This window comes from Melanotaenia boesemani, chromosome 12 (genome assembly GCF_017639745.1).
Source record: "Melanotaenia boesemani isolate fMelBoe1 chromosome 12, fMelBoe1.pri, whole genome shotgun sequence".
In the NCBI taxonomy this organism is placed as follows: domain Eukaryota; kingdom Metazoa; phylum Chordata; class Actinopteri; order Atheriniformes; family Melanotaeniidae; genus Melanotaenia; species Melanotaenia boesemani.
Genome location: NC_055693.1, coordinates 17,441,059 through 17,507,730, shown reverse-complemented (window position 1 = coordinate 17,507,730; position 66,672 = coordinate 17,441,059). Strand labels below are relative to the sequence as shown.

General features: G+C 37.9%; 1 protein-coding gene across 3 annotated transcripts; it reads right to left on the bottom strand.

Moving 5' to 3' along the window:
- Positions 1 to 51,858: 51,858 nt before the first annotated feature.
- lnpa (limb and neural patterns a) lies at positions 51,859 to 65,735 on the bottom strand. 3 transcript variants are annotated; one of them, XM_042002285.1, is made up of 14 exons: positions 65,633 to 65,735; positions 64,756 to 64,856; positions 64,382 to 64,423; positions 62,809 to 62,996; positions 62,663 to 62,721; positions 62,533 to 62,573; positions 61,794 to 61,877; positions 61,636 to 61,684; positions 61,317 to 61,538; positions 60,146 to 60,251; positions 59,731 to 59,801; positions 59,267 to 59,419; positions 56,858 to 56,877; positions 55,722 to 56,821 (listed from the first exon to the last, which is right to left on the bottom strand). In XM_042002285.1, the coding sequence occupies exons 2-14, from the start codon at positions 64,780 to 64,782 to the stop codon at positions 56,669 to 56,671; spliced, it is 1,215 nt and encodes a 404-aa protein (XP_041858219.1). In that variant the 5' UTR covers positions 64,783 to 64,856; positions 65,633 to 65,735; the 3' UTR covers positions 55,722 to 56,668. The 3 variants fall into 3 exon arrangements, with proteins under 3 accessions (XP_041858220.1, XP_041858219.1, XP_041858218.1); XM_042002286.1 differs by lacking the exons at positions 55,722 to 56,821; positions 56,858 to 56,877 and adding an exon at positions 51,859 to 52,860; XM_042002284.1 differs by having other exon boundaries at positions 55,722 to 56,877.
- Positions 65,736 to 66,672: the final 937 nt, after the last annotated feature.

Here is a 66,672-nt window from a genome sequence, read left to right as displayed (position 1 = left end):
TTGAATTGAATTGAATTGAATTGAATTGAAACTTGCTTTTACTTAAAGTAAATTGCTTAAATAGTATTTGGAAATAAAAACAGTATTTGACTTAATACTCCATAGTTAATGGAGTACCTTGTTTATCTAAATGTCATATAGTAATACGTCTATTTTTCCATTTTATTTACAAAAATACTATCATCATAACATTTTCCAATTTACCATTAAATAATGAGTGACTAGTTCACAATGCAATGGATCTGACATTTTGGATAATGTTAATGCAGTCACACTGGGGGACAAACCTCAAAGGATGTAGACATATATAACTGATACTTCAACATGACGGCAACATCAGTAAATCACTTTAGGTTCTCATTTTCACGACAGTCCAAATCCTATTAAGATTTTAACAGCTCTTATAAACAATCTATTTAAAGAGGGTGTATGTTATTCATTTGCTTTGCTAATATAACAAACTATTTGAGTTAGAATGACCTCATGATTGAAAAACATCTGTAGTGTACACACTTGCAATGTGCAACACTGATTCCAATAAGCTCTGTTCTTATCTAAATAATTTTGCTTTAATTATAACCACCATAACAATGAGTCACAGTAAGATAAATAAATAAATTCACTGTCCTCCCTGGAATTGTGCTGATGCGGAGGCCTGCCTGGGCATTATAAACCTAATTAGCAGAAGATTACTATGCAGTGTGCAAGGCTGTGGTCCAGAAAGACATCATTAGGTCTTCTGATGGGGATATGCCTTCAGCACATTGATTGTTTTTTGCTCCAAGAACAATGCAGATTGCATACTTTATAATTGGCTTTCAAGTCACTTGTGACTTCACTTCCACTCTCTGTGGTTGATGATCTCCATTCAAACAAAAGAAGCTGATAACAAAAAAACATTCCCGCTTCATTGAGAACTGTCAAAAAAGCGTGTTGCATTAACTAATAACGGTGTCACCACTGTAAATACCTATTACTTGCATAAATCCACATATTGTATACCAGAACTACTTTGATCACCTATCAAATATTTTTTTTTTATTTATTTATTTATGTTTTTTAAATTCTAATCCTTTAATCCAATTAATTTGATATGGTCAACGATCAGACTAAATTCTGTCCATAATCATTAGTCTTAGGTCTACTACCATCTACTATCTATAATTCTACATCATTGTAATAAGATAATGTGACACTAAAAGTTGCTTTGAAAATGTAATTTGTTTCATGTTGTGTGGAAAGACTCCAACACTCCATGAACATAGAGTGTAAGTGCTTTATAAACAAACAAGTCTGTTTTGTTCCCAACCCAAGTTAACATTACAGACATCTGGGGGGTATTCCAAGAAGCATGTTTACTGGTTTAGCTGGCTATGTTAACCTAGACTAAATGGTAATCTTGGGTTCTGTTCCAAAACGGGTAATTTAGGTAAATGAATACGGAAACATATGCTGTGAACATACTCCTGATGGGAGTAGGTTTTGTTCAGGGTATCCCCAACATACTGTATATCCAGCATAATGATTTGATAGAAAGGGAATCAAGCATGCAATGGGGAACATGTCAGACAAAAATTTAAATAAAAAAAATATTGAAAATGGAGTTGTTTGTTCATATCTTTGTTATAAAGTGGTTGACAGATTTGATCACACATATGGTGGGACATGGATTTCTTATCTTCAGTTTTAAATATTCCATTTCCAGGTCCCTCTTTGCGATCTGGTACTGTTTAGGTGGACTTTATAGAGTTACTTTGCAGTCATCTGGGCCCAGTTCTAATGATGTAAAACGTCGGTATACCCCTCATCATCAGGTGGTCCCAGTTGATGATCAATGCGAGGGGATCTAGCAGTCGCCCCGAACCTGTCTTCCATCCCTCTGACGTCTTCTTATTGGCTGTGAAATAGATATACCCCTTGGTGCTGAGCCTACAGCAATATTTATGGAAATTATTGGCTAACAGAGGAATTTTTCTAAGATGCAGGTGAGAAATTCTTACCAGTTTAAAGAATGGTTTTTATAGTTTGTTTTTACTTGGACCCTTGCTAGATTAAATTTACCGTTTTGGAATCTGTGAGATGTGCGCTTTCAGTAGAGAAGTTGTTTGCCCGTGTTTATGCTGTCGGGTGGACACTGGGAGCCACAATTTGTGTTTACATATTTTTTCGGACTTTGTGTACCTGGTCTTTTAATTGTTTGTTTTTTTTAACTGTGTTTGCAAGTCATAGAAATGGTTATACTGAGCTGTTAGCTGAGATGCTGGACTCTCTGTGGATACCACACATGTTTACAGTTACATTATTAGACCTGACGTTACACATGTAAAATCGGATGTTAACCCCTTAACTCCTGGTACCAGAGGGTATAGGCGCAAGAGAGTAAGCTACACAGTCAAGCAAAGAAAGCAAAGTTAAAGAATTTTTGGCAAAAAATTAACCACTACAGGTGCATGGAAGCTGTGAGATTGAAATCCTGCTTTCTGTCTGTTCACCTGATGGCTGATATTCATCAGATATTGTTCCTTCTGTGTTTTGAAAGCAGCAGCTTCACACAGCTTTAAATTCACCCTACTGACCTTTTTTCCTTTTATCAATTAATCCTGAAAAAATGTCATCCTTCTTAAATATTTGATTTTATATATATTAAGAACTATTTTAACTGTTGCTGTTTAAAGACAAAACTGCTGCTAAATCTGTTTAGTTATTTAGTGCAGGGGTCTGCAACCTTTACAATCCAAAGAGCCACTTTATCTCAGGCAGCTAAATAAAACTCATTTAGAGCCGCAAATGTTATGGGACCTTTTAAAAAAAGATAACAAATTTTTATAAATAGCTACTATATTAAATTTGTTGTCATTTTTAAACATCCAAATTTTTATTTCTATTTTTAGGTTAAAATAAAGAAAAGCATAAACCTTTTGCAAAAAGAAGATAGACAGAATATCATATATGGGATGTAGATAGGGCCCATAGTTTTGCAACCTATTGATAACAAAAATTGACTGAGAAAATATATAAATACATACATACATACACACATATATATATATATACACACATATACATATATATACATATATATATATGTATATATATGTATATATTGTGGAAATTTAATTATTCCATGAAAAAAATAGCTAAAAACCACCATTTGTTATTATATCAATATTTAAAAAACATTATTTAGCTCTTTAGCATTTTTAGCAATATATCAAGATCTATTGTGGAAGGTTCTGAGAGCCACTCATGGCTCTGGAGATGCAGGTTGCAGACCCCTGATTTAGTGTTTGTAAAACAAAATTCACTGCATATATAGCAACGGGCCTTCTTTTTAAGGAAAATGACATTTTGCTAGTAACAATTGTTACTATATGTAACTATATTGCATATATACCATGCAACGTTTTCAGTGTCAACATGTCACACAATGTTGACACTGAAAACGTTGCATGTGGGGGGGGTGAAACAATTAACCATTAATTAACCCTAGAGATTATCTAAGCAACAGTACCTAGAAATAGAGCTAACTCTATTGTAAGAATGCATGAAAGTGTCAGCAAATACCATCATTACCTTGTCCATTTCTTGCCAGCAGACGTTTTGCACCTCTGTTGGCATTGTGTAACATTTGCCACATGTACACCTATTAACAGGGGCATGTACAAATATATAAGGCGAGTGAACAGCAAACAATGATATATCGTTTTCTGGGTCTGATTCAGGCTCGTACAGACGATTCAGGTCTGATTCGAGGGCCTACGGAGAGGATCGATATAAAATAAATAAAGGGGTTTGTGAAAAATGCTTGATTAATTCTTGCCCTTGTGGACTAACAAATTATAAGTAAATTATCCTGAAATGAGCATAATAAAGTAACTTTAAGAACAGCTCCAGCTGTTCTCTAATAAGGAGTCTACAACATATGTCAGTACTTTTAACTTTTTAAATGTTTTCCTCCACACTCTACATTAATAGGCATTAAATAACTGGTGGGATCAGCCAATGTCAACTTTGTTTCATTTTCAGTCTGGACATGAAGCAGAGTTGAACGTCTTCTGCTTTGACTGTAGCTGTGAGCGCTGTTGGATGGGGGAGGGGCATGCTGTTTGAAAAGAAGTAAACATGCTTTCACGTCAGTTTCCAAAAGTCTACAATAACACAAGACAAAGTCACTATAGTTTTTTTTTTTTTTTTTGCTTCTTTGAAATAGAGTAACTAGATGGGTCTGAAAACTTGGTAAATATAGTGCCAAAGTAGTTAAAGGCAACATTGATTTAGTCAAGCTCTGACATGTGCATCATTTATTCAGTGTACCAGAAATGGTGGACAGAAAAATGTTCTGCGTTTTTTGGAATGCAAACTGCGATTAATTGCGTTATTTTTCCAACACACTAATTGTTTTGTAATTAATTAATTAATAGTAATTAAAGGAGTAGTGCTCCCTACTACAGCTTTTTTTTAGCTGTAAACAACACAGTATTACTTAACTGTGATGAAAACCACCTATTTTTAAAACCTCCCCTCCCTCCAGATGCAAATAGGTGGGTCCTCGCCTTGCACGTTGAGAAAATCGTGCCCACCAATGCATATGAACGGATGTGAACTTATACAGTATAGATTAGCTAGTTTCAGGGGTGTAAATGTAACACCAGACTTTATTCTTTACCTGCTGATCCTAATCTGGCGACAAACAGCACCTCAAATCTTAGCAGCGGTAAGTTACAGCGGCACTTCTGACAGGTGCCACAATCTGCCGCGGGTTGCCACAGCTTTCCAGAGCCTGTCGGAGCTGTTGACAAGCCAACACAACAGAGCTAACGGCTCAGACTGATACGGTTCAGGACTACCTTGTTCTTGTGTAGCTGAGGGGATTCTGAAGGGGAAAAGTTTTCTACCTTAAATACTGCTCTGTAGCGTAGGTGCTTTGTGAATCTTGCATTCCATCTTGCTTGTAGCTGCTGAGCTGCTGTCTGTCAATCATTTCTGCTTGTTTATCCCTCTCTCAGCCCCTTCATCAGCCCAAAGCTCCTACCCCATCTCTTGTAGTTTCAAGCAATTTAAAAAAATTGACAGTGGGTGGAGTTACACAAAAAGTAAGGGGGATAATTACACTTTAACGCAGGGGTCTCCAACTCCAGTCCTCGCGAGCTATTGTCTTGCAGGTTTTAGATGTCTCCTACTACAACACACCTCTGCACAGCCTGTTCATGACCCAGTGATTTGAGTCAGGTGTGTTGCATCAGGGTAGAATCCAAAACCTGCAGGATAGTAGCTCACAAGGACCATAGTTGGAGTCCCATCCCTATGTCCCTTTGAACATGTGGCTCTCCAGATGAATTCCCCTTCTTGTGTGTTGTTCCTTGACATATACAGGCCACCTAAATACCTTTTTTGACAACTTTGCTGAAATGCTGTCAATAATCTGTGTTAACTTTGACTGTATCATTGGTGATTTCAACATTCATGCTGATAACCCACAGGACAGTAGGACCATAGGACTGTGTTGTGTTCTTGATAACTGGTCTAACTCAACATGTGAAAGAAAAACTGCACAACACAGGACACTGTCTGGATCTAGTCATCTCTAGGTCTGAATATTTCCAAGGTTGTGGGGATGGATGTTGCTCTGTCTGATCATTCCCATATTTTCTTTGAGACTGCTGATATTGTCAATGAAAAAGCCCAAACAGAAATTATCAAGAAATAGGACATTGGTGAAAATACCTCTTAAATGTTCATAAAAGTTTTCTCTCCCCCACCCCCTCTCCTGGCCTTTAGTTGATGAGCTTGTGGATCATGTCAATGGCAAAATTACAAGCATTATTGATATCATTGCTCCTACCAAGGTTAAAGTGATCGCTGCCAAAAAGAGAGCTCCATGGAAAAATGCCACACTGGTAAGAGCTGAAAAATGAGAATGTCAAAAAGCTGAATGCAGGTCAGTAACACCAGATCTTCTATCCAACCAGGCATGTAATGAGTTTGCTTCTTTCTTTACTGACAAAATTCAGAAAATCAGCAGTCCGTCAGTGCTTCCATGCCCGGGGCAGGACATGTCATCACCGTATCCACACAGAGACATAAACACCATAACACGCTGTTCGCCAATCAGACCTAAAAATCTGGATGAGATCATTGGCCATCTGAAAACCACCAATTGCTGTCTTGACACCCTGCCAACTGGGTTTTTCAAGAATGTTTTAGGATGCATAGCTTTAGATTCTATTCTATTCTATTCTATTCTATTCTATTCTATTCTATTCTGTTTTTTAGTCATTTATCAGACTCTTTTATCCAAAGTGACTTACATTTGAGAGTAAGAACAACACAAGCAAGAATTCAAACAAGATGGGACATCATAATTAAATGGTGGTCAGACTGCTGTGAGTCCAATTGGACCCAGGCGCTGTCATGTAATGCTAGAGGTAGTGTATATATATATACTGTAAGTCATTTTGTTTAAATATAAGATCATGATTTCATCACACAATATCATCTTGGGCATAAGTGCACGCAGCTTATTCAGTACTTGGTTGAGTCAAAGAGCTTCTAACTTATTCTTCGCTTCGTGTTGGACGGTTCACGCCTCCCCGTCGTCCATTAATTTATGATAATGGACACCTCGTCGGGCATTATCCCTTACATATATATGCTCAGTGTGTTTGCACTCTGCACATTTGTTCACAGACGAGACGAGTTAGGGGTGGAGGGAAGAGATAGAGGAATAAATGGTATATAAAATATTTGGCAAAGGACATTTCATAAGGCCTCCTTCAGACTGAAAAATTTGGGTGTTTCACCAAGACAGACACTGACAAGTCAACTGAACCTACAAGGCCATGTTTCTATAAGAGTTTTTAATTCCCCATTTAGAACAAAAATTAAATCCTCTTTAAAATGACTTTGTAAACACCTAATTCTGAATGAAAATGGTCATTCTGAATTAAACTTAAATCCAAAGTAAATGTTTTTTTTTCTGATTTTAAATCCAAACTGAATAGTTCCTCCATCATGTAAACGTTCATTCCGCTTAAATTAAACGAAACCAAAAGAAGCAGGAACTCGAGTTTGGCTTCTTCCAGTAGACATAAATAAGCCATGCCTGCCCCCTGTCCAGTCAGAACCCTTCCAACCCCCAAATTCATAATCACAAGGTGATTAAATGTGTTTCCATGTAAATCTCAATTCAGAATTATTATTTCCATGTAAACGCGACGGAGAATACTTTAATTCAAAATTATTTATTTCATTCATTCATTTTGTGTACCGCTTTGTCCAGTTAAGGGTCGCTGGGGAAGCTGGAGCCTATCCCAGCAATTAACAGGCAAGAAGCAGAATACACCCTGGACAGGTCGCCAACACCGAGAGACAAACAACCACTCACGCTCACACTCACTCCTAGGTAGAATTTAGAGTGACCAATTAACCTAACATGCATGTCTTTGGATGTTGGGAGGAAGCCACAGGGAGAACATGCAAACTCCACACAGAAAGGCCACTGTTCGACAACATATGCTTACCCTTAATGAAAATTACAACTAAGATGAGGAGTCCTAGTGTTAGAAATAATAAAAAAAAGTAATTTTTTTAAACCAAATAATACATGTGCAGTAAATGATGAATCTTCTCATACAACCGCAAAACGGATTGCACATGTAATTATAAACCTTGAACTAGAACCAGTTTATTCTCCAACTCTAATGCAACTGGCATACTTGCAACAGTCTTTGTGGTAAAAATCTTCAGATTCCTAAAAAACAGTCCATGTAGACACTGGCGAGTGACAAAAAATACCCAACTGGACATCACTGCCAGTTTGTGCTGAGCATGGAGACTCCATTAGCTACCCCTAATCAGTGTTAGTAGTCCTGGTTGGCATAGTCACATTAGACATTGTCTGTTGGTGTGATGAAATGTCTAACTGCTGATATGTGTTAATGTTCCTAAAATTTGCAGTCAAAACAGACTGTACCTATTATGTACCCAAGTTCCAATTAAGGCCCTAATTAAAAGAAAGTAGAAGTGTCATAATCTGAGTTTTTGGTTTAGGTTTTTATAGTCTTGTCATCTTTAGTTCTTTTTTCTTTGTCTTCATAGTTTTTTTTTTTTTTTTCTTATGTATTCTGTTTTGATTTCTGCTTCCTGTTCATTAGGAAACAGAAGTCCTTGAATAAGTGGCTAAATCTTAATATCTGAATAAGTGCTTTTTTGATATTCTGCATTTTTCACTTATCCAGACAAAGTCTAAAATGACTAATTCAAGTTTTTTTTTTTTTTTTCTGTAGGGATAATTATTGATCAGTTCAGTTTTAACAATGAGTCATCCAAAAATTATTGAAAACTTCAATAGGACGTTGGCTAAACTGTTTTCTGTGCCGAGTGTTTTTTGTTTGGGGTTTTTTCTTTTTTTCCTTTTTTAAATTTTTTTCTTTTATTTACTACCTTTCGGTCATCATTGGAATATTGGTACCTGATGAAGTTTTGAAATGCGGCATGACTTGTGATGTGATGTTTAAAAAAGGCTATTTTGTCATTATCACATGTCATATTCCCACTGTAATGTTGTAATGGGCAGGTTACCTGTTACAGCTGCAGAGTTCATGAATACAGGATTCAGCAGAGCTGATTATAAGGTTGAGATTCACACCTGGTTTATTAAGTCTGTACCTAAGTTACACGTAAGAGACTAAAAAAAGTCAAAACAGACTTATTTGTTGATGGATGGATAGCGAGTCAGTGTCCCCCGCCCCAATTAGAATGATGCAATTAGAAATAAAGCATCATATAATCCTAAAGTAACGAAACAGAGCACTGGATGTCAGCTAATATTGATTTATTGCATCACCATCTGGATCTGGGAATTTTTTAAAGGATTATTTGGGGATTTACAGGTAATTTTGCCATTATAGCTTTTAGTTTATCAGATAATGTATAGAATTGCAGGCAAAATAATAATAGTAATAATTACAAGATGACATCATGGTGATGTTATAATCTGACATTGTTTGACCCATATCAAGTAGATATTCTTAATCTGGTGATCCAGAATGTTCAAAACATGGGGTGTACTGGGTGGGTTTTTCTCAGGTGAGTGGCCCTATGGCTTGGCGGAGGTCTACCCTCTAGTTACAATCTACTTTCTAAGTATACTCAGTTCAGAAATTAATTCATTTTCTGAGATGTAGGAATCCGCACACAGCTAGATACTGTATTCAAAAATAACTGTAGCATCATCACATAAAAATAATTTCAGCTCAGACATGCCTTTCTACCCCATCAATCCTTTTACCTATCTTTTTTCTTACCTACCTGAACCAAGTACAGCAATATGGCCATTCTCTCCAGCCAAAACCAGTCCTTCATGGTAAAGTGAGGCAATCACTCTCTTTTTTATCTTCTCTTTGCTGCTGATCAGCAAGGCAGTTTTTTTAACCCAAATCCTAATGGGAGTCAAGAAAATATATACCTAACACGATTACACGTTTTCACAAGCTGCAAAACTTCCTCACAGCTGTGGTATCAAAATGAGTTAGAGATTAACTGAGAGTAACCTAAACTTACAGTTTGGGACTTTAAGGCCATACGAGTAAAAAACAAAAAAACTATGATAACTATAAAAGATGTGCCAAGAGCTATAAATATTCTAATGCTCTCTTCTGTCTCCTGCTTGGTTTGCGTTTTGTTTGCTTGCTTTGCATTCCTCTATGTGTGCTCATAAGAGAGTTTGTTTAATCAGCTTAGCTCCTGCCTTCCTATCTGGACTCACCCATCGCATGCCTGTCTGCCGCACCTCGTTCTCTCTGGCTGGTGTTTGTAACGGAGCACTACAGCCCCATTTGAGGTATGATAATCAGCTGATTAGCCAGCGAAGTCCTTTTCCCAGAGGCTCCTTTGTGTGCAAAATCCTCACACTCAATTGACATGTGGACATCATCAAGCTGATGAAATGCAATTGTAATGAACAAGTGAGGCAGAGCATCTGCAGTGGGACCCTGAACGAAAAGGACCCTTCCCTCCTGACATGCTAATGCTGAAAGCTGCTCTCTGCCTGTACTTCCCGTGGGCCCCTCATGGAAATGTGAAGAGATGCATATTCAAACCAACGCCTTCTGAGGGGGCTAGATGTACGAGGAGAGCGATGGGAGGAAAAAAAAGGGAAGAAAAAAAAAAAAAACCCTGTGTGGACTTGGCCAAATGCTAATTCTGAGACAGATTATATTGCATCACGCGCAGTAATGATCTGACAGTTCATTTGTGGGAAGAGTTCAGGATCTGAGGTTTAATGCTTGGGTGGACGCAGGTGCTGAGCCCCAACTCCTCAGAGCTGTCAAAGGAAGGCAGGGGGCTGCTGTCAAATTATCCCCGTTAAAAAGGCTGAGGAGCCGGCAAATATGAAAGACATTTAAGAAAATTAATGCATTCATATTCAACACATATTGCAACAGCGTTTCATTAGAGGTGCTCTAGTCATATTAAAATTGACATCTGACCTTTCACATTTTACTGAGGCACTCAAAAATATTCTTATAACATACAAGCTTAAGTCAAAGAGAAGGTAATTGTGATAACTAGCAATAATTAAACAAACTGACATTTTGTACCACCATTTATTTCCTTTTACTTCATTTTTTTACACAAAACAGAAAAATATTTCTAAAAACTCTATTTGTATGATTGAGTTTCTTTTGGACTAAAACTGTAAAAACTGGAGGTTATGTGACTATCACACACTGCCTGACTATACCACAATCCATTCTCTTAGTTGTTTTGTGCTATTAAGGAGATTTATTGTACTTCCACTGCTGCTTTGTTACTGCATAATCCTGTTGTGATTGTAAGCATACATCATGGAGACAAATTTCAAACTAATTTCCGCTTCAACATTTTCTGCTTTCATGTTTAAAACATTCTTCATAAACAGAAACAAGTAGGAAAGTCATGGGACTATCAAAGTTATGATTTTTAGAAACTTAAGAACAGCATTTCTAAACATCCAGCTATGGTGTCATACAAAAGCAAGCTTGGTTCATCTGAGTGAAGCAGAATTTTAGAAAACAGCCTAAATCTTTTAGATATCCATATCAATATTAGAAGTACTGTGTTGTAATATGAAAAGCCTGTACAGTTGGTGGAGATCAGTTCAAATAAACAGAATAATGATGCCATACATATTGTTCTATAGGGATAGATGTAGGTCATTACACCTATGGCCTCCAGCTGATCTGCTTTGTGATGACAGGACCTCTTGGCTTGGACCTCAGAGACAGAGCAAATGGGCAGTCAGCAGGCCCCCTGCTTTCTGGGCCTTTTGGGTCGCTGAGGTGTCAGAAGAAGAGAGGGTCATAGACCCTGAAGTCTAGTCTCTCACTCTTCAACTCCATCTCTAACCCTATGTAAGCACAACTAGACCCTAGGCTATGAGGTGGGTTCCCTCCCACCAGGTGTTCTGCATGGCATACATGTCTTAAGAGTATGGAGTGCTGTGGGCTGCCCGGGACTACACATGGTGCTGAGGGTCAAACATGTAGCCACGCTGGACCAGCTGTCGCTTTGCCGTTTGCCCCAGCTCTATGCCAAGCCCGCTGGAAGAGGCCAGATGCGCACCCTCAGTCACTCCTCAACAGCTCACTACAACATGGGTCTCACTTTCTGACCTCAGCATTACTTTTTCAAGATCACTGCAGCAAGTAAACGGACATTTTATGATCTTGGACAACTCTGGTTTTTTGCAGTTCTGCACAGAGTCTGAACGCATCTACTCATGTTCTCCAAATAACTGACGCGGTCATTGTTCTGTGTTCCCATTCCACATAAAAGGGCATCCATTAATTTAAGAAGGCTAAGCTACCATGTACACACACATGTACGCAGCTTGATCACAGACTCTGTGCTACTTTGGAAGCAGCAGCACTCCATCTTCTGTCTAACTGCAGCTAAAAGCATGAAAGCAGCAGTGAGATTTCATTTGGCTAACTGACTGAAGGCACTGAGGGAGTAAAGCTTGCTGGAGAGATTTATACACCCAGTCTGATGCCTCCTGCTCCCTATAATAGAACAAAAGCTTGTTGTCTCTTCCAATTACAAATGTCAAAACACTTATTTTGAGGGTTGTGATCTTTTCCCTTTTAATCTGCAAAGATAAAAGGTCTCAGCTTCATTAGCATGTGTTCGCTCCCCCCAGACCCAGATTCCCTGCAAGCAGCCAGCTCAGCCTTACAGCCTATTACCTACTCTTGGGGCCATTAAGGTCTAACATTAATGATGTGTAATTAGCATATGATGACAAATAATAACAATGCACACCCATTCAATGTAATGGGGGGTAGGATAATAACATGGAATCCCACTGTTTCAGCAGTACATAAAACTCACAATATCTATGTTTTATTGCCTATGTTGTTGTTCATAGGTATAATGGAGTGCGATGCAGCACATGTGAATAAATTATTCAAATTAATATGTTTACAGAGAAATATCACAACCACAATAAATCAAAGTGCTTAATCTGCACAAAGCGTGACTACTTTAATTATGGTACTTGACAAGAGAAGTCAAATTTGATCTAATTTTCATGTTTGGGAGAAAAACATGAGAAATCTACCACCAGTGAATTGCAACCTTAAAGTATGCTCTTAAAACTTAATATATCTCAGTTAATTATGTGGCCTAAATGTGCAAATAAGGGGTCTTTCTTTATTTCTTTACACCACTTACCTATATCCTAAATTCATAAATGATCTATTAAACATAAAGATCTAAGAACCCGAGTTAAACTGAGGGGTATTAAAAGACAAGTGATCAATTATGCTGTAGAACAGAGGCAAAGCAATCAAAAGTGACAGACCGCCTTCAAACGGCTCTTCTCATCCATTAAACAGGCTGCCTGTTTGTGTCAGCTGTGGGTCTGGAAGAAAACCATACAATTAAAGAGACCCCGCATGTTTACGCACACACATTCATATGCAGCTTCAACATGCAGCATCTTGTATTGTGTTTTGTGTAATGCAGCACACACTACTTTTTTTTTTTTTTTTTAGTTTCCACATCTGTCACAAAACAACCCATCACCAATTATACTGAAACAACAAACACGGCCATTTACAAATTTGTTGGTTACCTCCTGTAAAGAAAATGGTGGGGCATCTTGGAATCAAACTAATCAAAGCACCTCAAAAGTAGAAACTGAATGGATATATTGACAACACCCAAAAGTGAGGTGCTGTTAAACAAAACAAGCGCAAGACGTTGTGAGATATCCTACTGTGCTTGTGGTTTAGAAATCTGTAAAGGGATCGGGTTCTTTAGAACTCTGTGCTTTTTATTAACACTTTAACAATTAAGAAAAGGACAACAAAAAATATTAAGAGTCTGTAAATTTTTTTTAATGTTTAACTGAAGAGCATTTTGCTGCAAATGATAATGTTTAAAATGTAGAAGTGCGTGAATAAAATAGTGCAGACGGAAAAACAACCTTTTCAGCTGTTTCAAATGGAGTTTGCTGTCTGGAAACGCAGACTTTCCCCTTTTTGAAGCGAGCAAAGCAGAGCTACTCAAAACCCTGTTTACAGCACCCAGATCTCAAATTGACTTGCTAATGTTAACTTTTATTCCGTTGCTATGGGTTACCATGTCGTGTGATCTGACACCGAGCTACAGGCACTGCTGATTAGTAGCATCCAGTTCTGTCCATCTCTGTGCATCACTGAACCATCTGGTCATTTATTCACTAATAAGCCCCTAATGGCCCAAATATTCAGCGGCCTGTCATTGTGACATGGCAGAAAATGCCTACATCTTTCAACTCGCCTTGACATGTTGCTTGTTTCATATCAAATCTCGTCATTTACAGGAGAAAAACTCAAAGGGGTAAAAACTTGACCTAATCTGCAGTGTTAACACAGAGGCAAGGAGCTTTGTTATCGGCAAGACTGACTGAAAGGATGTTAATGCATTCATCCTTCCACACTTCAAGATCTTCTTTTCTGCCACAGGGAGAAGGATATGAGTGCTGTCAATAGGAATTTGATTATGCACACATTGATTGTACACTCAAGAAGCAAAAATTATGCACAGCCCAAACTGTGAGATGCTGTGAGAAAATAGAACATGCAGCGTGTAGTCCTGCAATGCATTTATGTCCAGCCTGTCATTTGCCACAAAAACATTGACTTTTTAGCTATAAATATTTCCAGATCAACAAAGCCAGCTGGGACTGTAATTAGTGACACGCTATCATAAATTTAACCTTCCCCAGGACACTGGTGGCAACCAATTAACAAGCCATTGAATAAAAAATATCCTCAATTATCTGTCTCATGATGGGTATGCTGGCTTGCATGTACAAAGAGCAAAGACAAAGAGCAACAAAAACAAGGTTTTAATGACTCTCTTTTTTTATGTTGAGTTTTTGTATTTTATATTCAAGTACTTGAAGTGGTTGACCATGAATGTCTAATTCATTAAATTGTTAGCTAGATAGAAATCGGTAATGATCATTTGAAAACAACAGAAACTGCAATAACCCCTTCCCTCTATCATTGGTCTGATTGGAGAGTGAATGAGCTTCATGTTGACCGCCTGGTTGCAAAACCTCTCTGTCAACTTAACTAGCAGTCTAAGATGGTGTGAATGTATACTTAACTCCCTGTCACTTAGCAAGGCATGCACCCTGAGCCTCCATCAAGACAAGCTAAGTAAGATGGAAGACGAGCAGGCTTTGGCTGGAAAGGAGACGGGAAATGCCACCTTTGGTGAACTCACCTGGGACTAGAATCTCTCAGACTTATTTGAATGTTGTGCTAAGGGCAAAAGGATACAGAGTGTGTGTCTTTCACACAGTTAATATAATTTCTGTTGTAGAAATGTTAGGGTATAGCTGCTTGAGGGATTTACTTCATACTTGAAGCATTCACAGGAAAATCCCTATTCTGGCTCATCTTTTCCCTGTTTAAATCTCCTACCATGCATTGGTATTGCAAACTACATTGCAAGTGGAGGAAATCAAATCATCTATGTCTTAAACCATCAGGCTCCATGCAGAAATAAAGCTGAAACCAAAGGCATTTGATACAGCAAAGGGAGGGAAAATGTTTTATGTATGCTCCACAGATTCAGAACCCAGTGCTGATTTTTAGTCCGCTTCTAATTAACTGAAGTATTCAAATACAAACAGTCTGACCTGCCTGATGCCACAGTAGCATTGTGGTCTCATTTATGTAAACTTGTTCCATTATATAGGCTGCTGAGAGTATCATTAAGGACTGGCTTGGTTTTGGGACTCTTTTCAAACAAACGTACTAAAAAAAAAAAAAAAAAAGAAAGAAAAAAAAGCACAGCCAGCTCATCTCATTTGCTCCATGTGTTGGATGTATAATTCTAATGAATGGCTTACAACAATGTGACCTGCCAGTGCAAATAATTAACCTTAAGTGAAACCAATTACATACTTTTCTGCTATTGCGACAGTCTCTAAAAGCAATCATGTATGGATTTCTCCAGGAATGTTTTGCTGATGAAGAAACTAAGTAGAGAATTTGGGGCTGTTCTGTAGCAACAAATGGACACTGAGAAGTCTCTTTATGCTCAGAGAGATATCTAAAGAGGAAGAAGATAAACAACAATTATACTGCTCTCCCTGTCAGCACAGCATGCCTCGGGTCAGTCCATTAGAGATCACTGTTTGGTGCATTCTTGTGCTGGAATAAGAAGTGCACCCGTTTGCGGCTGGGCTTTTGACTGGCAGTTGGGACCTGGAGACTGTGTGTGTGTTGTGAGCTGCCTGTGAATACATACGGTTGTGTGGTGGTGGTGGTGGTGGGGGGGTGGTATCCAGACATAAACTTCCGCTGTCAGCATGGGCAATCATGGCACTTCATTGTCCAGCAGCATCATTACAATATGGTTATCATCTGAGCTTGAGTCTGACACCTTCTCCAGGACCTCTCCAATCACCCCCATAGTAGGCTTCAGTACTAGGCAGTCAGGGCAAATCTCTGCTTTGTGCTTGTCTGCCTTAATAGACTGGATGTCACTTCTGCCTGTGGAATGTGCCCGGTCTTCAGCTGTCAGTCAGAAGCGCGGGTGTCAGGCCGGAGCGTGGCTGGAGCCGTCTGGATTAGAGGGTAGTTACCATAGCTGTCAGATTACTGACAGCCTGACACCCCCTCTCCCAACTTCCTTTTATTGTTTCTTTGTTTCTCTCAAACATCCTCCAGATGGGAGAATTACCAACCAGAAGAGAGAGATAGGGAGGAGAGAGATGTGGGGCGTGAGGGTAGGGAGGAGGGTGGATACAAAAGGCGAGGCGGGTTTTAAAAGTTCTATGCCACGTTAGTTTTGTGATGAAGTAAAGTGCGCTTGGTAGATTCCCATAGAGAGAGAAGGAAGGAGAGAGAGGATGAAAGAGAGCATTACACCTATTCCCACCTCTCCTTGTTATCTTTGGTATTCATGTCAAGATAGGTGATTGTGTTGGTCATTAGTGTTCTTATACCCAACAGAGTGTCTTAGTTAGTACCTTTGAGGAAAGCTTCATCTTCACCGAATATTCACCTCTATGTCTGCACCTGCCTCATTCATCTGAAGATATGTTGGAGATGTTCTTTAATTTCCACTTTCTTTTTAAGACAAATGAACTGCTTTAATGTTGAGATGTAGACAGGCATGATAAAAAAAAATCACTTATATAGTATGAGCTATAATGAATAATGGAATTGTCCATGGTTGCTGGAACTATTTTAATGATTGAAGAAACTGTGGGCAGGCTACGGGTCAGCACTTGTCTTTACATTCTTTCATTCTTCTAATTTTAGTGACCCTTTATGGGCGACACTGTCATTCTGTCTTTGTTAAATCAGAACTGGAGTAACGACAAACTCTACATTAGCAAGAGATATGAAGACCGCATCCCAGTTTCTAGATTACTTTCCATTTGAGAAGACAGTGTGAAAGGAACATCTTTTTATCCTTTCTTTTATTTTAACACAGAATCAAATTTCAACTGATCAAATTTATATAAAAATCACGACAAAGCAATTAGAAAAGAATTTTTTATTCTTAAACAGAGTCAATCCTGCATACAACAGATTACAAACAGAGAACTTAAAAAAACAATTACATGGGTGTAAAATGACAAGAAATAAGGTCTTGTGTTTGTAAAATACAGTGATACACCACTTCAACCCCTGACTGTCGGCTTTTACCATAAAAATAACGGAGGGCAGAATACAGTTTGCCCTGACCTCCAATCTTCTCTAACAAGCATGGCTACTAAAATCAGCTGCGCCGTCATGTACAGGTAAAGATAATGAGGACGGCTGACTAAGGAGAGACTGGATGCAAAACAATTATAGTTAGTTACAGGAGCACAGGTTAATATTCTCTCATGTCCCTCTTCTCTCAAATTCCCTTTTGTCTAACATCAATCTTAATGAAAGTTATAAGACCTGTCCGCAATGATAAGCAGCCACTCAGGCATACTCTGTGTCAAGGCTCCCACATTATGCCTCCCCTTCAGCCTATGTTTTGCATAGCCTAAAGCATCTATTAAAATCCCCTTGTAAAATTCATAAAACAAAAATGTGGTGGGTCAAGTCTAGAGGGAGCCAAAGTAAGCTGCTTATTAGCAGGGAGTCGAAAACACAGATCCAATTACAGATCCTGAACAAGGAGCACTAAGAATCAGCATTGGGGAATAAGTATTTTCCTTTTCTCTCCCCTTCAATTGGCCTAGGTGCAGAGGAGAGGGAGAGAGGTATCAGAGAGCAAGATCCACGAATGGTAATTACAGTGGGAGTGTTTAGTGCATGAAGCTAGAGTTGGAGCCATTCAAGTACAAACTCATGTAAATCTTCACTTTGCTTCAGATAGTAAATTGGCCGGGTTTAAGAGGAATCCCAGAAGAAGAGGAGGAGAGGGGCCGCACCGAGAGGAGCCATGAGCTCCAGAGATATGTAAAGAATCTCTGTCTGGAATTTAAAGGACTACAAATTAGACCTGACATTAGCCTTTTTCTTTTACAGAGCCAGCAGAATGTGAATGAAACAGAATAAATAACTATAAGACGGCTTTTCCCCCTTCTTATAAGATGACATTAATCCTTTCATGTGCAATGACAGCTTACAGGGTTTGACCCTCTCCCCAGACAGCCATATAAAGCCTGGAGATTTCTTAAGATCCCACCAAGAACAAGCTTCTCTTAATAAGAGGTCCTGATAGAGGTCTCCACCCCACACTTAATACTCCAGTTTGCATCAACCTTCCCCACTCAACAGATAGTTCTTATTAAACCAATCAACAATATTGTGAATTTTAATTCCATTAAGACTTGTATTTTTAATTTGAACTGTTCTGTATCTGTAACAAGCACTTTAACTTTTTTTTCTTCCTGAGTAGTGAAGGCTGAAGTGTCTCTCAAGCGTACAATAGCGTGAGCATTTGAGCCCTTTGAAAAAAAAAGATCAAAAGCGGCAAGTCCTCCTGCTGCTGCTGGGTTTAAGCTGTAACCAGCACAGACCCTGCTCTCCACATCTCAGATGGCGCATAGTGGTGGGTGGCGAGCTGACTGATTGCCAGGAGCGTACTTTCAGCGTTACCCCCTCCACAGAGGGCCATGATGGGGGACAGTGTGTGGGTAGCACATGTGGACCCGTAGCCAACTACTCAGTTTTGCAGCGAGGCAGCGGAAGCCTGCGTCTGCTATGATGGCATGATAGGTAGTGAGATACAGTAATATTTGATGGAGTAATTGATTTATACAAATGGACAATCCATCATGTTTTGTGTAGACAGTAAAATCTGCTTCAAGCAGAATGAATGTCATAGTTTTCAAACACTTGAAAAATAATTGTGTATTTTAAAAAGAAATCAACAAGACTGCATTGTAATTTTTTATTATTGTCCAAACTATGGGATATAATAAATTAGCTTCACACAGAAAAGATGTTTAGGTAAATGAAAAATGTCAAATACATATTGGTATAAATAGACAACAAAGAGCTCTGTTTGTTTTAAAAACTAACACTCATTTACATGGAAAACCATGGAATAAGATGGATGTAAGAATTTTGTTTTAAAAGGTTTGTTTTTGGTAGTCATCCCAGAAGCTACAAAAGATAGCAAAATTTGGTATGTAAACAATAAAATCATCTTTGTTATAATATGTGCATGTAGTACAGACGTAAATTAAAGGAAAACCAAATGTGTTTTGTGATGTTGTGGATTCAGGTCCGGGTTGTTGCCTATGCAGCGAATCATCCCTCTCTTCTTCGTTCTATCCTCAGTCCTGAGAGTCTGTTAAAATGACAAACTATGTTATCTCCATTTTTATTCTCCATTATACAACGAGATACATTATACTGAGTTACATCTGGGCACATTGGAGTCATGTCAGAGGCTAAACTAAGTGCAAGAATCTCATCCTTAAATAAATGTTAACATAGTGGTATGAGTTAACAGACATTCCTGCACAATTACCAGCCAGTGACACACCGTTGACATTATCAGGAGAAAACCTACATTACAAATGGTCTTCCTTTTGAAAGCAGTAGCAAAGTGGCCACTTTATATTCCATCACCTTAGATTTTCTTCTCCAGCCGCCTCTTATTTCCTCTCCTTTCCAATCAATTTCATCTGCTGCCGATGGACTGATACGAATACAATTTCTATTTATGCAGCAGTAACAGACACAAAGCAAACAAACTCTGAAAGATATGTGGTCCAAAACAACATCTGCTATTCAAAGTATGCAAATTAATTGTATGTCTTTGTGTTGTGATTTCAGTTGAGTGCAGTTTGACTAACATCTTAACCTACTTAGTGCAATTAGTGCTTCATTAGAGAGGCTAACTAACTATTGCTTCTCTCCATAATGATGTGCAAGAGTGTAGACATAAAAGTACATAATCAATGGTTTCCAATTACTCCACAAGTGCAACCACTATTTCAAATAAACTGGATAATAATATAGAGCCATTACAAAGTCTAAGGTAGCAGAACCATTTAATTGCAGTGCAGTTCTTCTCAGCTTCAAGATTTTTTCACACTAATGAAGTGTCATACAAAAAAGGCTGTATTGATTTTTTCACCGCACAGCCTCCACCACAAATATGTAATTATCCTTTTTATATCTGGCAGGGGATTAAAGTAATCTATAGTATCTAGCCTTTGCGCTTCTCTGACAGGGTTGTGTGGGGCTTTTACCCTTTTCAAAATATGCAGCTTTTTGATGAATGAACTTTAGACAAAATGATGTTCTGTTCTATATTGTTTTGTCTAAAAAGCTGTATTCTGAAGACATCATGCAGCATGTACAGCTGCCTGAGCTTTCAGTACACTATCATGGCATTTCAAACCCTGTCATCTATAAACCAGGCAGTTAGAGCTAACCATCAGCTAACATACACACATCCACACTCAGACAGATAGGTTGCACGATCAGACACAATCAAAAAAACAATAGAAACAGCTGCACAGTCTTTTTTGTTTTTTTTTTTTTTTGTTTTTTTTTTTTAACACAGACATGTGCATCTTCTTTGGAGATCCGTGTGAAGCAGTGAGCTCAATAGAATTCATCACAGTTGGTTAATAAGGTTAATTTAATCCAATAATGTGCCCATGAAAGTCACTATTTCCTCAAGAACACCACACAAAAGCTCCCTGCTGTTCACTGTCAAACACACAACACACACTCATCCTCAGGCCTCACATAAATACAGCCCAGTCCATTTAAACTTTAGGCCAGCTACTCTTCTTCACTCCCCCTCTCTCCCTCTCTGTCTGTCTTTGCGTCTCCAGACCTGAGATGGACGAGCAACCTTAAGACTACCCCACGCTGGGCTGCCCTTCACGATAATAAAAAGCCATTACCTTGACCGCTGACACGAGGCCAAGTGTGAGGGTCAGAGTGATATTTATTGATGAAACTCTGAGCTCCCAATCTGCTGCACTCAGTGCGCATCATACAGCTGTCAGCACAGACAGGGATCAGGCAGCATGATGGCCCTCGACATGGCCCATCTATAATTTATGAACTACACAGAAAACAACCTGGAGACAACAGAGAAGCCCTGGCTGCCCAGGGATTACCGTGCAGCCCAGCTAAAGAGATCTGAATGAGAACCATCTAAGGGCCACTGTGGGCCATGCTGATATGGGGCAGCAAGTAAGCACAATATCTGGTGTGCCATATTCAGAGGGGCCATACAGGGATCCATCTCTCTTGAGGACAGTGTTGTGAATAATATAATAGACAGTGTTTACAGTGGGAATGTAAAGTGAGTGCACTGGTGCATCACACACCCCAGCACACTTCAGCTGAGCCCAGTAAATGTGCTAACAGTGGGGCAAAAGATGCAAACATTCACACTTTATTCCCCCCCAAAAAACATAAGCTTCAGGACAGTCTAGTGGCAAAGATGATGGCCATCACAAGGTGAAGATGTTTTGAAGGTTTCATAATTTTGTATATGTCTGTTTTAATTGCTGTTATTATAACCTTTACTTAGGATGGTAAAAAAAAACATGCACACAAATGTCCTTTTTTGCACTTTGTGTGTTGTGCAACGCAGGATCACCCAAAGTAAACAACTTTTGGACATTGAATATAGCACAGTTAAAAAAAATCCCTTTGGTATATTTTAGTATTGTTATATGTCTTTTCCTTTTTTAGTTTAAATCCCATTTGGCAGTTCCTTGTGGAAAACTTTAATTGCAAATACACTTTTGCCCATTTTTCAACACAAGGGTATTCTGTTTCCATTCTTGAATTCCCAACGAGATCAAATGCAATCCTTCATCGGCCAATTTCACTGACACTTTCTTTTTTATCCTCTGAATTCATCTTTACATGCTGCAGACAGACATATATTGTTTCTGATCAATAAATAACCACATAATTGAATACTGCTGCATCTCAAATGAAGCCTTCATTTACCAAGCTTCAGTAAACAGGTTTGATTCTTTGCCCATCTAACACTGACATTTCAAAATTCATACACATTCAGGGGCAGTGTCAGAGCACAGAGCTTCTGTTTCCCACTTAGGCTCTCTTTTCATTGTGGAACTATCTCCACCCAATAAATTATTCTGGGCATCTCCAAAGTCATTACACATTTATTTTGATCTTGCATCATAATTCACAGCTAGGCGCTCAATGCATTTTCTCAAAATGCATGGTAATTCCTTGGTGCAGAGCAAAGTTATGATTCATTTATACTGGAGTGACAGCATAATGCAGAGACGTCAAAATCCATTAAACTGTTCAATGTCTCGGGGTTTATTTTTAGATTCAATTGAGATTTAACTGATGGTGAAAAATATACAGTCAGGTGTGTTTACCTCACCTTTAGAGAGAATGTGTTACGGCTCCAATTAATTTGTTATTCCTGTCACTAAAGGCATTGTCTGTGTCAAAACTGTCACAGTGCTTTGGGCTTTGTTTTCTGAAGAATGGCATTTAATTTCACCGTATACTTTCATAACTGTACTCATTTAAAAGGTGTGCGTTTTATTTAGAGATGTTCAAAACCTAATACACAGTGATTTGATTGCTCATCACAATGGCAGATTGCAAAATTGCAAACTGTTACCTTGACCACTGAGCTACTTAAATGATCATTCACAGTTTAAAAGACATTCAATTATTTTATGCGAGCCTCCAGGGATGAGTGTTGAGAGGAAGTTTCTGCTGCCTGAGTGGATGCTAAATTGCACAATTGTGGATTTAACGCTCCCATTTAATACTGTTACAATTGTGGATACTTTTTAATGTAAAACAGAGTATTAGCTGGATGTTTTAAAACTCAATTCATGCCTTCCAGAAACATTTCAGCAATAACATACTGTCAAAAAGTAAAGTGTAGTTTAACATTTATACTTATAAACTACATCAGTTTGAAATTAATCTTTGTAGATTAAACAAGTAATTCCTTTTCTATTTAAAGTATATACATATTAAATGTGATTTTGTTGCCTGGCTGTGCATATCTATCGGTGCAAATTACACTGAGCAGTAATTGTACACTACACACTGCTATCATTCTTCTGTATGAAAGCCCAGAAGAGCACTGAGTATGGCTAGCTGCTCACTGACTGAGATGGGAAAAGGCAGGCAGGAGGGATTTTTTTTTTCTTTCTTCTACAAGGATTTTTTTGTGTGCAGTTATGGTCCATCATTATTAAATGTCTCTTGCTGGATGGGAGAGGCGCTTTATCAAAAACAGCCATTCATCAGACGCTGTGCAAGACAGCTCACATCTGACCTCTGCAGCAATAATGCCGCATCAAGTAGGCCAACTACCTAGTTTAGCGGCAGAGCAGGGAGCAGGGGCCGGCTCCAAGATTAAGTGCGCTGTTTCAGGTTTTCATTCCCAGGGGCTCCGCTGGCTGATGTTGTATTGATTGCAAAAGTTTACCAGTAAGTATCACAAACAACAATAGCCAGGTCAACGATCGGTGATGCCTGAACTGTTATTCCCCGGCGGAGGGCTGCACGTTCAGGGCTAAAGCACTGCCATCATCATGGCTGTGTGCAGGGTGCAGAGAGGGCTCTCCTGAGCTGGGCGAAGAGAAGTGAGCTGGCTGTTCCTACTGACATTTAGGAAAGCGATATGTCAGTGTGAAATGAGCAAGCGTGAGATAATTATAAGCCTTTGCATTATAAAAGGCTGCATCGACAAACTGTCAGATTGGCCTTCCACAGAGACTTCTAGCCCTGTTAGGTACTCTTAGAGAGGTTACTCGTCATTCCATTTAATGGTTTGGTTATTTATTTTAACATCCACTGTAAAGACTCTTTCTTTTCTTCACACATATGTGGCAGAACCAAGCAAATGATACACCATCTAGCCTGTTTCTAAACAACTCACTTCCCATATTTATGATAGCATGTCCAAGCCAAGAACTGTTACCACCAAACAATATTTTCTAGAGGGGAAGTGCAACGCTGCACTCTGACATTAGTGAAAGGGCTGAGCAGTAAAGAAGACAATTCACCCTGAGGCCATCTCCAGCAGGCTGAATGATGGTGCATCCTTGGCCCTGCATGGGGGACAGCACACAACCCTCCATCACAGCGCCACCGGACCATTACCCAGGGACTGAAACGGCCAGCAGCACCAACCAGGCCTCCTCCACTGCCCCATGAAGCTAATCATGTGATTTGATGCAATGACAGAGTAATGACACAGATTGGTGGTGTGTTCAGCTTTCCCCTGCTGGAGGCAACAGAGGAGTTGGTAAACACACGAGGATGCCTGAGTCACAGCCAGAGACATTACATTTAAGAGCAAGTTACAGAAGATATCCAAGTACTCTCACAAGTGAAATCAAGATTAATGGAGCTGCTGAGGGATTCTTTTATGTCCTTGAGTAACTATATTTTACTTAATGAGGGACATTAGCTGTAATAAAACTACTCAGAAGTACAAGCCGTTAATTAATGCCTCCACATTACCACTGAATGAAAATAACTGAGTTGTAGGACCCATTGGACCAAATATTAAAGGTGCAATCTCTGGGCTCGTAATTTCCACTGCTTTGTGCCTATTTGTCATTTAAGCCATTAAAAAAATATCTTTGAGCTAAATTTCTAAAACATGAATGTGAAACTTTCACTGCTGATGTACACATAATTTTTTATGGGACTGATACTGGCTTTCACAAGGTCCTTTCACAAGGCGCTACATTTGTGGACCTGCTATTATTTGAAGCAGCAGTGAATATAGAGTAATTAATCCAAGATTGCTTTTAAGAAACCAAGGGTTGTTTCAGATCTCGCATCATATATTTTTTTTTTTTTGGTTTAATTCTAGTTCAGTGTGGGTATTTTTGCTTTGGAGATTCTAAAAATGACTTCTTAGTGCACCTTCATCTTGGCTATAATCCTGGCTGTAATGTGCCCTCGTTAGGAAAGCACTGCTGGCCCACACCAGTCGTAACACAGGAAAGGCCTCAGGCACCACTGGAATTAATTACAGACAAAAGCGATGGTGTTTGCAATTGTCATGCCAAATTTATCACTAGCCACTTAATGTGCCTCATCTGAAGTGATCCACACTAGCTGAATTGCCCCAGGGCGTCTATTCTTCGTCTTCCAGGGGTTGAGGTTGGAGTGCTAAGAGACCGTGTCTGTGTGTGTGTGTGTACCAGGCAGTCTGCATCTGCTGGGGGCCTGCCTAAATCCTGAGCTGGAGGCGGTGTGTGCTAACAATGCCCCCAGCAAATACAACATGTAGAAGTGTATAACAAAGGTCAACACCCCTCCACACCCCCTCATTTTCTACCCACCCAACTATGTCTCCAGAGAGAGGTTCAAAGCCAGTCTTGACATCTTTAATTCTGTCATTTTTGTGATGATAATCCTTGATATGCTTGGATGTGGTGTCAGTAGTCATTTGCTCCATAAAAAAAAGTACATCTCTACAGCACATGAGCTCATGGAACATTCCGACTACAGATTTCTTCTTGGATTGATTTAGCCTGAGATCAATGAGAAAACCAGCAAATCTTCCCATTTTGGAAATCTTACTTGACTATTAGTATACCCCACTATCCAAAGACTGTTGCAATTTCATTCCATGCATGTACATTAATTCACTTCCATGTGGACTTTTTGAAATAATAATAAATTGAAATGACAGACATTAAGTAACTGAAACATTTCTGGTAAATTACTATTTATTGTGGTTAGTAAATTTTTCTTTTAAATATATGGACAATGTGGCAGAATACTCTTATCATAATTTACCTGTTTTCTTTAATCCTGTCACTTATATTAGGTTATTTATATAAAAAGGACGAAGACTGTCCCAAATGCACACTTAAACATAAGCCACCATTATCTTTCTGCTTGTGCAGCTGAAAACCTAATACCTTAGTTCAATAATAATGCGGTGAGGACAGCTCATTGGTTGCCCAGTGAATAACAGAGTAATAGCTCCAAAGGAGATCTGCCTCTCTAAAATAAATATGCAGGTGCTTGAGTTGAACTAAGGAAAAATGTAGAGAAATATTGTATCCACAAGTGCATAATGTCTCATCAACACCAATCGGTTATCAATTAAAGCAAAACCATCTCATTATATTAATGTATGGCTTCAGCTAGTAATAGACTTTCTTATTGATGTTTGAACAAGGTAAGCACAAACTCCCTTACACAGCACCAAGATCCACAGCATCAGCAGCTGAGAGCAGATTTGCAAGGATGAAGAAAGCAAAACAGGAGGAAAAGCAAATAGAAATTGAAGGACACCACAGGCTATTCTCAGAGGGGCTGCATTTATTCCAGCAATTGTCATGCAAGCCTTGTTGTAAGTAATAATGTGGCCTTTAATGACGGAATGATGGACCTGCCAAACACTGGCTCTGCTATACACTGTCTGCATGTCCCCGCCATCCGCTTCTCACATACCCATCTGGGACATATTAGCATATTCTCATCAGTTCACAGCCCATTTTAACATAATCCATATTTGTTGGGTAAAGTCCAACAGCAAGCCTCCCATACAGTGGTCATAGAATGCTATGACACACTTATGGAGCCCAGCCCACATAAGGCATGCTTGGGCAGCTAAGCAATTCAGAAATGCAAAGTAGCAGGGCATACCATCCCCTACCTTGTACCTAGAGGGACAAATCCCTTTTGGCCAGACATCTCCAGACTGTTACCTTGGTATCCCTCCACAACAGTACTTGTGATTTTTATTCTAAGTGTTCAGGAAAGAGGGGAAAAAGAACAAAAAGCAGCCTGCTGTCATGAATGGCAGTGACTGTGTAGAATACATTGGGTTGCTGAGGCATGTCAAAGTATATGCTTCACCTATCAGAGAATAATGCCATATTTTGATACACATTTGCTTAGTAAATATTCTTATTCTCAATCTTTAAAAAAAATTGCTAAACTGTGGACTGTAGAGGAATGCAGTGCATGCTTAAATGTTTTTAGCTGGATAATGGGCCGTAGCATGCTGATAACAAGACAAATAACTATAATTTATCAGGTATAGATATACCTCGCATATAAGTACATAAATTCCTAAATTCTAATTTAATAAATCAGAATTTAAAGGGTTTGAGATAAATACATTTACAGTAAATCATGTAATACTTTACCTATAAAATGCAAATAAAAAGTAACACTTTGTGAGTAATCACTCAGGAGGATCATGATAACAAAAGCATGTGAAATGTCCTAATATTTATTGATATTGTAATATCAATGTGGATGTGGTTTTGAGAACAGTTAAAAACAGTTTAAACAAAAATAAATTTCAATCTTAATCAATATGTGAATCCAATCAGAAGGAGTAGGAAAAAAACAGCTAATTGTGAAGTGAATAACATTAATTTTTCACAACTACTGGTTAACTGATGCAGCTTTCTGCAGTAAAAACATTTAGCAAAATTTTCTCATCCACTTGAAAGCAATACCTGTCATAAACCATCATCACAGGAGCCTTTTGAGATATAATCTTAGAGAACTTTTAACCCAGAAATTTCAAACCTTCCTGTCAAAGAGAAAGGAGAGATCTTGGGATCATGACATTCAGTCAGCAGCAGTCACACAGCTCTGTGCCGAGTGCTTCTCTTGTCCTGGACTATCTGGCAGTCAGCATGGCCAGAGACAAGATTTCACAAACCTTAGGTAAATATTACTTTGCTGGAGTTCATTTAATCTACTGCAGCATAAATAAGCTAAAAGGTTCCCTGCATGCTATTTTTCATCAAATAATAAAAAAAAAAGTAATGAAAAAAAAGATCTACCACCACTGATGGGAAGTAAACAGAGGGGAGCAAATTGTAAACATTGAGAAGGCTATAAATATTTCGGCTATGTCAGTTGACAGACCCACCTAGTGTTTAAGCCGGGGACATGTAGTTTTGGCTGAATTCTAACTGAGGTTGACTTATGATAATGAGACTCATTCACAGCATGAACTACTGTATGTATACAGTACACCCCCTTCATTTCACTAAGTTGTGGAAGTTTCTGATTTGCGCCTCTTCCATCTTTACTAGCCAAATATTTTAAGAAGGGTTTCTGCTCTGCACGGCTTCCGCATTATGAAAAATTACACAAAGCCAGCACATTACTTATAAATCAAACACCAGTTTGATTTGTTTCCCAGAGAGGTCAGCAATGGATGTCGAGGTTCACAAACCCCATCCTCCCCCTTCATTCAAACCCCCAATGAGGCTGCGAGTGGGACGCTTCTCTAAGGGATGTCATGCTGCATGTCATCAGCCTGGTTAAATTGCACTGCCAGTGGGTAAGCAGCAGGGGTCACATGAGGCTCAGTGTGGACTGCAACATGTAACGCATGGCAGACCACAGTCTGAAGGCTGGCCAGTAATGACTCAAAAACATCCCGATAAAGATTGAGGGGCAGCTGTTTTCATCTAAAATAACTTGTCTGAGACACAAGTGCACGCACAGTGCATAAAAGATCATTACAGTGAAGTAATAAAATGAGTGATAAGATTTAGCTTGTTTGCACTACTGCAATCAATATATCAATACAGATTCAATAGAATCCATTTATAATAGGGTAGTCATTTGGGTGATGGTCTCCAAGTGTCTCATTTTAGGAATGATTAAACAATTCAGTATATCGTTAAAAGAAAAGGCTGCTTCGGGAGCGGGTCTAAGCATTTGCCCTTGTAAACACAAAGCCGCCATGTGACTAGAAGAGGCCTCAGTTGGGCAGACAGCAGAGGGACTTAACAAAGCTAATTAGGAGAGGCTGACATGTTAAAGTGAGCTGCGGCTCGGGAGTCAGCTCTATCACATATGTTTCCTTTGTGGCGGGTGAAGTGGCTCCTTTGTTTGTGAATTGATGGCGTTTCGCTCTGCCGTCCCTTTGGGTAGAGGCACTGACCTGCGGAGGCCCCGACAGTGAGAGGAGGCTCTTTTTCTGTCTCCCCAATGCCTGCAGCTCCAGCTGTCCCACTCCCTCCCAAACCTAAACCTTCCCAGAACCATGGATGCACAGTGAGATGGGCAACACCTGTAAAAGAGTGAATACCCCCTCCGCCCAGGCACCTCAAAGCAGTCTGCCCACCTGCTACTGAGCTCTCTGGGCCCTGCAGCTTAAACGCTCATTTTGTGCCTCTCAGCACGGGACTTATTGATATAAATAGCTGTGCACAAAGTGCACACTCTGTTTTCTCTTGGTCTGATGCAGTAGGTGTGTATGTGATTATATTCAATGGCAGCCTCTTTCAGGTGAGGATGAAATATGAGCAGTTTGGACACTGGGTAAATGACAATCTCTGCAAGATTCACTGAAAATGATTACAGCACAATTGACATGTATCGAAATGGACAACATGATTGCGGCACCCATCTTAAACAAGGTATTCAATATCTAATATGTAGACACAATCTACACTGTATTAAACATTACAGATACTACAATACATTTAATGATGACCTTACCATTTGTCTTTATATAGCTTGTCTTTCCTCACTATTCAATTGTAAGGTTCGTCCTTGAGCCAGACTCTTTATGGTTACAATAAAAAGACAATATTAAGTCCATAAAGTTCAAGCTTTCCAGTTGCTATTATATGTTAATTGTAGTTAAACATTTGCATTCCAGTTACAATTACCTCCAAAAGATTTACCTGTGTTAAGAAGAAATAGAAACAAAAAAACTAGAAACATATTTCAGTGCACAGCATCAAAGGCTGAGCATTAAAGTGTTAACTTGCCCTATGGGACCCCCACCGCCCCCAAAAATAAAGTTTGAAAAAAGTCAGTCTCTTTTATTCACCTAAGCCAGCATGGCAACAGATTAATCCTCCCACATTAAGATGACAAGACAATTTGTGGAGTAGTTGGGTGTAAATAAATACGTTGAGAAGGAGATAATACATTAGGCTGCTGACCGGGCTATTCCATTACAGCAGCACATTTGTTTCCATACACGGATGAAGCCATTCAGTGGATAGCGTCTTTCCTTCATGAGGTGAAAGTGGAATCTTGCCTCCGAGAGGAAAATAAGGACATCAGGACTCCCCAACATTAACTTTCATCACAAAAGTCATCTCAGCAACCAGGAAAAGAGGCTCGTTCAAGCTACCTCATAAAAAGGAAAAGATATAATACACAGCCCTCAGTTTAAGAGGTAACAATAGTTTTGTCTCCATTAGATGAAAAAACAAAAAACAACAACAGCATCAACAAGAAGTGCATCTGATGCCTCACTTTTTCAAAAACATTAACTGTAAAATGCTACCTCCCAATGACTCTCCAGTATCACAAACCCACAGAAACTTCTTTTTATATTTATGCTTTAAATGCATCTTTAGATTTACAATCCTCTTTACCATTCCAGGTGGTAGTTGTGCTGGAAGACAAGAAGCAATACAAGCCAAGTGGCAGCATTGATTTTGCAGTAATTGATCTTATACCTCCTTGTGATAATTGACAATTATCCCTGATTACCAGACAGGGGTTTAAAATCAGTCTAAGAAAATGACCGGCATTATGGGATGTTGTACAATGGCTGAACAAAGATAAATCAATACACCTCAGATACTGCTTTAAAAACAAGACAAAGGAGTGTCACGCTGGGCCACATGCTGCTCAGCTTCTAACAATCCCTCACGTACAATATACCATCTAATACAACACATACCACAAAGGGCTGCAATTAAAACAATAGTCACTTTAGAGTGAGAAATACACTCCTAATAAGGTCAGTCCATGATTGTCTCTACGTGTGTGTGCATGTGTGCACACCTCAAGCTGCATCTTACCGTGTGTGTTGCCCATATTAAGTATATGTTGTGTGTGTAGCTGCATGTCTATATTTCTCTGTTACTATGTGTCTGACCTCAAATGATTGGGCCTTTTGATTCAACCAGACAGAAGCAACTCATTGCAGCTTAATAAATATAGGGGCCCAGGGGATCTGTGCTAAACAGTTCTATTAAGTTGGAAACATGTCAGCCAATATAAAAGCAGCCTGACCCCGAGAAAGGTCAACTGTGACACACATGTTTACTCAGGAAAACAACCCGAGGCTGGAAGGTCTTGTTTTATCGGATGTCTTCAAAAGAGAGGGAGCGAGTGTCTAGCTGCCCAATTGTTGTTTTTACGGGATTTTGGTTCTTTGAACCAACAGAGACAGGCTGCGTTGTCAATGAGCTTTCCTCTACACAAGGAAAACAATGCAAGTTTACACTGTATATTTGTTAGATAGATAGATAGATAGATAGATAGATAGATAGATAGATAGATAGATAGATAGATAGATAGATAGATAGATAGATAGATAGATAGATAGATAGATAGATAGATAGATAGATAGATAGATAGATAGATAGATAGATAGATTAGCAGAGGACTGAAGAGGTTAGAGGACCCTACTTCCTGTCTTCAATAATTTGCCTCTCGAATGTTTAATCAGCACATCAAAACATTGAGGGAGAGGAATTTCCGTGCTTGGTGAGCATATTAGGGATGCAGTCGCAGCGTTAACTAGCATTGATGAACTGTTTGCTTATGCAGTAATAATTAACTTCCATTACATTACTTTGTGTGATTACTTTCTTAATTGCCTGAATTATGCATCAATTTAATATCTAATAACCAGTCTTAGGCATTAGACACTGCTTAGACACATTGCATATAGTTTCCCAGCTTTAATTAAACACCCTAGAATAAATGAAACGATGTAGGATGGATGTCTTGCAGTGATTTCCTGGGTGTTTAAATGTGCTATTTATTATAAAAGCATAAGAAATTCACTTTCTCCTCAGGAAAGCAAACCACAAGATGCCAATTATAAAGCCCAAGTTGCTTTGCCATGGCTTTGTGTGGATAGAGACTAATAAATTTTTGTTGAGTGGGACTCATTGTGTATTATGCAAATACGACACTATGCCATTTTTTAAGTTTCAAATTTGCAGAGCAAAACATGTCCCCAAAGATGATTTTAATTATATAGCAGAATGGGTTTCTGTTTCGTATTGTTATTGTCCTCCAGTAAGGAACTGGTTTGTGGGGACAATAAATGAAAGCATGCAAATATTCAATCTCATCTCATCTCATTTCATATATACTCTGCATGAGTTATGGTCATGTATTTATAGACTGAGGTGACAAAATGAATAACCTAATTTGACATTTAAAAGGAATATAAAGGTATTATAGCCATATAGCAATTATAGGAATGTTATTTCACACATGCTGTAGGTTGGTGCATTAGCAAGAAGAAAAGTCTTCTGCTTAACTGAAATGCCTTTGCTCATCTCTTTCACTGCAATGCAAAAAAAAAAAAATATTTCAGAATTAGGTCCATCTTTCTCAATTTTAAACTTCATGGTTAAATTTGATTTAAAGGTAGTAAGCCAACTGTGTGTCACATGAACAGAAAATAATTAAAAAGCCAACTCATGGAGTGCACCAGGTCATTCAATGAATTGATATTAACTCTCCGTCCTCTTGTATCATCATTTTGCCCTCACTCAAAAAGTGACACATCCACTTAAAGAGAAAAATGAGTCCTATTTTACTCATAAGCAGTAGTTTGGCAAACATATATGTAGTAGAAAAACAATAGCCACACACTTATCTTTAAAAGAGCAAAACAAAATGGTTTGCATTTATGGGAATGAAAACTACATTTTTCTTGAATTGCTCTAAATTATATGTTTATTAGAATGATAGCAAATCAAGGTAAAAGTTGTTAGCTGGGGAAAAATAACCAATGGCTTAAATAAAAACCTATTTAGCTGATCTAAACTCATGCAAATCCCTGTGACTGCTGGTAGGTCTGGCAGCATCGTTAGTCTGCCTTTTAAATGATTTCCAGAGCTGGTGAGCTGCTGGCAATGCAAGGTTAGACAGAAAATGATGGCAGCACGAGGATGCTTCACAGACCTCATGATAGTTTCCGTCTGTCATTATTTACGTCTGACTAGTCGCGTCATGTCAGCTACCTAGAGAGACACTTTTAATGTGAACCCCCCTCTGTTCTCCTATTGCTCTTCACAAGCAGTGTAGTATACCATTATTTCTTTGCTTCAGTACCTTTAGGTGAAGCTTGCCCTCCCATCAGCCAGAATCAAAGACAGATCCCTTACTTGATATTGTACATACCCATGTTCTCACTGAGTTGGCACAGAAGCTACATACCACACTGAGGGAGGGCAATTCTGTATCTCATTTGAATAATTAAACAAAAAGAAGTGAAAGTATTGGGTGATAGGGAGTTAGGGGATTTAAAATCTGGATTTCGAAATCTTTTGAGATTTTGGAGGGAGCAGCTGCAGCAGTAGTTCAATAATGAGCATCTCAAATGTTTCAGTGTTATTGTTATACTGTATACTGATGCATAATTTGTCTTTAGCTATAACACAGTACCTTCCACTAAACAGGGGACTGCATTAAAGGATGCTAAAAGCTATTAAAACTGATCAGCTAATGAAACATTGAAAGCAAAGACAAAAGTACAATCTTATGAGCTCTTTCACATAACATACAAATTTATTTCACTACGGTTACCCTAAGGGCAAGATGGCCATTTATCACAGCACTACCCATGAATCAAGTCACGTTGTAAAATCGATCATTGATTCACTTTATTCCCTTGTTTTTCCATCTGAGCCACATAATGATCATTAAACTGACCACAGCATGTCCAAAAAATGGATTTATAATACTCTGAGCTCTGCCTGAAACGTCACAACAATGGTATCCTGAGGAAAAGTTGACACAGATATAGCATACAAAAAAAGGCCATTAATTTACTGCATCTTAGGGCTACAACACTTCCTCCTGCAGCTTTAAGTATGGTTCATTTGTTGTAGAAGTGGAAACCACAGGCCCAAGACCTCTTGGCTAGAGTCCATCTCTACGCTTTGTGCACGAGATCCCAGCCTAGATGAGCATGCTTTAATGGGGCTGCTTAGCCCCATCATGACCCAATGAGTGCTGGCTGTGGAGTGGATGTGCTTGGTGTTGGATGTGTGTGTATGTGTGTGTGTATGCTCCCAGCAGGGAGATATTGCCTTATGAAGGTCGCAACTGCAGCAGTGTGGGGCTCTCTAAGTGAACCCTGGAGAGGATAACAAGCCACATCTAACATTCTCTTTGTGTTATCACAGCCACTAATTCACCTGAGAATAGTGCAACCTAAAACGTAGTTAGCACAAAGCAAAGCAAAAACCTATATCTTGGATGGCACGAAAAACAGTTGCTCTTGAAAATGGCATTTTCAATTACTACGCAGAATTATTATCTCAGCTGCGGTGTAAAGTGCATCATTCCAAACCCAAAATGAGAAATGTGGTGTTTTGCAAAGCAATTCTTGTATTGCCTGTATACAAAAATAAAAAATGACGAATACCATTTGTCTCAAGAGAATTTCAGTTCAACCACAATGTGTGACAGTATTGCCCTGTCTTATGGCCACCTAATGGACAATGTAGCATTAATTCAGCTTCAGATGAACAGGCAGGACAGCAGAATCAAAAATGAGGAAGGGGCCCTAGGTGTATGAATTATGCATATTACATTACCATAACACTACAATACGCTGTGCGACAAAACAGTGCAGCGAAAATTGGGCTTCGAGTGAGATATTGAACAATTTCCTACATGGTTCTTGCCTACCTTAGATGTGAAATTGTATTAAGCTTCCTTTATAGCAGCAGAACCCATATGAGATTTGTATGTTCACATCTAGTCCAGTGAACAAAACACTATGTAAACAAGTCGGGGATAATTGAAAAGAAAGTCTCCTGACTGCCTTCCATGGGACCTATCATTCAGGTAGATGGGAATTTGGTTAAATGGCAGGTGAGAAATTACTTTTTTCATTGATTTTCCTGTAGACATCAAAGGCAGATAAATGAAATGGAGCAATTTACTTTATCAGGCTCTGAAATGGTATTCAAGCAAAACATGTCAGAAACTATTATTTGCAATCATGTTGCTCTTATAAATCTCTACAGATAAATAAAAACACAGAAAGGGATTTACAGGGCAGCAGCTCTTTTTCAGTTTATATTAAGGCATAAACAGTGAAGAGAAGTACTTGCCGCCACATAAAACAATTGAAATGGAAAATTAAAGAGTAACTTTTAAATAAAGTTCTTAAAAGCGTCACTTGAGATTTTGTTCCTGAGATGATTATTAGTGACAAAAAACTGATTTGTTTCCAATTTGAACAAATAGCACATTGCAGCCACACAGTATTTTACTGGCTTGACTGTATTTTCATGGACAAATACAAAATAACTTAAACCCATGTTTAGGATGTTTTAATCATAATAACTTCTGTTCAATTGAAATCATAAAGAGAATGTCCAATAAAATAAGGCTTAGACCAAATCTCTGATTTGTAAATGATTCCTGTAAAAGCGACAGCTTTAGCTGCAATACACACTTGCAGTGAGCTGTGTAAAACAGTATGTGGTATTGGTAAGTGCTTCTGTTCAAGCCTTGTAATCATTACCTGGCATCTTATTGCCTCTGTGGCTTTTAAAGCTCTTGTCTCACCCTCAGAAAACAGGGAGTTATAGCTGATCTTTTATTAAAACTTTAGGAGAGTGTCTCTCACCGGAGGGGGTGGAGGAGGAGTGGGACAAATTAGTGTTGACAGTAGACACTTAAAGCAGGAAAATCACAGGCCCACTGGGAGGCAGGAGCCACATGGGGCTCCACGCCTGTGTAAAGAACACTCCAGATTTCACTTGAGATGCAGTCGCCCTTTAACAGGGCAGGGGGAATGTCAACAGACCCTCTTGAATGAACCAATAAAGCCACTAAAAGGAGAGGATTAACCAGCTGATATCAGGAACAGCGGTTTGTTTTGAATGCAGCCCCTCCCTCTGGATCATAGCCTGAAACAAACTGGGCGGAACATTTCTTTGCTAAACATGCTATTACACTGCTAAATGTATGCAGCTAATTGTGCTAATACTTGATTGTGGTCACACCAGATTTAGCCATGTAATTCTGTTGATGTTTCTACTGCTTAACAGGTTGGATCATATAAAGATAACCTAATCTTTAAACAATAGGAACTGATTGTTTTTTTATATAAAAAGCATCCGTTTCCACCTCAGCTCTTCTGAATAGTCTGCACTCTATTGTTGCTTTTACTGCCCATTTATCAGAGAGCGCTGCTGCTGGTAAGTGCGTCTACACAACATGAAACAGTAATTACAAGACATCAGGGGCTTTCAATTTCCTCTTAATTTCCTAGCAGCTGTGATGAAAGACCCTTAGTCCAATTAATGTGTCACAATATGACCCAACAATATCATGACCTTCTCACAACCCCATAAACATCAAATAAAAACCCTGGCTAAAAACAAATCTATTTGAACCATGATGACATCAATATCTGCAAAGCAGCATATAAACAAGCCAAAATTGCAATTGTTTTCACACACAAACTTGTGAAGCTAGGGGGAGGGAAGGGGGGTAAGTTACCGCCAGTTGATACAAGCAAACATAGATCTTGGGGGGGTGCAGAGTTTCAAGCTATGGTATGGTATGGAGAGTCTGGTGTACAAGCTACAGCCTGAGAGAATTATGAGACACATAGGACAGGCCTTGAAATTTACTTGACCTTTTATTTGTATTTGACAAGGTTGTTTTTTTTTTTGTTTTTTTTTTTTATGAAAATAAATGAAAAAAGCTATTTCTTAATGAATAACTGGTTATTGGTTAGTCTGTTTTACAGTCCTCATGAAAAGTGAAATAACTGTTTCTCATAATATAGTACTTTCAAGCTGTTAAAAAGGTACAAAACTATACATGTGCAATGTGCACATATGTAGTCCCTTTTTGACTTTTTGAGCATTTCATGGGCAAAATATAATTGTTGATAAGATGGAAATGTTGATAAGGTTATTTGGAAAGAAAAGCCCTTCTTTTGCCAAGAGAACTGCTGCATGTTATAACAAATAATGCTAACAACTGACATCCTGTTCAGTGAGTTTCAGGTTGACCATAAAGTACTAATCTGTACACCAAAGTAGTCCCTACAAAATTATGTATAAGAGGGCTGAAAAACACTCTTAGTATTTCCAAGCACTGATACTTCAAACTTTCTTTACTATGTCAAGGACAGAAATGTAAGATGAATTTATCCGTTTGCAGTGTGCAACTAATTTATTATGGAGAAGGTGAGGGTAAAGCATAGAGGGATTTCCCTTTAATCAGATCTCTTAGGAGTCCATGTAGTGGACCAATACCCCAATGAGTTCCCTTTTAAAAAGCAAGGAATATTAGATTGGCTGCACGCTGCCTCAATCAGAGGGAATTGAGCAGGATTTTGTTAAATCTAAAAGCCTTTTACGTCTCTGAGAGGTTCATTTCTCTTCATCTATTAACTCTAAATAAAAACCCACCATCATTTATGCATTTGTTCATTTAGAAATCTTCAAGCTCGTGAGCTCTAGATCTAGGCTCAAATTTTGAGCTTACGGATGACCAATCACAGAGGTACATGCCTCAGAGCTGAACCACAAATGGATCCTTCACAACATTGTAAATCAGGACCTCAAAGAATATTATTTAGCCTCAAGCAAAGAGTGCTTGTTTATCAGATGGTGCCTGAGTCTAGGATAAAAACCTCCCCATAAATCCGGGTACCTTTTATGTGCTCGTGGAGACTAGCTGGCTCTTTTGAATGTAAGGCTCTCAAGAATGCAGAGGTAAGCACAGCATTCATGTCAAAGAGCAAACATGTATTAGGAGTTTCTGAAGACTAGTATTTATGAATGTGTGTGGTTTATGTGATGCTAAAACATATTGTATTTTGTCTTAATGAGCTTCTAAAAACAGCTGGTTCCCAGTGTAGCTTTGCTGTAACTTATCCAACTAAGCCATGCCATTCAGTTGCAAACAAACAACAACTCAGGGCCAAATCATAACACTGAAAGGGTGAACTCAAGGTGAATATTTGGGCTGTCTATAAGCTTTGCATTCAGAATTTAGAGTTTGCAGACAATATAGAGGTTCAATAAGTATTGTCAGTTTTTCAAATGATGTGTCAGCAGGTGCCACATTACATCCGACAGAGTGCTGGATGTAAGTTATCACGACTGTTATGTGGCAGCAGGTAATTTTCTGAACATTTTATTTTGCTGTCTGATATATTGCCACATAGATATGGCATTGCTAAACCCCAGATGATAAATCAAACATACACTGTCTGCTTCTGATAACTCAATAAGCACCTGGACTCCTCCTAACATGTCACACCTGCACTTCTACATATACCACTCTCATTCCCGAGCCTCACTGGGGGGTTCAATACACCTGCCTACTGCATCTCAGCAGCTGAGCAGCTGGGAGAAAAACATCATGCATGCTTAATTAGGAGAATCAGAAACCACAGGAAGAGGTTGGTATTTTTCACTTTCACTCATTTTTCAGTGTATGAAAGTATATTAATTTACACAGCATTAGGAAGCGGTTAATTTATTTTACTATTCAAAAAATAAAGAGAATTTATTGCATGAAAAATTATAAAAATAATTTCTGGCACAAATGAAGTAAACTTAATAAATATTTTAGCTACTGTATATATGCAAAATGCCTTTATAAACAATATAGAGGTTCTTTAAAGAGAAAAACAATTAAAAATGATCATTTTCTACTTCATTCATACTGCAGAGTATTAAAAAGACTTAATTTAATGAGCACATTTGAGCATATTTAACAACTATACCAAAGGGAGACTTTATTGATCAATATTATTGCATACTTTCTATTCAGTCAATTTAATGTCTGCTTAGGAGCCATTACCAGACGTAATGAATAGGGTTTGTTTTGGAAATAATAATTTACTGGGTCTAAAAACCAGGAGGTGTTAATTAAATTGCATAAATAAAAAGTTCAATGTCACATATAGATAACACACAAAAAACGTATTCAATGGATAGATTGTGCACATTCAGGCTGTCAGCAAGTATTACAGGAACACATTGATTGATTAAGATAAAGTATGTGAAATGTTATCATCACATAAGCTCTTTGTGAGGCACTAATTCCAACTTTTCTTTCTCCTATACTTGATAGCTCCTAAACCACATAAAATGCAAATAGTGAGGTTTTTAGTCCATAAGTTTGTAAGTAGAAAAACAAAAACAAAAAAAAAAAAGAAAAAAATGGGGGAATTTAAAGAGATAAATGTTTCTTTGAACTTGGATACGATGCCCTATAGGAAACTAGTCGTGTTATGGTCACATGCACAGAGATAGCGGTGTCTTAGAAGCAATTTCAGATAGGAGGTTGAAACTCCAATGAATTTTTAGTGTTTTACAAGGACAGTCTTCTAGTGTGAGAGCATTGCTTATAAGGAGTGACTGTTAACAACACTGCACAAGCTATGTGTTTATCACAGACTTAGAGCTGCACCTGAATCCAATGTGAGGTCTAAAATTGCAGACGCTATGAAGTCTATAAGGGAATATGAAGGGGAGAAGCAGCATGATAACTCAGAACGTCCTGCTGTAATTATAGTATTCATGAAAAGATGAAATTGAGTGCAGACTAAATCTGTAGCTGCAGGCAAAATCAACAGCTTAGCATTACTCTGTGACCCCTGCATATTTTGATACAGCAAACATACCAAAACTTCTTTGCTTTATTCACCAGTCAGGAGTGAGGGAATGAAGTGCATCGATTGCTTGTGATTATTAACTAGGCTGAGATAAGCCCTCTCCTTATTATGCAGATTACTGAGGCTCCCCGCTCCAGCATATTGTACAGATGCAAGGGAGCAGCTGCTCTTACAGATGGTGGGTACAAGGATCTATCATTATGCCTCCATTGTCTCCACTTCAATTGTTTGGGGAACAACAGAACTGCATCAAAGAGGAATCCGACTGCAATGAATTAAGAAAGAGAAACGAAAACCATCAACTAAATTTATACACCGGAGGCCATGAGATGGAGAGGAGCGTAAAGCTGAAGCTACTTCATATATGAAACCATGGAGTCACCCAGTCATGTATACTGTACCCAAATCTGTTGGATGCAACACTGTGTACCAAACATATGTTCCTTTTCTTATTAACAAACCGACATTCATTTAGACACAGATATTATTTCAAATATGAAAAAAAGTCCACAGCAGAATTATCATCTTAGCTTAGAAATAAATAACTAAAAAATATATTAAATTATCCCACAAGGGCAACCACAGCGAGATAAGAATATGCGGACAACATCAATTTTGCCCTTAAGGGGAACCTCTGGTTGTCCATTTGACTTGCTACACCTCCTGTGGTGCACTGCTCAGATCAGGACACTGGTAGCTCTTCTGATCCAACATGACATTACACTAGAGGGAAGTGCATGCTCAGATTATAACAGAGAAGGTCACACAGAGTTGTAAGTCAGACAGCAGTCTCATACTATGATGCAGATAGCAAGGAGTAATATTATTTTAAGTATTAATGCAGTGACATTAAACTGAGCACAATACAAGTTTCAAACTGTTGTCAGGCAAGCTAGTAATATAAGGTTTGATAAAAATATCCCTATGAAATATAGAAAATATACAAATTTCTAAACCAGTCATCAGTATTTTTTTCTGCATGTGAAGCATAAAGTTATAGTTGATTCTCACAAGTAATCACAATTAGAGTTTTTTTTTTTAAATGTTCATTTAGTACCATTATCTGGTCTTTTTTGCTAAAAAAAAAAAAAATAGACAAATTGTCTTCTCCTCGTCACCCTACTTTTTCATTTGGCTTAAGCTCAAACCATGCCCACAGCAATGTGTTGTTCTGGTGTTTGACTTTCTGGCTAAAATCAGTTTTGGAGTCTTTTTATTTTAACTGTTTGTGTGACAGTTGTGACAGTCCTTTTGCCAAATTGTGAGCAAAAGACAAAAAAAATTATAAAATATATACTTTAGGATAAGCTCATTCTAAATGTCAAACATAGGAACATATTACTTAAAAGTTCACAAAGAAATGTAGATAAACTGAAGTCATTCATTCATTCACTGTACCGCTTAGTCCGTTACGGGTCACGGGTAAGCTGGAGCCTATCCCAGCATTAACAGGTGAGAGGCAGGGTACACCCTGGACAGGTCACCAGTCCATCGCAGGGCCAACACATAGGGGACAAACAGCCATTCACACACACACTCACTCCTAGGGAGAATTTAGAGTTATCAATTAACCTAACATGCATGTCTTTGGACGGTGGGAGGAAGCCGGAGTACCCAGAGAGAACCCACGCATACACGGGGAGAACATGCAAACTCCAAAACTGAAAGTCTGAAAGTAAACTGAAGTCTCAAGATTAAAACTAATTTTAGTGCAGAACTGGTCATAGTGTTTTTGATTTGGAAATATTTGATGGTTCAGTTAGGTGAAAACAGAAATTTATGTGACGCATTAATAAATTTACCTTAAAGAGATCACAATTCTAAGAATACCACCTTAAGAATATTAGATATTTTAAACAGTGCCATTTTACTGTACACTGAAAAGGACCCACAAAAATGTCCAACTCTTGCTTTTCTATCATTTTACTTAATACTAGTGTCAGTGTAGAAAATTAAGTCCTGCCTGGCAGACCTACGAGATAACTTAATGATAACTGTTTTTTATTTTTATTTCCAGTCACTGTATACCAATTTAAGAATAGATCTTGGACCCTTTTTGTCTTTGAATGCATTTATTCTGTATAACAGCAGCCATTGATTGCAAAGAACACATTTCAACCTCAAATGCAGAGTGCCCACTCGCATCCATACAGTGTTTGCAATTATTCCCATAAGGTGCAAAGAACAAGCATTATTTTCTCCAAATACAAAATCAATTCCCAAGCAGGATATATTGTTTTTTCAATATCCTAAAGAAGCTACTGTCTGCAGACATTTTCACTATGAATTAATAAATCCCTGTTTACCAACTTCCTGTACGCTATGTATTTATTCAGTATTAAAGTAGGACTTGTATCATAAATACAACTTGCTAACAATTTAAATTCCAGTTATGATTTGCGTGTGGGAAAGCCAGACAAAGTGCACAAAGCTGCATTTCTGCATTAATTATGTCACTTGTATGTGCTATATTTAAATAAATAACACTTTTCCTTTCTTCGGTCATGTGTTATGGGTGGATAGATTGAGCTCCTGTCAGAGAGCACAAAGCTCCCTTCACAAGTCCACATTGCCTCGTCTGCTGTTAGGACCTGGTCCACATGGGGCCAAATTTGATTGGAAAGCCCAAAGGGAGGAGTTCCACCAGTCACAGGGGCATTGTTAGCGCCTCCAAAATGGCCAGAGAAGAATGACTGATTATGCAACCACAGCCAGGGTTACTAATAGGAATTCTATTTGAATTTCTAACATAACAGATGTTTGCTGGGCACCTCCATGGAGTCTGCATACACAGTTATGCTAATTTGCTAGTGTTTCCCTTCAAGTAAGCTCAGAGTCATTAGAGCACACAGCTAGCTTGGATCCCTCTGTCAAACTAATAATTGGCCATTATTGATATTAATTAACATTTTTGCTCTCTATGTCCTTTTTGACCCACTATCTGTTAGTAAATCCAGTTACTCAGTCCTATTAGAGCAATAAAATCCACAGGACTCTATAGTAGTTGTGAGTCATTTATCAGAAAGAGAACATAAAGCCAATTAGGAATGGGTGCAGACAGTTGTCTTCATTCTCCACTGACTACTTCTTGATCTCCATTATAAATTGCTAATAGAGCAGATTCTAGTAAAAGCAAAATGGGGGGAGGTGTAGAGGGTCACCATTGCTCACGCCTGCCTGTGATGACAGGTGAATAGCACTAACAGTATTTCTTTTGCTTGATGGGAGTTTGCCATAATGAGCTACTTTTTCTTTCCTCATACTTTTTGTTGAGGGTCATCATGGCGCATCTTCCTCTGTATGCCTGTTCAGCTTTTAATTAGCCTTTATATGGAATACAGAGAGACAGTTAATTGTTGATGGCTACCTTCAAACAGCCTTAGCATTCTGTCTGTGCTCTTATGATGCAATAAGCATGGTATACCATAGGTTTATGGGCTCAGATCAAGAAATCCTAATAGGTGTATATTGACTGGTTTATTTTCCACAAAACTCCAAAGGGACTGGCGGTTGCAAGAAAATATATCAAAAAGGCTATCAACAGTGGTTGGGTCTTCTGTGTAAAATCAATAGTGAGCCATAGACGGCTTGAGTTTTCACAGTTCTCTCACGTCATTTAAAAAAAAAAAAAAAAAAAAAGAGCATATGATGCCTGGAAGGACCCACCAGGTTTTTGTAACATAGCAACCACAGATTAGTAATAAACTAGTCTATTATGACATTGGCAAAAACAGGCTGCTGTTTTGAACTTGATAAACTTTGGGAATTAGTGCTTTAGTTTATTAGAACAAAAGCACTCAGCAGCATGAAAGATCATGGGCTGTTGTTGAAGCAGGTAGCCTAACATAACCTATGTGAGTTACAACTTATGTTCCTGCTCCTTGAATCCAGATGCTACTGTGGCAGCCCAGGTTTACGACAAGAGGTATAGTAGGCCCTTAAATGAGCGGTATTTAATAGCCTGGATTCAAGTGTAAAGGCTTTCTCCCTTGAGCATTACTCAGAGAACCTAATTACAAGTTTCATCATCAATCATAAGCGTTATTTATTCAGTGAAATGAATTTCTAATTAATAACTGATGAGCATTATGGCCTTGAAGACTGTAAAGCAATTAATTATGGTTGGCAACAGGGAATAGTCCTGTAAAGGACTATCTGGTGAACAGTCACAGCACAGCATTGCCAACAGGCTAATGTCCATAAATAAGATGCACTGTATTTGTGTACCTGTCCTTTATTTAGGTAATTGCTTTCATTAATGTCAGATGTTACCAAAGATTAGTTGATGCAGATCTAGTAAACACTGAAATATATATATTAGGTTGAATACTGTTTAACTCTTCACTTCTATGCTCTGTGTTGTGGCACTCGTTTCCCATAGATGGTTTCAGTTTATATTTGGGCTGCAAAAGGGCCCAGTGTGTATTTTAAGGCCACATATTTAATAATTAAGTCACATTTAAATTATATTTATAATTTAATAATAATTTATAATAGCCACCAAGTCACTAGCAACTCATTTAATCCAATCAGACCTACAGCTTTGTTTAAAAACAGCCCTGGAGTTTTCAGGAAAATGCAAAACTGACCTTTAAAGTTCTGAAGAAACTAAAAACATGAAACATGAAACTGTTGAGATCTCAACCCTTTAACTTTTACTGTAAAGTTCAGACTTTGGCTGCATGTTATCAAAACCTTTAAAAAACGAAATAGAAAAATAAACACAACAGTCCTTTCTTGATAATATTTATGTGATGGGTACAGTGCTCTGGGCTTGTAGTATAAAACCGTACATTTTATACTCTATGTTACAAAGGGTAAGGATAATTCATATAAATGAAGATTGCACATAAAGAATGATGTTTAAGCTTTTGCCCATCTGTACGTGCTTCACAAGGAAAGACCCAATATGGTAAAAGTTTTTCCACATTTAAACTAGTGATATAAATATTGATATAATTACTTTATATATATATATATATATGTGTGTGTGTGTGTGTGTGTGTGCGTGTTTGGATTATCATTATTCTATGATTATAATCAATAAATATTTATCTATAACTATTAAATTATTTCTGTTTAGGTCCAACACTTAGCATTTTTTTTTTTTTTTTTTTTTTTTTCAGTAAAATGCATTTTTTAGTTCCTTCTCTTGAAATCTTTAAATTTCACACAGCAGCATGCATTTTTCTTCTGGGAATATATTTAGTTTGTTTGTTTTTAGTTAGTTTGTTTTGTTTTGTGATGTTTGCTTATTTTCTAATATTGTCTAAGTTTTGTTTTCCAGGTCTGATCACCAGTACATGTTTGTGATACCAAGTCTATAAAATTTACAATATCTAAATATTTAGCTTTCATCTAGATGAGCAAATGAGCAGAGATGAACAACTAATAACTTTTAAATATTTGTTATTTTTAAGAATTTATCATGTGCTGCATTCTTGATTTTTTGGAAAAGCTAAAAGGCAGAATTGTGCTTTCTCCTACTGTAGAATTGTGTAATTGTGTGATTTGATTTTCAGTGTTTGAATAGAAAGTCACAGAAAAGAAAATAGTAACAGCAACAAGTGAGAGAGAACACCTGGCACATAGATACAATTACATAAAATCTTCCCTATCATAAGAAGAAAGTTCATTTAAAATGGGCCACCTGATATCAAATAACCATATTAAGTAGGTTAAAAGTATAAATACAGTACACAAGAACTAGCTTTTTTAATTGAAGCTTCTATTTATACAATATGCACTCCAAAATAACCCAGTTGTCTGCTGTTTGCATGTTATTAATTACTCTTCTTCTGATACTGTTAATGAGCATTTGTGTATTTTTCTCTATATGCTATAAATATTATGAACAAAAATTTGGCATTAATTTCATTGCTGCATTTATGTGATTTAAACACAGAATCACAGCTTTACATAATGTAACTCTTCTGTCTTCAGCTAATTCTTTTCAAGCCTCGTTTCGGTTACAGCAACTTTGGTATAACACTGCATCACAGGTAGATTGGTTAGATGAAAGTAGATCATTATACATCTTCTTCCAGACATTACAATGAAATAGACAAATAATGAAAGAGACACAGAAAAGTCAAAATGATGATAAAGAAGTATAAGAGGCTATAATTCTGTCTATCTATCTATCTATCTATTGTTTCAGTTTAGCATAACATTTTTTTTTGTTTGTTTTGTTTTTGTTTTTTGTGTTTTTTCGTTGTTGTTTTTGTTTTTTGCACATTTGTGGCTTTTTTTTTTTTATATATATTCATTCATCTCACACACATCCCTATCTACACAAAGCAAAGATAGATTGAGTCATGCATGGCTGTATGAGCCATCCAGAGTAAATGTAATAAATGTACATGGCTATAGTGCTGAATTGCAGCAGTGTCCTAATGTGTAGCACTGCTTCTAAATGTGTTAACCCTCTAAGCACCAAAGATGCAAATTTGCAACAAGGTGGGGTCCCCCCCAGACATTGCCCACTCAAACCAGAAAGGACTATGTCTTCGTGTCAGCAACTTAGTTCCCCCTGTCCCAGCGACGATGTACCCAATATAGTTTAATTTTAGTTTTCAGAAGAGAGCTAGGCCATAGGCGTAACCACTAGTACATGTTGACCAAAAGCAACACACACACACACACATACCGTCTCACTGCATGCAGACAGCTGAGGTACAGTGTTGCTTATACCTGTCCCACACTCCTGTTTGTACAACAGTAAATCAAAGTAGAACAATTAATCCTTGACAAAAAGCTGAAATGTTTCTGATTGACCAGAATAATTTCCATAAAATGTATTATGCTGCAATATTTGCAGGTTGTGTCATCTGCACACAGTAGACTTTGTGTTTCATGTTCTTGCAATTAAACTTATCACACTTTAAGGGCTTAATTATTTTCTTTTTTGGGGGTGATAGCTTTATGCTTCCATACTTTTTACTGTTGACGAAGTACTTTCTCGGCTGTTTGCCATTTCTGATTCTGGAGGGGACTATTTGCCTGCTGAAAACGATGACTGGTCATCTTGCGACAGTGAAAGTGATGCTTCTGTTAGAAATCATGATTCATCCGTCCACATTAACTTACCCGAAAAAGCACATGACTGGGACGACAACTTTAAGGGCTTTACCTAACCAAGGTCCAGGTGGCAGAATTAGATTATATTTGGGAGAGTTTCTGGATGTGGTTGCAGCAGCAGGGGTGGAAAACAGAAAGCTTAAAAATCTATGGGAGCACCATAGGTCCAAATAGCACAACAAATATCACTGATTAGGGGTGGGACTCGATGAAAAAAATAGTCTAATTAATTAGAAGCTTTGTAAAAAAATTCTCTCGATTAATCATGGGTTCTGATGAGAACTAGCAAGAGAGATCAAATTTCTACAGTTTAAGCTTCTCTTAATGGGCTCTCTGTTAAATCAAGCAGCATTTAACTGCATGACAGCATTTAAAATTCTTCTCCATGACCAAGCACCATTGTATATCAAAGCAGAGCACTATGATCTCCCCCCTGCAGGTTTACTTTTGCTTCCTAGAGTCTCTAAGAGTCGAATGGGAGGCAGAGCCTTTGGCTATCAGGCCCCTCTCTTATGGAACCAGCTCACAGTTTGGGTTCGGGAGGCAGATACCCTTTCTACTTTTAAGACTAGGCTTAAAATCTTACTTTTGATAAATCTTAAAGTTAGGGGTGGTCTAGCCATTCCTTATGCTGCCATAGGTTTAGACTGCTGAGGGATGTCCCATGATGCACTGAGCACATCCCTTTCATCTCTCTGCTTATTATCTTCCATGCACAAACATATGACAGTATTGGCATCATTAACATATTTCTCCTCTCTCAGCAGGTGTTCCTGGCTAAAAGTTGGTCTCTCTTTCCTGTCCTCTCTACCCCAACAGGTCATGGCAGATGGCCACTCTCCCAGAGCTGGGTTCTGTCGGAGATTTTTCCTTCCTGTTAAAACAGAGGTTTTTTTCCTTTTACTGTCACCTATCCCAGCATGTTCAGGATGGGGGTTGAATTCAAGCTTAGTTTTAATGCAATCTGGTTCTTTCCTAAACTAGGCTATTATTTATTATGAATTGGCTTGTATGATTATTGATTGGATGACAGTGGATGGGCTTGAAATGATTGTATGCAAAGTGCCCTGAGATGAATTAGCGCTATAAACAGGGTGCGAACCACAGGGGAGCTGGGGGAGCTATAGCTCCCCTTAATAAAACATGAGCTCCCCTAGAAACAGGATTTATGAAATGTTGGGGGAGCTATATAATACTGACAATAAAATGTATGCTGATTGCTCACAAATTCACTGTGGCCTAAAGTATGACCATGGATGCTGTAATTATTGTGACCACTGAAGCGTGGCGGCGCTCCAAGTTAAACTTCCTGTAGATCTACGTTAAATACAAAATAAAAGAAGTAAATGCGTAAAAGGTAAGGTAAGACCTGCTTTAACTATTTACAATATGGGAAACTATCATTGCTCATTATATTGTGTATGGCAAGCATCGCTGTGTACGTGTGTGATATGTGGGGAATATTAACTATGTAAGTTGATCTTCGCAAAAAGAGTGGTAAATTTTTTTTTTGCAAGGGACATTTGCACCTGTTATGTATTATTGTTGCATAAGAGTTGTTAACCATTATGTATTGGTACGCCTATGTTCTGTGGGGCAAGCTGTAATATCAGCGGGCATCATGTTCTTACTTGCCGAAAAAAGATAGGAAATGCAAAAAAGCAGCTCCCCCTAAGCCAACGGTATGGTTCGCACTCTGGCTATAAAGTTGAAGTTAATTGAATTGAACTGAATTTAATTGAAATTAATTTAACTGCATAACAATATTTGCCCCCAAAAGCAACATTTTTTAATTTAAATCACTTTTAGTGGACAACTGAATCAAATAATATCTGACGGTAAGAAAGGGCAGGATCAGCCAGTAGCAGTGATTGCAGCTGAGTGCGTTTGTACAGGGGAGGGGCCTGTGGCAGCACCAGATGCTAACTGAGAAGAGTAAACAATACATGTTTTCATGTAGTTAGTCTCATGAAAAAAGACTAACTACATTAGCTAGTCACTTTTTTAATAGAGTCACTAAAGAGGTCTGAAAACACTCCAAATATAGTGACTAAGCTGCTAAGTTGGCAACACATGTGCATCAGTGTAGTTGGTATACTAGAAAATCGTGCACTGACGAATGTTCTGTGTGGTTTGTAGCGGAAACTGTGATTAAATTTTTATCTAAATCTATCTATCTAAATTTTTAGTGCGTTATTTTTTAGTTAATTATTTAATTGTACTTACCGTACTAAAAGTCCCACCAGTAATATTGCTAGAAAGTTTCTGTGCGGAATTTGCATGTTCTGCCCGTGTATGCGTGGGTTCTCTCCGGGTATTCCGGCTTCCTCCAACTGTCCAAAGACATGCATGTTAGGTTAATTGGTCACTCTAAAAATTCTCCTAAGGAATGAATGTGAGTGTGAATGGTTGTTTGTCTTTATGTTGGCCCTGTGTTGGACTGGCAACCTGTCTAGAGTGTACCCTGTCTCTCACCTGCTAATTGCTGGTTTAGGTTCCAGCTTCTGCGCAACCCTGAGCGGTGTAGAAAATGGATGGATAAATGGATGAACACACAAATATATGCAAATAAATCATTAACGTTATGGAATCTAACATGGCTACCAACTTGTGATGCCACAATATGAAATTAGATGAATAATTTCACTCCCATCATAGCACTTTTCCTCATTTAAAGTATGCCTTAACATTACAAGTTTTCTTTTAAAAACTTCTAAAGGGTTTGAAAAAACAGCCGAATCTTGTTTTTGAATTGTTTTTAGTTTAAGTGTTCTTGTTGTGCAACATGCATATTGAGTCAGCTGAGACCATTTAAAGACTGTATAAGGGATTTTGGGCATGCTTGTCTGCATTTAAATAGAACAACAGCACTCAAAATAGGAAAGATGCAGGATTTATTTTCATTCTGTCATTCATTTTCTTTGTATGTTTTTCTTTAGGGTAACAGGGTGAGGCAGTTAAAGCTAGAATGTGATAGTCAGACACTTTGCATCGAGTAAAAGCAATAATACAAAAATATTAAATAAATCTTGGCACAGTAGCATGTTGTTTTATTAAAAGACCATGTTTAGTGCTCATGTAACATTTTACTACATGTTTTGATTTTATTTAGCTGAACCCATCAGATTTTTTAAGGTCTTTGTCGGACATAAAGTTATTGGACCATTTCATTATCACAGCTTTTTAATAAAAATGTATATAATATGATGGTTACTTTAAATTATGTAATTGGAAGAAAATTCTAAATATACCTGTTGGATATACCTCAAGGACTATAAATATTATATGTACATTATACATGATACATACTATGCATGCCACATGCACTAATATCATGACAGATTTTGTCTTTTAAAATATAAACTATTACGATGTAGTCTTACATTGAACATGGAAATGTTACACTGTCCTAACTATGAACAATGGCTACAATTTCCAGGTTCCAAAGACAGCACACACATTTGCCTTTAAAAATTGACATGCCTAAATGTCCTACTAAACTATCACAAAATTCAAGTTTGCCACTTTTTGCAGCCACAAAAATGAACAGGAAGTAGGTTGGAGCAGATGGCCAATGGCATTAATCTGTAGGCTGTTACACGGAAGACTTACGTTTCTGACCTAGCTGTTTTTATGTTTTCTTAAATTCTTTCACTTTTCACACAGTATGAAAAAGTAGAAAACAAATTCACCACCAGTGATGATGTGTCATAAAAAGAAACTGACACCACACATGACAGGAAACAGGATCAAAAAGAAAGGAGTCCTGACTGATTACGAGGAAAGTGACAACATTGTGGTGTAAACCAATGCTGGTTTACACATTGACTTTATGGCACCAGAGTTATCGGAGCTGTGTGCCAAGGAATGTGAATAATGAACTTACCAAATCTGATCTTGATAAGTAAGTTTTCTCTTGCAAGAGAAAATTCACTATTACTTGTTTCAGTTAAACATTCTTTTTTTTCTGTTCATGGCAATAATTAAAATAGACTTGTATTATCTTTAGTTTGGTCTTTATAAAACTGTATTGGTACCATGCAAAAAAAAAAAAAAAAAAAATCCAATTCCAAAAATTTATGCACCTTTGTACGGTCGTTGTTCAGACAATGACCACTGACTGACAAAAATCTGGCTCATTCGTTTATTGACCAGACCAATTAATGGCTTGTTCACAGCATGTAAACAACTGTTTTGGGGTTTCTGTTTATACTTTCATGTTAAAGCTTAATGCAGTTTTCAACAGAATCTGTCTTGAATGAGCAGGAAAAGAGGCAGCGAGTTATCCAACATGATTCGCTATGAGGCATCCTACGTCACTTCCTCTCTTTAGTCCACTTGTTTGCTTTCCCGCTGTTAACACACTTTACCAGAGTTCATTTGCAAGTGGACCAAAACCCCCAGTTTTCAAAGTTTGCTTCATTGGTCCGCACATGAACGCGGGTTCATGCTGCTCCAAATGGACCAGACTATCCATGAAAGCGGACTATAGTTCACTTAAAGGAGACCAAACAGCAGCAGTGCGAATACACTGAAACTGATATACAGCATTTCTACTGGCTGACAATAAAACAATTTTTGTTTGATAAAAAAGTGGCAAAGACAACCATCTATAATAGCTGCCAAGTTTTGATAAAGAGTCATTGTTAAACAATGATCTGTGACTGCATATTCATATATTAAAAATAGCTAAAGGTATTGCATAATTTGCAAAGATTATACAAAATTTGAAAAAGCTCATTGATGATTACATTTCTTTAATGGCTTCACTAATATTTTGCACTTACATAAAATGAATTAATAAAACTGGGGTATTTCTGATCAACTTGAACATTTACTGTTGTTACCTTATAATTGCATGCTATTAAATGAGTCAATCAAGTACTATAATAGCAATTTCTTTACAACACATATTATATTTCCAAATACTTGCAATGGAGTATGGAACCTATTTGTAATGTTGCATTAGTATTACAGAATAAAGCCTTTGAATATTACTTATGTATTTGCCACCAACCATTCTACGTTAAAAAAGTTTTATCTTTAGACTTCAGTATATATTCTTAATGTTACTTCATCTTATGAATATTATTCATAAAAACAAAGTGACAGCAGTAACACCCCGGTCAGGACAGAAACTATTTACCTTCAGAGAAAAGTACTGGTCTGTCAAGAACTGACTGTATTACACATTTCTTTTCATGAATTACACATTATTGGTACTTTAATTAACCAGTTGTTGAACTTGACAAGTTTCCAGATCAGTCCATTAAACATTAGTTAGCAGTCCACTCTTGGCGCCAACTAACCACAGATATATATACTCTGTGTCATTCTTCAGTACGAGTGAGATACATAACAGGCACAGGACTGTGCACATCCTATAAGTGTCCCTCTCTCCACGTCTAGACACACACATACACCACAAGCTCTCGTCTTTCCATCTGGTAAAGTGGGCTGTTGTGATTGATTTGTGGATTTGCTCCCTCTTTTTTTCTTACCATTTAAGTGAAATAATGTATGGAAGCAATCTGGCGACAGACATTTTGGAAAATCTATTTGAAATCATTTCAGTTGAAGCCATGGCAGTTTGTCTTCTTAGGGGAGAGGAGCAAAGTATAATTGTCTGCAGTCTAGTAAAACACAGTATAACTGCCATCACACTTGACTGAGCTTATAGCCAGCTAGTCCCATGGCCTCTAGAAGATAGAGCAGTTAATGTTCCCTTTTATTTTAGAGGATATGTCACTTGTATCGTAGATTTATATCATGATACAGCAATTTTGTCCAAACAGATGGATAATGGTGTCACCAGCAAAAAGCCCAGTTTTTATTGAGTTTACAGCATATTGTTTAGATAGGGAGCTGTGCTGAACAGCTTCTCCAGCCCTTCCTCTCTTTATCTCTCTAATCTTGCCCATATTAGATTTGATCATTTTTGTTTGAAGGAGGAAAATGTGGCTGTAATGGCTTCCTAATAGCAAACACAGGGGATACAAATCCAGGGACCTTGTTCTGTAGTGCTTCCATAAGCACCACTGATTTATAGAGGTCTTTATGACAGAAAGGAAAATGATCTGCTGCAGGTATAAATCAGGTGAGGAGTAGGAAATTGAACTTAGATATCATCTTGTCAGATGCTTAATGCTCTTCCTCCTGTCACATTCGATAGGACCAATTTGGAGAATCCTGCAGAGGTAAAAAGAAGACAATTAACAATGACAGTGTGGTAATAGATGAAGCTATAAAATGAACCTGCTGCCTGCAGGATGCTTTGTATGATTTTCACATGAGATGGCGGAAACCGTTTGCTTTCTTAGACTTCCATTTCGTCTCTTTATTACACTGTTCTTGGTGTTTTTTTTTAGTGTCTTTCCTTAAATATATGCTAAGTATGTGAAGATCACTTTGTGATTTTATATGCTGCTGTGAATTATTATTCAGCATATGACAGAACTTGTAAATTTAGGTTATCCATGCTATTGATTTATGGAAATGTTGTATCCAAGAGTATATTAATCAATATATCAATTGGCAAGCACAAAATTGTGAATCCAAACTACTATTTATCTAACAACCAAACCAAAATAACATTATTTTGTTGAAGTCTGACTCGAGTAACTCCTTTCCTGCCTTTCTTAAAGTTTGTTCTTTTTTAGTAGAATACAAGTTTAACACAGCGGATTGTTTGTGGTAATAACTGTTGAAGCGTATCAATGCTCAAACAGATGCCATCGCTCAGTGGTATAATGAGTTCGAGACAGGACAGAGAATGCCAATGCTCTCTGATCCCTGAATGTCACTCTGGTTCAAACCACAGCACAGTGTTTTATGGATAGCATCATGCATTCAGCAGCACACGATGATTTGACAGATAGAATGTGAGGGTAAAAAACAGAAACCCATCTGTCTGGGTGTGTTGGTTTCCACCAACTGTTAAAAACATAAATAAATAAAAATTAATAATAATTTGTTGGTAGCTGATGACCTTTTGTGGAAAGCTATGTCGAGTGGCAATTCAAGCCTGGGCACGTAAAGAGCTTTACAGTAATAACCTGAGATCCACTGCTCGAGAACCATCACCCATCGCAGCTCATCAAGCCAAGCGCTTGTATTATCTAATTTGATTTTAATGCCTCTCTGAAGGAGATTGTGCTCTTATTACTGTGTAATGATGCTGTTGTCAAGAGCCAGTGGTGACGTCTAATATCACAAGCATGTTAACTACCTCTGTGACACTCATCTCAGCACCGTCTCAGTGTGCAATGGCTTTTCCTGTATATTTATGACTTTGTTATTCTTCCTGTTGCATTATACTTTATGACTGACAGAAACATTGTAAATCTTTAAAACTCTCATCCTTATTACCTTTGTCTGATATGGTACGCTTTTTCTCCACATTCAGTACAGTAGATAGAGCATAACGATGAAGGTCTTATCTGAGATGAGGAGAATTTTGAAGTGCTCTCACTCGGGGGCAGCAAATGGAAAAGTGACAAGCCTGGTGCGCTTGTCTATTTTACTTATTCTGTGCCTCTGTTTCATATTCTGCCTCGCACCGTGGGGTTATTTTCCTCCAGGGTTCACAAGGGCACGCTCTTTCATTTCTTCAGAAAATTGTTTCGCAGGATTTCAATCTTTGGCTGCTAGATATGACAAAACACAATATCAAGAACACTTATGTTTCTTATCTGCCATTTTTTCTGGGTATAAATAAAAGATCAGTATAAATTTAAGTCAACTGGCCTCCAATGCACATGTGAGAGAAGAGTATGAAAAGAACCATGAACCTTGGGACAGCCCCACTGTACATTTTCATCGCCTGCTCAAAATTACCTTGGCACTGGAGCTTTGTGTGTCAATTGTCATCCATGAAAATCAATTAGCTTCTACATGATAGCAATCCAAATGTAATCCTATGAATATTTGGACTACTGGACACAAAAGCCTGAGCGTGTCCTTTGATTTTTCAATTGTTCCTATGCTGTTAATAGGTTAAAATGGTCAATTAGATATAGGCAATTAAAATTAAATTGATCTGCCAAGTAAAAATCAGATGGAACATCTTTGCATTTACTCGAGTACTATGATGTGTGTCGACATCATAGTATGAATGAAGGCAAAGCTCTCCCATTATCGTCTGTGTAAAGACAGGAAAATAACATGGGCCGTGTGATGATGTAATCAGTTCTACTTACATAATTATTCAGTAATTCATTGCTTATATATGGATAACATAAAAATATGTTAAGTACAAATTTTTAAATCTCTAAGCATGAAGTCATCTTTTCTGATATATTACTCATGATGATGCATGTATGTGCTGGCTATGTATACTGAACAACATCCCAGTGGTGAGAAAACATCTAAACATTGTCCTATTGATGTCCCATTTTTTTCCCCCGTTTGCCTCTTGTCAGAGGTCAGCCACAAAACAGTGTGCGGTGGAATCAGGCGTTACTGTTGGTGTCACATTGATGCATTACAAGGCCCAGGAGGTCGCATCTCTGTAAACATACATTATCAAAACCCATAGAAGAAGTGGAATGTTGACCTCACCAATAGCTTGCAGAGCATCTTCGGGGGAAAAGGGTCACAAGATGGCAGAGAGAAACTTTGGGGGTGCAATGACTTTCTTGTTGCAAATGAAGAGGGTCAAGCAATCAAGACTGGTCATTCTCTGTGTCAGCACCATTATCTTACACTGTCTAAAATGATCAATGAGCTAAAATAAAATGATCACAAGCTAAAATTGGTCTGCTAATGAAAATAGACTGTTTAAATAAGGGGCAGAGAGAAGAGCTGGGCAGACGGAATGAGCACCAATTTAAAATACAACAAATACAAAAAGACACTACAGGTAACAGACGCCAAGGAACAGTTCATGTTATTTCTATGTTAAAAAGAATTTTCTTTTGCTATATATAAAATCCTTATAAGATGCAAGTAAGTAAATGTTTATTTATATAGCACCTTTCAAAATAAAAATCACGTGCTTCACAATAAAACACAAAAACAACATATCGTAATCCTGACCACACATTTACAGATGTTCTTAAACATTTATTTATTATTTCTACAGGACAGGAACTCATACATTCAACAACAGATAGTGTCATTTAAGACTGAAAAACAGGTGAATGACTTATTTGTCAAAATATTTAATTTTATTGAAAATATTTTAAGAACTCAAATATAAAAAGGCACTTAGGACACATACAGTACTGAAAAATCTGCTTTTCTTTGTATGTGCATACCTCTTATGGTACCAAAGTTATGTAAACAAGTTAGCACCTCCACACTGCACCAGTTGGTGCTCTCATGACAGGTACAGAACTGTAGAAAAATAGCTATAAATAATGCTTCATAAATAAAAGTTTTCCCACAGTGACCTCATATTTAATTTTTACTCTATTATTTATGAGAACAGAATTTCAGAAACTCTGTCAAAAATAAAATATGGAGAAGTAAACATACATAAAAATAAAACCCTGAAGACAACAATGCATTTAGGCTGAATTTCAATTGCTCTTCCTGGCCTTTCCCATCCATTATACAGCGGCAAGGCGTCACATTTCTTTAAGGAACAAAGAAGTTATCATATAAACCCTCAACCAGGGTGCTGGCCTTTTGACTGCCAAGAAGACCATTGTTCAGTTCCCCCCAAAATTAAAAGGACTACCCTACCAATGGAAAAAAAAAAAAGAGTAAGGGCCAAAAGAAGGAAGTAGCCTAACCCTTATTGCTCTATGTTCTGGACTTATAATGATGGAAACTGTAATTGAATGTGAGTGCAATGCCATGTAAAATTCAGTTCATTACAATTGCTAGAACTTTAAAAGAAAGAACATTCTGCAGGCTGAAACTCACAAAAACATTTATGCTGTTGCTGTGATGATGTAACCTCTGGTTTTTACATGTAAACTGACCATGATTACATTTCCTCAAAGAAAATACATTCCACCCTGACTTGTGTTGAAATTACCCTTGTATTGCTTTATTCCACTTCCATGGCAGAAATATCTTGCTCTTCATCTGATTTCTCAACTGGCAGGTCATGTGACTCCAGGGTGTCGTGGCTGTCTGACACAGAATTGGGCTCTGTGGTCGGTGGCGTGCCTGGCTCTTCGGCATCAGTTTCAAGAGGGACATCAGCTTCAAGAGGGACATCAGCTTCAAGAGGGACATCAGCAAGCTTGGTTTTCCCTGGCAAATAAGATTTTTTTTTAAGTTTAGATATGAATCCACTCCTAGTTGTGATCCAAAAAGAAGAAAAACAAAAGGAAATTGATGTTTTTGTTCTGCTAAATAAATAAATAAATAAATAAACTCAGTGGGTGGGGGGACTGTCAGAGTAAAAGCCAACCGTAGTGGTAAAGGGATAACTAGTCTGTTTTGACTGATGTCTCATCAACCTTAAAATCAACACTGCTGATCATGTATTCATAACTCTGTATCTGTGACAGGTAACCAACCCATTACAGCATTACAGTGTGAATATAAAACATGATAATGACAAAATAATTTAAACTTCATCTGACAGCAACATTCAGCTGTGAAGTTGCTTTTCCATAAATGACTGAAATGCAGGGATAAAAAAGAAACACTCGGGACAGAAAAAAGTTAAAACTTTTAAAGCCATGCATGTCATATCCACAGCTGTAAATCTTAGTTTCTGAATGGACAGTGATTTTAAATTAAGTTTATCATTTAAGGAAACTGGCAAAGGTAAAACCTCATTTTTATGCATCAGCTGGAGAAAGTAACCCATGCCGTTATATCAAGATTGGATGGATTACTGCAATTCCCTCTATATTTGAGTAAGTCAGTCCTTAAGCTGGATTTATACTCGCACAGCATCTACGTACGGTAGGGCCGGCACAGCAGACGCTTGTGAAATGTGCTCACACTCAAGCGTAGGGTTATGGCGTCATGTTTTAGTTTCCTTTCCGCAGTTACTGCACATATTGAGAGAAGCTCCAGAAATCCCAAAACATGTAATCATAAACTGACCAATCACAAGGGAGTACTTCTGCGTTCATTCTACAGGCTGCCCATTTAGAGTCCATTATGAAATCCTTATGTTTGCTATTAAAGTTTTAAATGGTCTTGTTCAACCTTATTTATCTGAGCTTCTCCACTGCTTTACTCATTTCCAGTCCCTCAGGTCAGCTGATCAGCTTCTCCTAGTCATGCCCAGTTCTAAACGGAAGCTCAGAGGGGACAGGGGCTTTGCCATCTGTGCACCAAAATTATGTAACAACCTATCTTTGCCCATTAGTCAGGCTTCGTCACTGTCCATTTTTAAAAACCTGTCTTAAACTCACTTTTACTCATTGGCATTCAACCCAACCAGCACTTTGTTCAGCTGCGGCTGGTGTTAAAGAACTTGAAAAATGAACTGATAAAATGGAGGATGAAATGCCCTGATGAAAACAGTTTCATGCAGAGATGATCTAAGTTAAACCTACACAGAATATTGGATCCATTTTAAGCTGTAATGTGGTTCAGAAGTTTTTAGAATGATGGTAGAGCCAGCTTGTTTAGCTGTGCATGTTCCTGCAATAGACAAGAAATTTTTGGACGTCACACCGGAGCGGGAGAACTACTCCAGCTGCTCCTTGCTGGTGCTGATTTTCGGGTAGTTGACACATTTTCTGATGCACACTTTGTCCGCTGGCACAGGTGTGCGCACACACATTTGTGTACAAGGCATCAGGTCGGAACAGCTATGACATGCCGTCATGCATATCAGATAACATCTGATTTATTGTTTAGTTTTCTCATAAAAGGCCACAGTATAAACCTGTTCTAGAGGAAAGGGAACCGGAAATAACTTTTGTTGTGACGTGGCGCTGTATAAAAAAAACTAGATCAAAATAAATAAACTTGACCAACTGTGTTGTAAATAAATGGTACAGTAGTTGGTAGAAAGGGGTAATGTCATGGGAGAGGCAAAAATTGATGAAGACATCCTAAAAATGTTTAGAACAGCAAAAAAGGTAATAAAATAAAAATAGATTCTGTCAATATTATTTGTTTAGTTTTATTAAGTGCTGTTTGGTTTTTAATTTGACAGCACTTTTAACTTTTCTTTTAATGTTTTTGTTGGCATTTTTCATTAATAGACATTAATATCTGACAGTAAGCCAGAGTGGGATCAGCCAGTGGCAACTTTGCACAGTTCATTTTCAGTCTGGTCATGGAGCAGAGGTGATCATCTCCTGCTCTGAATGCAGCTGGGAGCTGCTGCGTGAGGACCAAGCCTCTTCTGAGCGCTTTGGATGGGGGAGGGGCCTGCACAGCACCCACTCCTCATTGAGAAGAGTAAACTATATGTTCTTTCACATCCGTCTCCAATAACACCAAAAAAAATTCACTAGATTTGTCAATAGTTGCTTTTTTGAGAGAAGTTGCTAGAGGGGTCTGAAAACTTGCTAAATAAATCACTGAGCTGACAACACTGACTGGGGGGGGTCGAAATTACGGTAGAGAAAACAATGCATGTTTTTTGTTTTTGTTTTTTTCCCCACTAAATAATATCTTGTATGAATAATCTTTGCTTTTCACAAGGGCGTGCCTTTAAAGTCGTCACCTGAAACATATTTGTCGCCATCAACGTCAGCAGACACGGGGTGGGGCACCTCGGATGTCATATTTGGATCACAGCTGACCTCAGGGAGTCTTGGTGCCTGAGGTCTGGTCTTTCTTGCAGGATTCAGAAAATAACAATATGCACATCGGAAGGCTGAAACAACACAAATAAAACACCATACATCTAGTTTATGCAACTCTATTAATACATTTGCAAACAGACATAGATTAATATACATGAATATGAACCCATGACAAAAATTGCTTAAGATGCATAAACATTTCCGACTGATGTGTAGCACCACTTTGCATATTCAATCTTGTTCTGTTTTTGCTTACAGGAGCTGGTAGTGGCAGAGGCGTTTAAGAGCCTTATGATATACTATGCTGCCAAATGCTAGAGGGCAAATGAAGGCACAGCGTTTGATGGAGACTGACAGAGTGCTGTGATTCTCAAAGTCTTACCGATGTATTCAAATTCTTCCTTTAATGCCATGCCGTTATGAGACAGACACTGCTGACATATGAGAGCGTATCTATGAGAACGGACAGACAATCCAGTGAATATGGTGTACAGTACACAGACTTCATTTGGAATACATAAAAAACTATATTATTCATAAATTCTATTACAGTATTTCATAGCATAGCACAAACTGAAATACTTCAATGCTATTTTTGAGAGGTTATGTGCAATGTGAAACTAATTCTACTACCAATTTGTCCCTAATATTTCTATCACGTAAAAATCATAATGAAGTTATAACAGGTGTTCAGCAATAAAGCGTTTTCTAAATATTAATGAGAAACTAAATAATGCATTGACTGCACACAATTACAGAAAGAAAATAGTCTCCATTACATAGAAGAAGTTCTGTACCTGTTCTGAGGGCCATCTCCAACTAGATACTCTATGACTTTGTCCATTGCACCTCTGTCCCTTGGGAGCACAGGTCTGGCCAAGGGCGGGCCTGGGGGGTGCATCCCTGTAAAAACGCAACATTAATGCCTGTTAGACACAGCTTGACTGCTTAAATAAAACGCTCAATAAACAGGGGCTGCTTACAATAACATATCTATGAGATAGTTTGTTGCACAAACATTGACTAATATAACAAAAACCTGCACCTTTTCCTTAATGACTAAATACCAGATCTCACTTGCAAAGCACGTTCTGAATCCCTGCTGCGTTGGTGAGTAGTAATTAATATAATATAACATCAAGAGCAATCATAGGAAGATGACTGGTCATTTCTGTGAGACTTGGCAGAGTCTCAGCATCCTGCTGGTTATTAATTTACCAACATATGGAAACTCTGTGGTGACTCTTTGTATCAAATTGCTTTTCACTTTCAATTTTCAACAGAAGCAGTGATGTGATAACATCAAGTCATGTAAACCATTTGTGAGGCGTTCCCAATGCCAAAGGCAATTTCACTAAGCATTATAAGACATTTAGTGAGATTCCACCACCACTGCCCAGAGAACAAACGCATGTCTGGCTAATTAATCATAGTTAATGTTATCCCGCACACCGCACAGTTGGCTTTCCACACGGCAATTACTGGATACAGCTACTTCTAGTCTAGTAGCATCTTTCGCTGACTTTTTTGCACTTAACTTGCATTTTATCTTTTGAGTGATCATAGCACATAAATAATTAATACTGAATATTAAATACGTCTACACACCACATTTGTGTTCCATAAAAAAACAGCTGCTCTGTGAGAAGATTTTTCATCTTATTATTTGGCTATTTTAAAATCAACTACTGTCTTGAGACAAAAAAGATGTATAAAATTCTTACAATTGACAATATTTGATCTTAATTCATAACTAAACACTTGTTTGAGAAAGGTTGGACCATTTAATATACTTTAAGCCTACATTCCAACAATTATTCATTACAACTACTGTACAACATACCACAACCTTGCTGACAACACAAACCGCAGAGCTTTGAGCAACTGGGGACACAGAGCCAGGGAAGAGTAAATCACACCTTAATGGACCACATTATGATCTCGTCCCCCTGTGTGCAGGTAACTCACCGACTCCTGGAACAGGTGTTCCTGGGGTCACAGGCTTCCTCATCAAGCTCTGCTGAGCAGCTATAGCTGACAGGCACCTCTCTGGGGGTCCACCTGGAGCAGAATGAGAAGATCGTCCAGGATAGGTGGGCCCACAGGCAAGAGGAGGGCGAGCTGCATTACCGCTTGCAGGATTCACCACCACTAAAGGGGTCTTCGGTATGACACTGCGCTGGCGAAGCTCTAATGCAGAAAAATTGCAGAATGTTTAACAATAGCAGAAAACCCTAAAAGTGCAAATGGTGCCACCTCCATTAGAATACTCAAAACTAATTTTTACCTTGTCCTGGTTTTGGAGTGAACTGAGGTCCAATTGGAGACTCCAGCTCCTTTAATAAATAGCAGGACAGTACAAGCACATGATTTAATACAGGAAGTATAAAGGAAGCACAATTAGACTAGTGGATTCACTTACATCATGAAAAAATGAAAACTTACATTTTTTTTCTTGGAATCAGGATCAAATCTCTCTAGAATCATTTTGGCAGTTTTATATGTCTCAGTTTCCATAACTTCCTCAAGCTGGGAAAAACATCAAGAAAAATGATGAGGATGCTTGAATATTTTTTCCAAAACATGGCACAACAAAATTTTTTTCTGTACTAACTGTGATATACCAGAGTTATTATTTCAAGATCATCTGGTGTAATTAATAGAAGAGAACACCTCCAATAACAAAGGAAAAGTGACTGAGACACCGCTACAGAAGTTACTTCCCTTTATTGTATATCTTCATTTAAAATAAAACACTTAACATTTCAAGATGTTTACAATTACTAAGAAGAATAATTACATTCACTAGTTCGATAATGGAGAGTGTGAAAATCCATCAGCCCTAATTATTGAAAGTTATTAGAACTTGACAGAGGATGACAAGCAATTTCTCAGATTTATTTCTTTTGATACTAAATGCTATTAATTAAAATGACGTTAGAAGACGGTTTGCTGGGTTAAATCACTGAACCAATCAAATGCTGTCTGCACAGGTCTCGTTTCAGTAAAAGTATTTCTGCAAAATGCTATAAAGTTCTGTAAGAGAAATACACGGCATGTCTCCAACAGTTTAATTTGATAAATAAAAGCTGTTTGTGCCTATAAAGTTTTATTTTCTCACTGTACATTTTAGAAAGCCATTTTACATAAAGAGATCACAGTATTAAAAAAAAAAAAGACTTACTATTTTCCCTTTCTGTGCTTTAAGGTCTTCTAACTTCTCATCTAAAAAATGTAGAAAATTCAACGTTAGTTTGAATGTAAACAAAAAAAGGAAGAGCCAGCTTATTTATCAAGAACAAATAGGATCTTACTATTTTTTTCAGTTCTACGTGAAAAAATAATTACGAGCAGCTTTCGAAGTAACCACACTCTGAAAGAAGGGGAAAAAAAAAAGTTAGGACATTTGTTCACAATTGCAGTTTAGCGAAAAACACAATCAGTTTTCTTGCATACTTACAAAAGTGGAAATATTACAAAGGGAAGAGACAGTATGAGACGTCCCATTAACTGTTCAGGTAAGTACCAGAAATACACAACTATGGAAGTGATCAAATAAAGTAGAGAAGAGTACAGAAGCAGACGTCCAACCCATATCTTCAACTGTCTCTGATACTTCTCACTGTATTCTTCAAGCGTCTGTATTTCCTGTTGAGGTAAAATTCGTTAGGACAGAGGATTGATTCTATTACTATGAAAGCTGGTTCATAAGATAAACTTGTCTCATTCAAACTGTTCATCATAAATGCCATATAGCATATTTTGGAACTTTCTCTTAGTAATGCAGAGCCCCACAACTCTGGATTTTGTTTTTACACTGATCAGACATTTATTCTGTATTGTGCCAACATCCAATCAGAATTCCTCCTCATTTCTGAAAACAAATATATAAATATACTTTAAACAACTTAAGCAGGAAACATTTTTGACAGACAAGGTAGACTAAACAAATCTATTAATTAGCACGTTACAGTGACATGTGATGCCATGTCCTGGTTCCTGCTCTGAGGTCTGGCGAAAGTTCTCTTGCAAAACAAGCTTTTCCAGTAGGATGGCGTTCAAAATAATTTTCCTTTAACAGCTTAACCCACAGGAAATTGATGCTGAATGCAACTTTAGAACATTGTACAAAAAAGAAATAGTAAAAGTATTACATTATCCAGCATTTAATAATGCAGCCGCTGTAGCTTACTACGTATTTCAATGCAGTAATACTGTTTTACACCAGTGCAAATTTCATTAATGTTTGCAGTTGAACTTTTAATAGAAAGGCTAAACATCTGCCACAGCACTAAAAATCTATAACTCACTTTATCACAGAGAAGTATAAACTAAATTAAGTATCAACAAGAGGAAGCATATAAAGTAAATTTTAGTGCAATTAGACAAAGACAAAATTATTTAAATTATTTCCATTTTGCGTTTACCAAAGTGGCACTAAATATTTGGATTTTAGAAATGGAAACCTAACACCACTGCTTCACAGTGCTGACCCCTCCGTCTAAAAATAGCCAGTGGACAGAACATGTGTGTATGACGCCAAGCGTTGAAAGGACTGACTTCATGTTCAGCCTTATATTAAAGTACGTAGTGCATGTTTTGCTTAGTACATGAGCTGTAACACCACAAATCATAAGAAGTATTCTTTCATGACAAACTTTTTTTCTTAAAAAAAAAACAAAAAAACAAACAGCTCCCATATCCATCACTTCACAACTTCAATGCCACCTGACATCTTCCTGATGTGAAGAGCTCATGTGCTAGAGGCTTCAAGGACATGTGCTGAAAATAACCTAACACTTGCTTAACTGCAGAAGAACAGTAAAGCCCCATCGCTCAGCAAATGAGAAGCCAATTTGGTGGGACATCTATTTACAACACATTTGCTGAAGTTTGCCAGTGTTAGTTTGAGATTTTAATCAACCTATCCTTGTCACCGCTTGTCATTCTCCGGAGTATTGCAGATAAAACGGCTCATTTCACACAACATCAGATAAGTCTATGTTGAAACATTTCTCTGAGATTAAGTATACCTTTTCAAGTCCTTCCAAAATCTCCACAGTGGACGGTTTAGCCTGTAAGAAAAAAATTAGGACCAGGGACTGAATCATGAGATTTTAAAAAAACATAGCTTCTCTTAGCCAGCAACTTCCTGTTTTTGTTCCCACTTTAACATGTTTATGGATATGTTGTAATATGGACTTCATGAGAAAACGTTATGAAACAAGGAAAGCATAAACATTTACACTGTAATCACTTATGCAAATCTATCCAAACAGTTGCTCACAACTTTTATGAGTTCGTATGTTTCCTTGTTGTAAACTGTGTAACTTGTACTGCCAACTAAGTAGTTTAATATCATCTGTACTGCAAGAGGGAGACAATCAGTAAAGGTTTGAATACAAACCCTCCATCGTGAAATCACAGCCCCCATATTGATGAGGAGGGACTGCAACTTATTGCCTTAGTGGGATCCTCTTCTGATTGTCCTATGAGTTACTTCTCCACCTGTTGACAACAGTCTGAAGTTATGAGAACATTTTCTGTTGAAAACATAAGTACATTTATCTTAAGTTTTTAGGGTTTAACAGTGTTTTCCCAAAATAAATTTATCTTTTAAAACTTAAAGTAACTCTTTTAAAATAAATAAATAAATGAATAAACAATTCATTAAAAAAAAAAGTTATTGCAAGCTCACTTGTTTTGTTATTTTTGTATTTATTCTTTCTTATCTATGCAAGTACCTAAAAATAGTGTCGACAAACTAGCTGATACAGCACTACAATGTGGTGTAACAATGTGTCAGTAGTTACTTGAGGGCAAGCTTAATACCACGTCAACAACTTCAACAACACTCTTTTCAGCGGCTACAAATGACAGTTAAGTTCGTTTACAAATGTTTCCCAACACCATTTCTGAAACTTTAGCTGTTACCAAGCCCCCCTTGCTACGTCAAATTAGCAAAACTTAACTTCACAGTGCTCTTCGAAAAACAGAAGAGTATATGAACTAACGATATCGTATACTGTGCAGTTACGTTTTGTGTTGCCGTTGTTTGCAAAAACATCCGCAACAACTTCTTAACCTTTAGTGCCTCCTCGCAGATACACATTACTATTGACGTAACACCAGCTAACTCTTCGTAGCCGCTAGCTAGCAATACGCTTGCAGCAAATCTTGATAACTAACCAACTTCGCTTTCTGCAGACTTTTTCAAAAGAAACGAGGCTGAACTATGTGACTGAAAGCTGAACATTCTGTTTTGATACATATAGTGAATTTACCTCGATAGCAGAGTCGTTCGGAATCAACAGTTTGCTCTGCAGCAGGACGGTCGCCTGTCCTGTCTTTACACTGAGTCAAAATGGGGGAGTGTCCACTGATAGAACGGCGTGGAACATGGGAGCTCCAGGGCTTTCACTGTAATCTGTATCTGCGGGGGCCACTTTAGGTTCATGTTATAATGATTAAACTCAAAATCACTAAATGTACATTTGGATTATAAAACGATGTAACATTATACATTTTTTCAAAACAGTTTTAAATACTTAAAGCTCCAGCTGGAATTGACTGACATGGAGTCTGTCATGGACGGATCCATCTTGCAAGGCAAAATCCGATGGACTATTATATTTTTTTATGGCACTGTATTCTCCTGTTATCTACAATGTAGATGGGCAGTTTTCCACACGTTAATGTTGAACACTCATCTTAAAATTGATTCATTTATTACACTCAGTATACTCTTTCACTGGGTTTTACTGAAGCCACTCCTTATGTTGCTTGTATATTTGTGGGTTTTGCTAAAATGTAAACATTTGCCCCAGCCTGAAACTGAAGGCACCTCAGTTAAGCTTGTTACAGTTGGAAGCAGTTGACAAATTGATAAATTTTACTTAATTTATTAAGATCATAATATTTTACCTCTTGTGATCTAAAATGAATTTCTACCTTTACATGCATAGGTTGGCCTTTCTTGAGTGCTGCACTGGCAATTGTGCCTCTGTCTCCGCAAAGGACAACTGCAACTTCTTCAGTGATCATTGACTTGTCAGTTAGGCTACTAATGCCCTAACCCTCCTAATTTGGGTGAGCAGCCAGATAGGGGGCATGGTTGGAGTTCTAAACTTCCTAAAATGTAGGAGGCTGCCATGATCTTGGGTACTTGGCTGGAAATTTCTTTGATCCTTCCTCAGATCTGCACCATGACATGATGCTATCATTGCATATCTATAATCAATATGCAAAGTTTGGGACTAGATTTTCAATCTCATAAATAAAATGCATGAATCAAAAGTGCTGCATGTGCGTGTGTGACTGAGGG

Coding starts and splice junctions, on each gene's coding strand:
- lnpa (XM_042002284.1), bottom strand. CDS start 64,782: ATGGGGGCTGTGATTTCACGATGGAGG. Junction 60,252..61,316: donor AACACCTGTTCCAGGAGTCG/GTGAGTTACCTG, acceptor GCGTTTTTACAG/GGATGCACCCCCCAGGCCCG. Junction 56,878..59,266: donor TGGCGACAAATATGTTTCAG/GTGACGACTTTA, acceptor CTTATTTGCCAG/GGAAAACCAAGCTTGCTGAT.